The sequence below is a fragment of the Primulina eburnea genome, chromosome 7 (genome assembly GCF_022965805.1).
Source record: "Primulina eburnea isolate SZY01 chromosome 7, ASM2296580v1, whole genome shotgun sequence".
Taxonomy (NCBI): Eukaryota; Viridiplantae; Streptophyta; class Magnoliopsida; order Lamiales; family Gesneriaceae; genus Primulina; species Primulina eburnea.
Window position 1 is genome coordinate 27,247,554 of NC_133107.1, and position 72,089 is coordinate 27,319,642.

The following is a 72,089-nucleotide window of genomic DNA, read 5'->3' on the forward strand; positions in this document are numbered from 1 at the left end:
TAAAGACATCACCATACAGCTACACAGGGCATCTCCCTGGCAAATGTATCAAACCAGTATAATATATAAATATCTGGGAACTCTGACACAAACCGACTGACTACTGGGTTCCACTCGCTGACGCTCCACCAGACGCGTCAAAACCCCTGGAATGACCTGCTATGGCATCAAAAACAACCACAGCATCAAAAGAAAACAGGGGTCGGACCCCAGCACGACAAACCAGTAAAATCATGACGTAAATAAAAGACATATAATAATATCAAGTAAATGCAATGCTATGTGATGCATGAATGGTAACAACGGAATAATGGATACCAAATGGAGTCCAAACGAATAGCATCATCAACAGTAACAGTGGCCACCCGTGCCAGGAATGCAGCATCAAATCGCCGCTCGTCCATGCACGTAGCATCGGGAATGCGAGTAGCTAAGTCGCTCGTCCCTAGCTGTCATCTGGGAATGTGGCTAATCCTAACCCACTCGTCCCTCTGATGACTCAAAATAATCTCAACAGAATCAACATAAATAGCCGTCAAATGAGTCAAGGCTCAATATGTTATGCCAACATAATTAATGCATGAATGCATCAAAAATAAACATTCAATGCACATAATAGCAAACAACATTCACCGAATATTATTACATGCCAATATAAGCGTCATAAAGATATAGGTTTGAGCGTACCTCAACTTCAACTTACAATACCACAGATTCTTACGGACTATAGGATAAACTCGTCCAATGATACAACCTACAATAAAAATTCGCTATCTATATCAATACAACGCATACCAAACGACTAAACCAAAATAAATCGTCTCGGTTAAAAGTCGAATTCTGGGCAGCCTATTAAACCCATACAATTTCTGAAATTTCGAACTTAATACCTCAAGAATCGAGGCTAAAAACAACGGTAATCTCGCGAAGATGGTTCGCCGGAAATGTCGTCGGAAACACTGTTCACGCCGGAAACCTAGCTGGAATTTAGGGAAAAGTTAATACTTCACTCTACAAACTAATCCACCAAAACACAACTACGAATTGAAGCCAAAAACCTTACCTAGAACCAAATCGAAGCTCACGCACAGCTGCTGGAAATCGAAACGATCGAGCTCGAAACTTACCGATTCATGACAGGAAAGTAGCTAATAGGTTGGAGGAAGAAGATTTGCTAAGCTGTTGCACAAAATCTGGCCGCTGGAGACGCTGAACGCTTGCTGCAGAAGAAGAGAGGAGCGACGGGTTGCAAGTCTGGGAGAAAGAGCTTTCTGGATTAACGCTTCTATTTCTGATTTCTCAAAATGGGTTTGGGTAAATAAATAAAATGGGAAATGGGCTGGGCTTATAATAAGTTATTGGGCCTCACATTCTCCCCCACTAAACAAAAGATTTCGTCCTCGAAATCTAACAAACACAACACTGATATCCACAACATCACGACGGATAATACATAGGAAATTCAGAATACATCGCGTAATTCTGAACATTCTCAAACAAATGAGGCCATTCTTGTCGCATCTTTGCCTCTAATTCCCATGTAGATTCTTCTCTTCCATGTCTACTCCATTATACCAGAACCAATGGAATCGTCTTGCTCCTGAGCTGTCTTTCCTTGCGGTCCAAAATTTGCACAGGATGTTCAACATAGCTAAGGGAACTGTCTAACTCCACATCCTCGACATTCAAGATATGAGACGGATCTGGCTCATACTTCCGCAACATAGATACATGAAACACATTATGTATCAAAGACAAATTCGGCGGCAAGTCCAAACGATAAGCCAATGTGCCAATCCTCTCAACAATCATATACGGACCAATAAAACGCGGAGCTAACTTCCCTTTATGTCCAAATCTCATAGTACCCCGGAATGGTGATACTTTCAAGAAAACATAATCGCCCACTTGGAATTCTAAAGGTCTACGCCTTTTAATAGCATAACTGGCTTGACGATCCTGGGCTGCTTTCATCCTTTTCCTGATCAATTCAACTTTATCTTTCATTTCTTGAATAAATTCTGGTTTTGACAACTGTCTTTCTCCTACATCTTCCCAACATATCGGCGATCTGCACTTTCTTCCATACAAAGCTTCAAATGGTGCCATACCGATTGTTGCCTGAAAACTATTATTGTAAGAGAATTCAACCAAAGACAATGATTCTTGCCAACCACCTTTGAAATCCATCACTGCTGCTCGTAACATATCCTCTAGAGTCTGGATGGTTCTTTCTGACTGACCATCCGTCTGTGGATGATAGGCAGTGCTCATAGCCAACTTTGAACCCAAAGCTGATTGCAGACTTCCCCAAAACTTCGAAGCAAATCTTGGATCACGATCAGATACTATGGTTACTGGCACACCATGCAATCTCACTATATGATCAATGTACAGTTTCGCCATTTTCATAAAAGTACAAGTACGATCATACGGAATAAAATGAGCTGATTTAGATAATCTATCAACAATCACCCAAATCGCATCACAACCACGATTTGAACGAGGCAAATGAGTCACAAAATCCATAGCAATGTGCTCCCAGTTCCACTGTGGCACTTCAAGACTATGCAACATTCCACCAGGTCTCATTCTCTCGGCTTTAACTTGTTGACATGTTAAACATTTAGCCACAAAATGAGAAATATCTTTCTTCATACCTTCCCACCAATAATGAACTCTCAAGGTATGATACATCTTTCGAATTCCTGGGTGAATACTGTGCCGACTACAATGTGCTTCCTTTAGTATGGCTTCTTTCAGATCTAACAAATTTGGAACCACAAGTCTACCATTAAAGCGCAGACTACCATCTGAAGCAACACTAAACTTTTCTGTCTGACCTGCTCGAGACAATTCTTTTAATCTATGAATGTGCGGATCGGTCTTCTGTGCTGCTTTGATTCTGGACAAAATCTGTGGCTCGACTTGAATAGATGACACTATAAAGTAGTCTCCACTGATCTGATAAGTCCATCCTGAAGTTCCCAAGTGCTCGTGAACTTTAGAGATAGTCAAAGATGTCAGCATAGCATTCTGAACTTTCCTGCTGAGAGCATCTGCAACAAGATTCATTCGACCTGGTTGATACTGAATCTCACAATCAAAGTCTTTAAGCAATTCCATCCATCGACGCTGTCTCATGTTCAAGTCAGGCTGTGAGAAAAGATATTTAAGACTCTTGTGATCCGAATAAATCACAAACTGCTCACCGTACAAATAGTGACGCCATAACTTCAATGCAAACACAATGGCAGCCAACTCTAAGTCATGCACTGGATATCGGGTCTCATGCGGCTTAAACTGACGAGAAGCGTATGCAATCACTCGCCCATTTTGCATTAGAACACATCCAAGTCCATTTAGAGATGCATCTGAACAAACAACATATCCACCTGAGCCTGATGGTAAAGCTAGCACTGGAGCTGATGTCAACTTTTCCTTCAAAGTCTGAAAACTCGACTCACAATCATCAGTCCACACAAAACGTCGATCTTTTTGCGTTAATTGAGTCATAGGTCTTGCTATAATAGAAAATCCTTCAATGAAACGCCTATAATATCCTGCCAATCCCAAGAAACTGCGAATATCGGAAATATTCGTCGGTGTTGGCCAATTGATAACAACTTCCACCTTACTAGGATCCACTGATACTCCTTGAGCTGATATAACATGACCCAGAAATACTACTCTGTCCAGCCAGAATTCACATTTAGAAAATTTTGCATACAATTGCGCTGCTCTGAGTGTCTGGAGGACTAACCTTAAATGTTCTCGATGCTCCTTCCTCGTTTTCGAATAAATCAGAATGTCATCTATGAAGACAATAACAAATCTGTCTATAAATTCTCGAAAAACACGATTCATCAAATCCATAAAAACCGCAGGAGCATTAGTCAATCCAAAAGGCATAACTAGAAATTCATAATGCCCATAACGCGTTCGAAATGCTGTCATCGGCACATCTTCCTCTCGAACTCGGAGCTGATGGTAGCCAGAACGAAGATCAATCTTTGAATAAACTGACGTACCTTGCAACTGATCAAACAAATCATCGATACGCGGCAGAGGATATTTATTCTTCACAGTAGCTTTGTTCAACTGCCTGTAATCAATGCACATTCTCAACGTTCCGTCTTTCTTCTTGACAAACAATACTGGAGCTCCCCAAGGTGACATGCTTGGTCTAATATAGCCTTTTTCCAGTAAGTCCTGTAATTGCTCTTTGAGTTCTTTCAATTCCGCTGGAGCCAAACGGTATGGTGCTCTCGAGATAGGATTTGTCCCGGACACCAACTCAATGCTAAAATCAATCTCCCTCTGGGGTGGAAATCCAGGAATTTCATCAGGAAATACATCGGGGAATTCCTTGACAACAGGAATATCAGAAACTTCGAATCTTTTTCCCTGAGTCGCATCAACTGTATAGATCATGAATCCTTCATTTCCTGTTGACAAAAGTCTGAACATTTCCATTGCTGACACTAATGGAATACGTGATTCTGAATCACTACCGTAAAAATTCCATTTACTGCCATAATACGGTCTGAATCTGACGACTCCATGGAAACAATCAACGGTAGCTCGATAATTAGACAGAGTATCCATTCCCAGAATACAGTCGAAGTCAGACATATCTAGCTTGATGAGATTAGTTATCATAATATTGTCATCGAATCTAATCACACAATTTAGAATTATCTCATGGGACATCAAACATACACCGGCAGGAGTAGAAACTGACACAGTATCTATCAACGGAGTAGTAGCAATCTCATGCTCATCAACAAATACAACAGATACAAATGAATGAGATGCTCCTGTGTCTATCAATATGCGCGCAGGATGATTAAAAATAAGGCAGATACCTGCGATAACTCCGCCCGGTGCGTCTTGAACTTGATCTTGGGTTAAAGCATGAACTCGAGCCTGCTGTGGCCCTGGGAAACGTTGCTGAACCGGACCTCTAGGCTGAGGATAACTAGATTGCTGAAAAGACTGAGTAGGAACAAAAGGCCTAGTTGCTTGTCCTCTAAAACCTTGACCAAACTGAGGTTGCTGAGATTGTTGTCTTGCTGCATTCGGACATACTCTAGCATAATGTCCAACTTGCCCACAGATATTACAAGATCCTTGAACTCCCGTACACTGAGTACTGAAATGCTTACCACCACAACGATCACAAAATACTCCACCTGGGGACCCAACTGAGCTTCCATGCTGACTGCCGGAACTAGAAGAACTGCTACGAGTCTGTTTCTTGAATTGTTTTCCTTTGGCCTTAAAGCTTTGCTGCTTTGGTTGCTGATAAGGCTGCGAAGGATGATACGGCAATAAAGATGGGTATAGTGGTGCACCCACTGGCATCGGCATATTACCTCCAAAACTCTGAGGAAAACCTGGTTGGGATGACTGTGGTTCTGCCAAAAGTAGACTCGCCTCCACATTCTTGGCTTTCTCAACGGCATCGGCATAATTAACAGGTGCTCCAGCGACTACCAAAGTGCAAATAGTTCGATTCAATCCTTGCATAAAATGCGATAGCTTGTTCCGATCACTGCTAGCAACATGAGGAACATAGGCAAGAAGCGCTGAGAATTGAGAGGCATACTCCACAACAGTCATATTACCTTGAGTCAATCTATTGAACTCAGCTTCCTTGGCCGAATAGTATGAAGGCGGTGAATACTCTCGAGCAAACTGAGCGCAAAACACATCCCAAGTAACTCTTTCACCCGATTCCTTCAAAGCTTCCTCAGTAGTTTCCCACCACAACTGAGCTCGGTCCTTTAATTGACAAATGGCCAACTTAAGCTGCAAATCAGGGGTGTACTCCAACATATTGAACAAACGCTTCATACTCTTTAGCCACGCTATAGCTTTCTCGCCATCTTCATTCCCAAAGAATCGAGGAGGACGCATGTTCTGAAATCGAGATATCACAAGTTCCATTTCACCCATTCCTCTCGTCAATTGATCCACTTCACGGTCAACATTAACATTTCGTGCTTCACCCCGAGGACGACGACCTCGTCTTCCCCAGTCAGTCTCGTTCAGTCCTCTAACGTTAGGAGCTTCAGACTCCTGAACAACTTCTTTTCCTTTTCTACTCTTCCGCCCAGGTGCCATCTACAAGACACAGGTATTTAATCCACAGGCAGAAACAAAATAATCGGCTGAGTACAAAAGCATAAACTTAAACTAATACGCTCTAGTCATGCTGATACAATTAATTCAAAACATAGAAACAAGTAAGAGCAAATAATCAACCACATGCACAATCATTTTATTTGTGTCTAAACTCGAGTGTCCTAGACTCTAATTCGAGCGTATCCCAGTTACGCTCTGATACCAAACTGTCAGGGCCCGTGCACTTAATTAATATTTAATTACCACACAACAAGGATTAAATGGTGTAAACAGCGAAAACGAGTTTAAAACGTTAATTTGGGCCTACAGAAATTTCGGCATGACCTCCCCGTAAGTAGGACATCCCAAAAATCTCAAAACACAACAACAATAATATACGCTCGAAAATATCATCAAGTTCACAATCAACCACACAAACATCCTACAGCCGCACTGGCCAGGACTAGACACAACAAACCACAAATAAAATCCAAACCACATAAAGACATCACCATACAGCTACACAGGGCATCTCCCTGGCAAATGTATCAAACCAGTATAATATATAAATATCTGGGAACTCTGACACAAACCGACTGACTACTGGGTTCCACTCGCTGACGCTCCACCAGACGCGTCAAAACCCCTGGAATGACCTGCTATGGCATCAAAAACAACCACAGCATCAAAAGAAAACAGGGGTCGGACCCCAGCACGACAAACCAGTAAAATCATGACGTAAATAAAAGACATATAATAATATCAAGTAAATGCAATGCTATGTGATGCATGAATGGTAACAACGGAATAATGGATACCAAATGGAGTCCAAACGAATAGCATCATCAACAGTAACAGTGGCCACCCGTGCCAGGAATGCAGCATCAAATCGCCGCTCGTCCATGCACGTAGCATCGGGAATGCGAGTAGCTAAGTCGCTCGTCCCTAGCTGTCATCTGGGAATGTGGCTAATCCTAACCCACTCGTCCCTCTGATGACTCAAAATAATCTCAACAGAATCAACATAAATAGCCGTCAAATGAGTCAAGGCTCAATATGTTATGCCAACATAATTAATGCATGAATGCATCAAAAATAAACATTCAATGCACATAATAGCAAACAACATTCACCGAATATTATTACACGCCAATATAAGCGTCATAAAGATATAGGTTTGAGCGTACCTCAACTTCAACTTACAATACCACAGATTCTTAAGGACTATAGGATAAACTCGTCCAATGATACAACCTACAATAAAAATTCGCTATCTATATCAATACAACGCATACCAAACGACTAAACCAAAATAAATCGTCTCGGTTAAAAGTCGAATTCTGGGCAGCCTATTAAACCCATACAATTTCTGAAATTTCGAACTTAATACCTCAAGAATCGAGGCTAAAAACAACGGTAATCTCGCGAAGATGGTTCGCCGGAAATGTCGTCGGAAACACTGTTCACGCCGGAAACCTAGCTGGAATTTAGGGAAAAGTTAATACTTCACTCTACAAACTAATCCACCAAAACACAACTACGAATTGAAGCCAAAAACCTTACCTAGAACCAAATCGAAGCTCACGCACAGCTGCTGGAAATCGAAACGATCGAGCTCGAAACTTACCGATTCATGACAGGAAAGTAGCTAATAGGTTGGAGGAAGAAGATTTGCTAAGCTGTTGCACAAAATCTGGCCGCTGGAGACGCTGAACGCTTGCTGCAGAAGAAGAGAGGAGCGACGGGTTGCAAGTCTGGGAGAAAGAGCTTTCTGGATTAACGCTTCTATTTCTGATTTCTCAAAATGGGTTTGGGTAAATAAATAAAATGGGAAATGGGCTGGGCTTATAATAAGTTATTGGGCCTCACATTCTCCCCCACTAAACAAAAGATTTCGTCCTCGAAATCTAACAAACACAACACTGATATCCACAACATCACGACGGATAATACATAGGAAATTCAGAATACATCGCGTAATTCTGAACATTCTCAAACAAATGAGGCCATTCTTGTCGCATCTTTGCCTCTAATTCCCATGTAGATTCTTCTCTTCCATGTCTACTCCATTATACCAGAACCAATGGAATCGTCTTGCTCCTGAGCTGTCTTTCCTTGCGGTCCAAAATTTGCACAGGATGTTCAACATAGCTAAGGGAACTGTCTAACTCCACATCCTCGACATTCAAGATATGAGACGGATCTGGCTCATACTTCCGCAACATAGATACATGAAACACATTATGTATCAAAGACAAATTCGGCGGCAAGTCCAAACGATAAGCCAATGTGCCAATCCTCTCAACAATCATATACGGACCAATAAAACGCGGAGCTAACTTCCCTTTATGTCCAAATCTCATAGTACCCCGGAATGGTGATACTTTCAAGAAAACATAATCGCCCACTTGGAATTCTAAAGGTCTACGCCTTTTAATAGCATAACTGGCTTGACGATCCTGGGCTGCTTTCATCCTTTTCCTGATCAATTCAACTTTATCTTTCATTTCTTGAATAAATTCTGGTTTTGACAACTGTCTTTCTCCTACATCTTCCCAACATATCGGCGATCTGCACTTTCTTCCATACAAAGCTTCAAATGGTGCCATACCGATTGTTGCCTGAAAACTATTATTGTAAGAGAATTCAACCAAAGACAATGATTCTTGCCAACCACCTTTGAAATCCATCACTGCTGCTCGTAACATATCCTCTAGAGTCTGGATGGTTCTTTCTGACTGACCATCCGTCTGTGGATGATAGGCAGTGCTCATAGCCAACTTTGAACCCAAAGCTGATTGCAGACTTCCCCAAAACTTCGAAGCAAATCTTGGATCACGATCAGATACTATGGTTACTGGCACACCATGCAATCTCACTATATGATCAATGTACAGTTTCGCCATTTTCATAAAAGTACAAGTACGATCATACGGAATAAAATGAGCTGATTTAGATAATCTATCAACAATCACCCAAATCGCATCACAACCACGATTTGAACGAGGCAAATGAGTCACAAAATCCATAGCAATGTGCTCCCAGTTCCACTGTGGCACTTCAAGACTATGCAACATTCCACCAGGTCTCATTCTCTCGGCTTTAACTTGTTGACATGTTAAACATTTAGCCACAAAATGAGAAATATCTTTCTTCATACCTTCCCACCAATAATGAACTCTCAAGGTATGATACATCTTTCGAATTCCTGGGTGAATACTGTGCCGACTACAATGTGCTTCCTTTAGTATGGCTTCTTTCAGATCTAACAAATTTGGAACCACAAGTCTACCATTAAAGCGCAGACTACCATCTGAAGCAACACTAAACTTTTCTGTCTGACCTGCTCGAGACAATTCTTTTAATCTATGAATGTGCGGATCGGTCTTCTGTGCTGCTTTGATTCTGGACAAAATCTGTGGCTCGACTTGAATAGATGACACTATAAAGTAGTCTCCACTGATCTGATAAGTCCATCCTGAAGTTCCCAAGTGCTCGTGAACTTTAGAGATAGTCAAAGATGTCAGCATAGCATTCTGAACTTTCCTGCTGAGAGCATCTGCAACAAGATTCATTCGACCTGGTTGATACTGAATCTCACAATCAAAGTCTTTAAGCAATTCCATCCATCGACGCTGTCTCATGTTCAAGTCAGGCTGTGAGAAAAGATATTTAAGACTCTTGTGATCCGAATAAATCACAAACTGCTCACCGTACAAATAGTGACGCCATAACTTCAATGCAAACACAATGGCAGCCAACTCTAAGTCATGCACTGGATATCGGGTCTCATGCGGCTTCAACTGACGAGAAGCGTATGCAATCACTCGCCCATTTTGCATTAGAACACATCCAAGTCCATTTAGAGATGCATCTGAACAAACAACATATCCACCTGAGCCTGATGGTAAAGCTAGCACTGGAGCTGATGTCAACTTTTCCTTCAAAGTCTGAAAACTCGACTCACAATCATCAGTCCACACAAAACGTCGATCTTTTTGCGTTAATTGAGTCATAGGTCTTGCTATAATAGAAAATCCTTCAATGAAACGCCTATAATATCCTGCCAATCCCAAGAAACTGCGAATATCGGAAATATTCGTCGGTGTTGGCCAATTGATAACAACTTCCACCTTACTAGGATCCACTGATACTCCTTGAGCTGATATAACATGACCCAGAAATACTACTCTGTCCAGCCAGAATTCACATTTAGAAAATTTTGCATACAATTGCGCTGCTCTGAGTGTCTGGAGGACTAACCTTAAATGTTCTCGATGCTCCTTCCTCGTTTTCGAATAAATCAGAATGTCATCTATGAAGACAATAACAAATCTGTCTATAAATTATCGAAAAACACGATTCATCAAATCCATAAAAACCGCAGGAGCATTAGTCAATCCAAAAGGCATAACTAGAAATTCATAATGCCCATAACGCGTTCGAAATGCTGTCATCGGCACATCTTCCTCTCGAACTCGGAGCTGATGGTAGCCAGAACGAAGATCAATCTTTGAATAAACTGACGTACCTTGCAACTGATCAAACAAATCATCGATACGCGGCAGAGGATATTTATTCTTCACAGTAGCTTTGTTCAACTGCCTGTAATCAATGCACATTCTCAACGTTCCGTCTTTCTTCTTGACAAACAATACTGGAGCTCCCCAAGGTGACATGCTTGGTCTAATATAGCCTTTTTCCAGTAAGTCCTGTAATTGCTCTTTGAGTTCTTTCAATTCCGCTGGAGCCAAACGGTATGGTGCTCTCGAGATAGGATTTGTCCCGGACACCAACTCAATGCTAAAATCAATCTCCCTCTGGGGTGGAAATCCAGGAATTTCATCAGGAAATACATCGGGGAATTCCTTGACAACAGGAATATCAGAAACTTCGAATCTTTTTCCCTGAGTCGCATCAACTGTATAGATCATGAATCCTTCATTTCCTGTTGACAAAAGTCTGAACATTTCCATTGCTGACACTAATGGAATACGTGATTCTGAATCACTACCGTAAAAATTCCATTTACTGCCATAATACGGTCTGAATCTGACGACTCCATGGAAACAATCAACGGTAGCTCGATAATTAGACAGAGTATCCATTCCCAGAATACAGTCGAAGTCAGACATATCTAGCTTGATGAGATTAGTTATCATAATATTGTCATCGAATCTAATCACACAATTTAGAATTATCTCATGGGACATCAAACATACACCGGCAGGAGTAGAAACTGACACAGTATCTATCAACGGAGTAGTAGCAATCTCATGCTCATCAACAAATACAACAGATACAAATGAATGAGATGCTCCTGTGTCTATCAATATGCGCGCAGGATGATTAAAAATAAGGCAGATACCTGCGATAACTCCGCCCGGTGCGTCTTGAACTTGATCTTGGGTTAAAGCATGAACTCGAGCCTGCTGTGGCCCTGGGAAACGTTGCTGAACCGGACCTCTAGGCTGAGGATAACTAGATTGCTGAAAAGACTGAGTAGGAACAAAAGGCCTAGTTGCTTGTCCTCTAAAACCTTGACCAAACTGAGGTTGCTGAGATTGTTGTCTTGCTGCATTCGGACATACTCTAGCATAATGTCCAACTTGCCCACAGATATTACAAGATCCTTGAACTCCCGTACACTGAGTACTGAAATGCTTACCACCACAACGATCACAAAATACTCCACCTGGGGACCCAACTGAGCTTCCATGCTGACTGCCGGAACTAGAAGAACTGCTACGAGTCTGTTTCTTGAATTGTTTTCCTTTGGCCTTAAAGCTTTGCTGCTTTGGTTGCTGATAAGGCTGCGAAGGATGATACGGCAATAAAGATGGGTATAGTGGTGCACCCACTGGCATCGGCATATTACCTCCAAAACTCTGAGGAAAACCTGGTTGGGATGACTGTGGTTCTGCCAAAAGTAGACTCGCCTCCACATTCTTGGCTTTCTCAACGGCATCGGCATAATTAACAGGTGCTCCAGCGACTACCAAAGTGCAAATAGTTCGATTCAATCCTTGCATAAAATGCGATAGCTTGTTCCGATCACTGCTAGCAACATGAGGAACATAGGCAAGAAGCGCTGAGAATTGAGAGGCATACTCCACAACAGTCATATTACCTTGAGTCAATCTATTGAACTCAGCTTCCTTGGCCGAATAGTATGAAGGCGGTGAATACTCTCGAGCAAACTGAGCGCAAAACACATCCCAAGTAACTCTTTCACCCGATTCCTTCAAAGCTTCCTCAGTAGTTTCCCACCACAACTGAGCTCGGTCCTTTAATTGACAAATGGCCAACTTAAGCTGCAAATCAGGGGTGTACTCCAACATATTGAACAAACGCTTCATACTCTTTAGCCACGCTATAGCTTTCTCGCCATCTTCATTCCCAAAGAATCGAGGAGGACGCATGTTCTGAAATCGAGATATCACAAGTTCCATTTCACCCATTCCTCTCGTCAATTGATCCACTTCACGGTCAACATTAACATTTCGTGCTTCACCCCGAGGACGACGACCTCGTCTTCCCCAGTCAGTCTCGTTCAGTCCTCTAACGTTAGGAGCTTCAGACTCCTGAACAACTTCTTTTCCTTTTCTACTCTTCCGCCCAGGTGCCATCTACAAGACACAGGTATTTAATCCACAGGCAGAAACAAAATAATCGGCTGAGTACAAAAGCATAAACTTAAACTAATACGCTCTAGTCATGCTGATACAATTAATTCAAAACATAGAAACAAGTAAGAGCAAATAATCAACCACATGCACAATCATTTTATTTGTGTCTAAACTCGAGTGTCCTAGACTCTAATTCGAGCGTATCCCAGTTACGCTCTGATACCAAACTGTCAGGGCCCGTGCACTTAATTAATATTTAATTACCACACAACAAGGATTAAATGGTGTAAACAGCGAAAACGAGTTTAAAACGTTAATTTGGGCCTACAGAAATTTCGGCATGACCTCCCCGTAAGTAGGACATCCCAAAAATCTCAAAACACAACAACAATAATATACGCTCGAAAATATCATCAAGTTCACAATCAACCACACAAACATCCTACAGCCGCACTGGCCAGGACTAGACACAACAAACCACAAATAAAATCCAAACCACATAAAGACATCACCATACAGCTACACAGGGCATCTCCCTGGCAAATGTATCAAACCAGTATAATATATAAATATCTGGGAACTCTGACACAAACCGACTGACTACTGGGTTCCACTCGCTGACGCTCCACCAGACGCGTCAAAACCCCTGGAATGACCTGCTATGGCATCAAAAACAACCACAGCATCAAAAGAAAACAGGGGTCGGACCCCAGCACGACAAACCAGTAAAATCATGACGTAAATAAAAGACATATAATAATATCAAGTAAATGCAATGCTATGTGATGCATGAATGGTAACAACGGAATAATGGATACCAAATGGAGTCCAAACGAATAGCATCATCAACAGTAACAGTGGCCACCCGTGCCAGGAATGCAGCATCAAATCGCCGCTCGTCCATGCACGTAGCATCGGGAATGCGAGTAGCTAAGTCGCTCGTCCCTAGCTGTCATCTGGGAATGTGGCTAATCCTAACCCACTCGTCCCTCTGATGACTCAAAATAATCTCAACAGAATCAACATAAATAGCCGTCAAATGAGTCAAGGCTCAATATGTTATGCCAACATAATTAATGCATGAATGCATCAAAAATAAACATTCAATGCACATAATAGCAAACAACATTCACCGAATATTATTACACGCCAATATAAGCGTCATAAAGATATAGGTTTGAGCGTACCTCAACTTCAACTTACAATACCACAGATTCTTAAGGACTATAGGATAAACTCGTCCAATGATACAACCTACAATAAAAATTCGCTATCTATATCAATACAACGCATACCAAACGACTAAACCAAAATAAATCGTCTCGGTTAAAAGTCGAATTCTGGGCAGCCTATTAAACCCATACAATTTCTGAAATTTCGAACTTAATACCTCAAGAATCGAGGCTAAAAACAACGGTAATCTCGCGAAGATGGTTCGCCGGAAATGTCGTCGGAAACACTGTTCACGCCGGAAACCTAGCTGGAATTTAGGGAAAAGTTAATACTTCACTCTACAAACTAATCCACCAAAACACAACTACGAATTGAAGCCAAAAACCTTACCTAGAACCAAATCGAAGCTCACGCACAGCTGCTGGAAATCGAAACGATCGAGCTCGAAACTTACCGATTCATGACAGGAAAGTAGCTAATAGGTTGGAGGAAGAAGATTTGCTAAGCTGTTGCACAAAATCTGGCCGCTGGAGACGCTGAACGCTTGCTGCAGAAGAAGAGAGGAGCGACGGGTTGCAAGTCTAGGAGAAAGAGCTTTCTGGATTAACGCTTCTATTTCTGATTTCTCAAAATGGGTTTGGGTAAATAAATAAAATGGGAAATGGGCTGGGCTTATAATAAGTTATTGGGCCTCACATATAGTTGCATCTATTTTCTCCCTGATGACTACTCCTCTTGGTCTAGCAAATGGGAGAGTAGTTGGAGCATTGATGGAGATCATTGGAGCTTGGACTCCTGCTGATTTTCTCTTATCACCAGACTTGGTGATAATTTTCTTGGATGGATCAGTGGGTTGAGTTAACCGAGCCTCAGTTGAAGACACGATTGGAACTGCCCTTAGAGGTATGGTGTTGATAGGCTATTCAACTCCAGTCAGTGTTAATCGATCAGCTGGGATTTTGTGAAGAACAGCTGCCGATTTGGTATTGATAGTTCTTGTCTTCTTCAAGATTTTGGGAGAAGGATTTTTCTCAGAATCAGTGTGAGGGCCCGTGCTCCTGATTAATTTTTATCAAACAACAGGATTTATTAGCGTCAACAGCGAAAAGGAGTTAACATTTCCATTTTGGGCCTACAGAAATTTCGACATGACCTCCCCGTAAATAGGACATACCAAATATTCCAAAACAACACAACAAAACATTTATACTCGAAAATAGAGTCCAATAAAACAAACAAAATACTAATTGCACATAGAGCCAGCTAGGATCGATCACACCAAATAATATCCAACACTCAAAATACAATCATACAAATACACGAGGCATCTCCTCGGCAAATGACTCAATGTAAATAGTATATCTAGGGACTCCCAACTCAAACCGACTCACTGGGATCCACTGGCAGACGCTCCGCCAGCTGCATCAGAACCACCTGTATAACCTGCTATGGAATCGCAAAACAAACCATAGCAGCCCCGAGGGATAGGGGTCAAACCCCAGTGCGAAGATCAAATAAATTACAGCATAAATAAATGACATGTAATAAAATCAATGCAATGCAATGCATGTACGGTACCAATAATCTCGGGTATCAAACTGGATCCAAAGAAACGATAGTAATAACTGTTGCCACATTTGCCAGGGGTGTGACGTGTCAAATACGCCCTCGGCCCTGCACATCTGCTTCAGGGGTGTCAGTCTGCAGAACTGCTCGGCCCTTACGCTAGTCATTAGAGGTGTGACGCTTTAACGCCCTCGGCTCTGATGTCTAAATAACTCATCCAAGAGTAAACATAAATCTCGGAAACAACGGAGTCATGGCTCGATATGAATGTGTGGGGACCCGGGCTCTAACTCTTTTCTTTGGGATTAAATGGATCATTAATATAAAAAGTGGGTCAAATTTTTCGCTTTTCAACATTCATTCTAATGTTGCATATACAAACGTAACGTCTTTATTTAATTTACAAACATACAAACATATCTTGTTCTAGTACATCCATCCGACTAGTGTTTAATACAGTAAGGCAAATACAAATAGTCCAAGTCTACTAAAACCACTAGTCCTCTGCTGCGCCCGTAGTCTCCACGCTATATCAATCTCGCCTCTGTCTCGACCCAGATCCTGCCCCACCTGTTGTTATGCACACATACAGACAAAACAACAGCCGGAAACTCCGGTGAGAACAATCCCAGTATAAACATGTGTACATGCATATATCAATCTAAACATGAAACATGCTTTAATGAATGTCATCCATATAAACATGCAATGCAATGCGAATCAACCATGTCTGGACTCGACTAGAACTCTAGGGATCCCGGTGTGAATAAGACAATCTATCACCTACCCTCCCAATCGGGGTGACGGTATGTCTTATTCCTAGACTTCGGCCTGATCTGTATCCACATCTACAATAGGAGAATGATCTTCCCCTAAGCTGTGATATCACCGAACATCTAGAAGTTTGACGGATCTGTCAAGACTCCCTATCTTAAATGCAATGCACAACAATCTGTAAATAATGCATAATCATCTCAAAAGATTTGAATACAAGTCTATAAACAAATCACAATCACAATTCAAGGTAAACCATAAATCTAGTATGTGATTTTGGTTGGGAAACTCAAATGTGATCTCATTTGAGTTGTATCTCCCCACACAAAACATGCATTATACCTTTCGTGTCGTAGGAAAGAATCGAAGTCTCAAGTTGGTATCGAATCTGTCAATCCAAATCTGAAATGACAATGTTGATATGTCTTCTATCAATTCCTAACTCAATATACAATTCAGTAATTGATTTTGATATAATTCGGCGGTATAACGACGTAATTTCTCAATACCGATCACTCAATTCTCAACATAACATGATCAACTCTTAACATATATCAGATATTCATCAATCTCACTCAAAATCATCATCATAGTACATTCCAAATTCTAAAATCTGAACATGCTCAATCATGAATATGCTGAAAATCATAACAATTGAGTTCGATATCAATTCTTCGTCCCGGTTTCAAATCTACAATCCTTATAATCATAAGAACATATTTCTTAACTCAAATCCTAATTCTCCCAACACATATGAATCAAAACATGTTGTAATTGAAGGAAACTTACACTCTTTTCTAGCCTGTGATGCAAGGAATTCAAAACCGATATCGGAACTAAATTCGGGTAGCTAAATCTTGAGATATCTTACCTCAAACCTTGAAGAAAACTTGAGGATTCTTAGAGAAAGTCTCGGTTCTATGTGCTGGAATTGAAGAAAACACGAATCAGCACCATTCCATATATATACCATGCCATGTGTCACGTTAAGAAGAAGGGGTGGACTTCTCGCATGCAGCACCGCGGGTGCGCTCATGCTTCGGCATGATTTTTATTTTTCAAAAGTGACGACTGCGGGTGCGGTCCCTGCAAGACCGCGGGTGCGGTCTTTCTGCACCACGGGTGCGGTGATGCTACGAATAAAATGGCCAACTTTCTGTCCATACACCACAGGTGCGGTGTCTCCTAGCACCGCGGGTGCGGTGTGGCTTCGGCAGCACATTCAAAATTCCATAATTTATGACCGCGGGTGCACTCTTGTTCTAAGCGCGGGTGTGGCCTCTCACACATGAAATATTTTGTACTTTCATCTTATGACATGCATTCTCATATCCTCCGAGTCGTACGTCAATGAAAATTAATAATCTCGAGCCTTACATTTCTCCCCCTCTAAGAAATGATTTCGTCCTCGAAATCGCACATCATTCTATCAATGCAAGCATCAAAAGTAATAACATCAAAGTTAGATCAATACTTACATCATTGAAATAACTCGGGGTGTTTCTGTCGCATGTCGGCTTCTGTCTCCCATGTCGCTTCTTCAGCGCCGTGACAATTCCATTGGACTTTTACTAGAGGAATAGTCTTCGTTCTGAGCTTCTTTTCCTTCTTATCCAGAATCTGTATCGGTTGTTCAATATAGCTCAATGTCTGATCAAGCTCAGCTTCGTCAGGCTGAATGTCATGAGAAATATCTGGCATGTATCTACGCAACATCGATACATGAAAAACGTCATGTATACCGGATAGAGAAGGAGGAAGAGCCAGTCGATATGCTCGATCGCCAATTTTCTCTAGGATCTCGTAAGGACCGACGTATCTAGGAGACAACTTCCCACGCTTACCAAATCTGACAACGCCTCTGAATGGGGAAATCTTTAGAAATACCCTGTCTCCTTGCTCGAATACCAACGTTCTACGTCTGACATTGGCGTATTTGGCTTGCCTATCTTGTGCCGTCTTCATTCTCTTCTGAATGACTTTCACCTTCTCAGTCATGTCACGAATCATATCTGGCCCAAGTTCTGGTACCTCTGAAACGTCATCCCAGTATAGCGGAGATCTGGACTTCTTACCATATAAAGCTTCAAACGGTGCCATCTCAATGCTCGTCTGGTAGCTATTATTGTAAGAGAATTCGCAAAGAGGTAGAGAATCTTGCCAACTAGTGCCAAAATCTAGCACTACGGCTCTCAACATATCCTCTAAAGTCTGGATAGTCCGCTCTGACTGTCCGTCTGTCTGAGGATGATAAGCAGTACTCAGGTGTAATGTCGTACCTAAGGCCTGCTGTAAACTGTGCCAGAAGTGTGAAGTGAATCGTGGATCACGATCTGATACGATAGACTTCGGCACACCATGTAATCTAACTACCTCTCGGACATATATCTCCGCCATCTGATTATGTCGATAAGTCATTTTGTACGGAATGAAGCAAGCTGATTTGGTCAGTCTGTCAATAATGATCCAAATTGCATCACAGCCTTTAGATGATCGAGGTAACTTTGTCACGAAATCCATGGAAATGTGATCCCATTTCCATTCTGGAATAGCTAAACTCTGAAGTAGACCTCCGGGCTTTTTCCTCTCGGCTTTCACTTGCTGGAAATTCAAGCACTTAGACACAAATTCTGCGATATCTGACTTCATTTTCTTCCACCAGAACTGTGTCTTCAGATCATTATACATCTTTCGTCCACCAGGATGAATGCTGAACCGACTACAGTGTGCTTCTGATAGAATTTGATGTCTCAATTCTGAAACATCTGGCACGACAAGGCGGTTATTCACATACAGCACATGATCACGAACCTGATATTCTGATAAATGCCCTGATCTGACCATCTGAATCGATTTCTGCACATTCTGATATGTTCTTTGTGCTTCTTTAATCCTCCAAATCAAATCGGGTTCAACATGAATGGTAGCAAGTCGTAGTGGCTTACTCTTTGTATCGAATTCTAATCCAGACAAACAGCAGTTTTCAACTAACTTTGTAACACCTATCGTCGATAAGGACAAAGAACAAACCTTTCGACTCAAGGCGTCCGCTGCTGCATTTGACTTCCCTGGATAGTATTTGATCTCACAATCAAAGTCTTTCAGTAGATCAAGCCATCTACGCTGCCTCATGTTCAGTTCTGATTGGGAAAATAGATACTTCAGGCTTTTGTGATCGGAGTAAATCTCGAATTTCTCGCCATAGAGATAGTGACGCCAGATCTTTAATGCAAATACAATAGCCGCCAATTCAAGATCATGAATGGGGTATCGTACTTCATGTGGCTTCAGTTGTCTCGAGGCGTATGCGACCACATGACCTCGCTGCATAAGAACACATCCCAAACCTCTGTGAGAGGCATCATAATATACAACGAAATCACCTGTACCTGAAGGTATCGTCAGTACTGGAGCACTAGTCAGCTTCTTCTTCAATTCCACGAAGCTAGACTCACAATCCTCAGACCATATAAATGGCGAATTCTTTTGTGTCAACTGGGTAATTGGCTTCGCAATACTGGAGAAATCTTTAATAAATCGTCTATAATATCTTGCCAGACCCATGAAACTGCGTATTTCTGGCACAGAAGTCGGTCTTGGCCAGCTGATCATAGCTTCCACTTTACTTGGATCTACAGCAATACCATCTCCCGATATGATATGTCCCAAAAAGACAACTCGATTCAACCAAAATTCACATTTTGACAATTTAGCATACAATCTCTCATTCCTCAATGTCTGCGACACAATTCTGAGATGTTCTGCATGCTCATTTCTGTTCTTTGAATACACCAGAATGTCATCAATAAAGACAATCACAAAATCATCTAAATACCTCTGAAAGATTCGGTTCATCAAGCTCATAAATACCGCTGGAGCATTTGTTAAACCAAAAGGCATGACAATAAATTTGTAATGTCCATACCTGGTTCGAAATGCTGTCTTCGGTATGTCTACATCTCGAACTCTGAGCTGATGATATCCGGATCACAAATCAATCTTAGAATAAACAGAGGATCCCTGTAATTGATCAAATAAATCGTCGATGCGCGGCAATGGATATTTATTCTTCACTGTCGCCTTGTTCAATTGCCGATAATCTATACACAATCGCATCGATCCATCTTTCTTTCGCACAAAGAGTACTGGTGCGCCCCAAGGAGATACACTAGGACGGATATACCCTTTGGCTAGTAGATCTTCTAACTGTGTTTTCAGTTCTTTCAGTTCAAGAGGCGCCATCCTATACGGAGCTCGGGATATAGGAACAGTACCTGGCATAAGATCTACGCTAAAATCTACCTCTCGAGCTGGAGGTAACCCTAGGATTTCATCTGGAAACACATCCACAAACTCCCGTACTACTGGCAAATCTACCAATGCCGGGCTCGATTTCTGTACATCTACAGCATACACAAGGAAACCATCCGCGCCTTTCTGCAACAATCTATTCATAGTCAAAGCCGAAATCAAGGGAATCCGAGATCTGGAACCCTTACCGTAGAACTTTCACTCTTCTGTCATTTCGGGTCTGAATCTGACAATCTTGTGGAAACAATCCACGGTGGCTCTGTACTTAGTTAACATGTCAATCCCAACAATACAATCAAAATCATCTAACCCAAGTACTATGCAATCTAGATCAATTTCATGACCCTCAAATTGTAAGATGCAATGCCTAACCGTAGTCACAGCTATCAAACCACTTCCCAACGGAGAAATAATATACACTACATCCGACATTGACTCGACAGGCAAGGAATGCAATAATGCAAATCGTTCTGAGATGAATGTATGCGATGCACCGGTATCTATCAATATATAAGCAGGATAACCGAAAAGGGAACAGTTACCTGCTATGACATCATCTGGGGCATCCTGTGCTTGTTCCTCTGTCAATGCAAAAACCTGAGCCTGTTGTCGAGGAGGTTGGCTCACGGTCTGGCTACCTCTGCCTCTGGGCTGCGTCTGTGTCTGTGGTGGCTGAAAGGAGTGAACAGATGAAGCATGCCTCTCAGGCTGAGCTACGGATGCAGATGACCCTGCACATTGAAATCTCTGTGAGCTTCTCTGGGGACACACTTTGGCGAAATGCCCCTGTTGCCTACATATGTTACATCTGCCCCCTACACCCTGACACTGCTCTGTGGCAAGCCTGCCACCACAAGAACTGCAATATACACCCGTGTACCTAGTACTCTGATTAAAACCACTCTGTCTGGATCCACTGGAGCTCGACGAACTGCTCCCAGGTCTTTTGAACTGCTTCCCTTTCGCTTTCAACTGATCCTTCCGCCCGCTGCTACTACCACCGGTATCGAATCTAGGAGGAGGTTCTGCTGGAGGTAGTGGTGGTCTTGGACTCGGAGCAACATATGGAGCACTCCGTTGCCTAAGCAATCCTGCTTCTGCTCCTTTAGCACGGTTCAATGCCTCAGTGAAATTGTTGGGTCTTCCAGTATTTAGCAACGTAAAGATATCGGGATTTAAGCCATTTATAAACTGATCTGCCACGGCCTCATCATTACCTGAAACGTGAGGTGCAAATCGAAGCAAGGAAGAAAATTTACCAACGTACTCTTCGATGTTCAGTTGCCCTTGCCTTAAGTTTGCAAACTCAGCGCCTTTATCTTTACGGTAGGATATAGGAAAGAATCGCTGGTAGAACTCTGTCTTGAACACTTTCCATGTAATCTCCGTGCCACGCTGTTCCAATGCTCTTTTGATATTCAACCACCAATTCTTAGCCACGTCTTGCAGTTGATGGGCAATGAGTTTCACTCTTTTCTCATCACTGTATTCTAGAGACTCGAATAACATCTCGATATCTTCCAACCAGCTTTCACATTCTATGGCGTTTTCTGTACCCCTTAAGGTAGGTGGTCTGAAGGACTGGAATCGTTTTAACAGAGTCTCCATGGGTGTAGCCGTAACGTCCATTGGATCCCCGGATGTACTACCCTGTTCTGGTGCTGTGGGTCGTAGAGGCACTGCTGCTCTTTTAGGAGGCATGTATCTGCTATTCAACAAATTAGTATATCATCTATACAACTGTCTCAGCCCTCCTCTGATCATTTACCTCTGATCCAGAATCGGTTCTGATTCAGTCTTTACTAACACATGCTGTAATACAAGTCAGATAATCATACAACATGCAATAATGAATGCAATAAATCATGCTAGCACATCATAAAGCAAGGAAGAAAACTCGATCTACCCCGCTCATGCTACTCTATCTCAGTCTACAGAACCTATCGCTCTGATACCACCTGTTGTGGGGACCCGGGCTCTAACTCTTCTCTTTGGGATTAAATGGATCATTAATATAAAAAGTGGGTCAAATTTTTCTCTTTTCAACATTCATTCTAATGTTGCATATACAAATGTAACGTCTTTATTTAATTTACAAACATACAAACATATCTTGTTCTAGTACATCCATCCGACTAGTGTTTAATACAGTAAGGCAAATACAAATAGTCCAAGTCTACTAAAACCACTAGTCCTCTGCTGCGCCCGTAGTCTCCACGCTATATCAATCTCATCTCTGTCTCGACCCAGATCCTGCCCACCTGTTGTTATGCACACATACAGACATAACAACAGCCGGAAACTCCGGTGAGAACAATCCCAGTATAAACATGTGTACATGCATATATCAATCTAAACATGAAACATGCTTTAATGAATGTCATCCATATAAACATGCAATGCAATGCGAATCAACCATGTCTGGACTCGACTCGACTAGAACTCTAGGGATCCCGGTGTGAATAAGACAATCTATCACCTACCCTCCCAATCGGGGTGACGGTATGTCTTATTCCTAGACTTCGGCCTGATCTGTATCCACATCTACAATAGGAGAATGATCTTCCCCTAAGCTGTGATATCACCGAACATCTAGAAGTTTGACGGATCTGTCAAGACTCCCTATCTTAAATGCAATGCACAACAATCTGTAAATAATGCATAATCATCTCAAAAGATTTGAATACAAGTCTATAAACAAATCACAATCACAATTCAAGGTAAACCATAAATCTAGTATGTGATTTTGGTTGGGAAACTCAAATGTGATCTCATTTGAGTTGTATCTCCCCACACAAAACATGCATTATACCTTTCGTGTCGTAGGAAGGAATCGAAGTCTCAAGTTGGTATCGAATCTGTCAATCCAAATCTGAAATGACAATGTTGATATGTCTTCTATCAATTCCTAACTCAATATACAATTCAGTAATTGATTTTGATATAATTCGGCGGTATAACGACGTAATTTCTCAATACCGATCACTCAATTCTCAACATAACATGATCAACTCTTAACATATATCAGATATTCATCAATCTCACTCAAAATCATCATCATAGTACATTCCAAATTCTAAAATCTGAACATGCTCAATCATGAATATGCTGAAAATCATAACAATTGAGTTCGATATCAATTCTTCGTCCCGGTTTCAAATCTACAATCCTTGTAATCATAAGAACATATTTCTTAACTCAAATCCTAATACTCCCAACACATATGAATCAAAACATGTTGTAATTGAAGGAAACTTACACCCTTTTCTAGCCTGTGATGCAAGGAATTCAAAACCGATATCGGAACTAAATTCGGGTAGCTAAATCTTGAGATATCTTACCTCAAACCTTGAAGAAAACTTGAGGATTCTTAGAGAAAGTATCGGTTCTCTGTGCTGGAATTGAAGAAAACACGAATCAGCACCATTCCATATATATACCATGCCATGTGTCACGTTAAGAAGAAGGGGTGGACTTCTCGCATGCAGCACCGCAGGTGCGCTCATGCTTCGGCATGATTTTTATTTTTTGTGGGGACCCGGACGCTAATCATCTTCTTAATCATATTTGGGATTTAATTATCAATTCAGATAAAACAGGGTCTAAAATTTTTTTTTTTAAAAATGTAAATGCGGAAGGTAATGGAATCTAAATACTATACATGTCTGGATAAAAATACATTCCAGTATTAAAATACTACAATCTGATCTAAGGTTCAACTACAAAAATTCAAGTAATAAAACCAAGTCTACAGTAAGTCCGGAATCACCACGCTATCTAGTCCAGCCTCTTTCTCATCTTGACCCCGATCCTTCCCCACCTGTTGTCATGCACACATACAAAACAAGACAACAGCCGGATAACTCCGGTGAGAATAAATCCCAGTATAAAACATGGTAAGCATGTATATAAATAAACTAATTCATAAAACATGCCGTCATGTAGAAACACAATATATTTCATAATCTATGAAATTAAGCATGCAACTCAAATCAGATAAACATGCATATAAACCATCTAAATCATAAAAACATGCTAGCACAACTGAAAGCAATAACGATGGGTCCCATGATCTAGGAGCCACATCCATGTAGGCATGCAGTCCTAATCAAATCATATCTAGAATCGACTCAATCTATAACTCTAGGGATCCCGTTGTGAATAAGACGATCTATCACCTACCCTCCCAATCGGGGTGACGGTATGTCTTATTCCTAGACTTCGGCCTGATCTGTATCCACATCTACAATAGGGGCGGTGATCTTCCCCTAAGCTGTGATATCGCCGAACATCTAGAAGTCTGGATGATCTCTCAGACTTTCCTATCTTAATGCATGAATACAATCAGTAAACCAAGCATTATTAGATAAAACATAAACAAGAATATAGTATGTGATTTATTGGGCAACTCAAGGATGATCTCGATTGAGTTGTTTCTTCCCGAATATCACATGAATTATACCTTTGTCGTCCCCGTCTGATAAAGACGAAGTCCTGTATTCAAATCTGTCCATCTCGAATCTGAAATGACAATATCGAATACGCTGTATCAGTGAATAACTCAATATACAATCTGTTCTGATCAATACCCAACTCAGTATACAATCTGATCAATATCTGAACAAGATATAATCTGATTCATATCATCGATATCACAATACAATCTGAATCATATCGAAATCTGATTAATCTAAATCAACTGATGTTTCGACGGCATACCAATACAATCTGAATAACCCCGTCAATCTGAACATCACAAATATAATACTGGAATTCATAATCTGTGTCAACATAATTCATACTCTGAATAGTAGCACAATTCTAATATAGGATCTCAGTCAATATGTTTCAAAAATCATAACAATTACAGAAACAGTCTGTTCTTTAATCTGACTTCAATTCTATAATGTCTACGGTAGCAGAAACACCATATCTGATTCATATTCAATTCTGACAATATCATAAATTCAAAACATGTCTAAACGTAATAAAAACTTACGTCCAATTGTAGCTGTCGTCACTAGGAACACGGTACTGAAGCCGGATTTAAAATCGTATACTCAAATCTTGCTAAATCACAATTTGAAGCTTCGATAGAATTTGGAGAATAACTCTCGTTTCTTTCTTCTGAAGTTGCTGAGTAAGAATCAATTGTACACTTATATATATATATTGCATGCATAATGGATACGTGTCTTTCTCAAGATGTGCCACAAAACCTCTCGCGCATATGCGCGACATAACCCGCGCATATGCGCGAGACCTACTGGTCTCGGCGAACAGTACCCGCGCATATGAAATGTGGCGCATATGCGCCACATTTCTCGCCCATATGCGCCAAGACTTCTGGAGGTGTCGCGCATATGCGCGCATGTGCGCCAACCTTCCTGTGATTCTCGCGCATATGCGCCACTCTTGATCGCGCCTGTGCGCCAACACATAAATTTGCACACATAATTTACACCTTTCTTATGTGTTCTGGTCCGATCCGTTCCGTCTATAATTATCTCAATTACTTCAATAATCATTCCAGATTAATTATCAATTACGGTAATCATACTCAATTCATTTCAGATTACGGTAATTAAATTCTCGGGCATTACATTTTTCAAAAGTGACGACCGCGGGTACGGTCCCTGCAAGACCGCGGGTGCGGTCTTGTCACCGCGGGTGCGGTCTTTCTGCATCGCGGGTGCGGTGATGCTACGAATAAAATGGCCAACTTTCTGTCCATACACCGCAGGTGCGGTGTGGCTTCGGCAGCACATTCAAAATTCCATAATTTATGACCGCGGGTGCACTCTTGTTCTAAGCGCGGGTGCGGCCTCTCACACATGAAATATTTTGTACTTTCATCTTATGACATGCATTCTCATATCCTCCGAGTCATACGTCAATGAAAATTAATAATCTCGAGCCTTACAGAATGCATGCTCAACAATGCATATGAATTCACAGATTATTCCAATATATTTAAAAACTCACATTTATTAAAAAAATGAGGAATAATCCTAAAATACACCCAAACAGCACAAAGAGCACATAAACACGTGGTTTTCATAAAATCACATCAATTTAATTACACGTCGTTATAGACGCTGTAAAGAATCGATCAATCCGTACCTTAACCTTCAAATTAATTTACCACAATAGTTTATAAACTCCTCGGTGCTTCCTGGCTGCAAAAACCTGTGGCAAATAATTAATTACCATCAAATAAATATTCAACTCTTAGCCAAAAACAATTTTACTAATTCCAGCTTGGACATATGCTCGGTTGTAAGGCCATAACTCAACCAAAACTTAACCAAAACATACTTATCATACATGGCTGGAATCCTAACTCAAAATGCCATATTTCATCAGAAGACATCAATATGAAATTCAATCATCTCAACACTGAAAAACGCCCAAAACCAGCAACCATGAGATGCAAGGTCTGTGACAGATTTAGTTTCGACACTTAGAAGTATAAAATTCATATCTAACTCATCATTGACTCAAATCAATATCCGCCAATTGGAGATGAAAGAAAACTCAAATATCTAAGTTTTCCTAGAAGAAACCATTTCCAGAATCCTAACAGAATAATCCCAGAATTAACAAGAAGACGCTACTACATGCACACTTCGTGGACAGAAGTCTGTACTGAGCAGTTCCGGCCAAAACATCATAACTCCCTCAATTCTTAATGGATTTTAACGAATCTTATATCAATACGAAGACAACGCATAGATATGCAACTCTCTTTCGGATCAAAAGTCCAAAATCCGAGAGCATAAATTTCATAAACTCGAATTACATAAGCTACTCTGCACAGCTCCATCACAGACTTCCATTTTTGACACAGTTTGGTAAAAAAATCATATCAAATCCGTTTTTAATTGGAATTCCATTTCTTCAGTGGCTACAGAAAGTTAGACATAGAGCTATAAGTTCTTTATGAACCACAAGTTAAGAATCTTAGAGCACAACACACCAAAAACCCAAAAAACAGAACCCAAAAACCTGCAACTCGAAAAAACAGCAACCAACTTCTTCCATGGACAAACTTTTAAAACCTAGGCTTAGGGATTACCTTCAAAAGCTTCCTTTGAACTGAAATAGAGTTGGAAATGAGATCATCAAGCCCTAAAGTACACAAAATACGCAAGAATGAAGGCTGGAAAAGAAAACAGATTAGATGCCAAGAGAAGAAACGAGAAGAAACGAGAAGGTTAAATGAGGAAATGGGTTGGGCTTGGGAGAAACGGGCTTCCTACTAAAAACATATCTATATACATGAATTTAATGATTAAGCCCAAATGCTAGAATGTGACCCGATCCAAAAATTACAACTCTCGCGTGCTATTAAATTCCGATATGCATTTTAATATCGTCTATAATTCCGATATTTTCAAATACATATTTTTAACACACAAGTATAATTATTTGGCGTAATTATTTTAATTTAGCACTTTAAAATAATTATTTCTAATTCTTGCCAAATACTGAATAATTAAATTAGGGTTCTCACATTCTTCCCTCCTAATAAAAGATTTCGACCTCGAAATCTAACATACAAAACACTAGTACACAAAGTGGTTAAAACATTTACCACTGATAATACATAGGAAAATCTGAGTACATAGATTTATTCATCATATTTTCAAACAAGTGAGGCCACTCTTGACGCATTCGAGCCTCTAACTCCCATGTAGCTTCTTCTATCCCATGTCTACTCCACTGCACCAAAACCAAAGGAATCGTCTTGTTCCTGAGTTTCTTCTCTTTGCGATCAAGAATTTGAACCGGATGCTCAACATAACTTAGAGAACTATCTAACTCCACATCCTCGGTACTCAAAACATGAGATGTATCTGGCTCGTACTTCCGCAGCATCGATACATGAAACACATCGTGTATCGCAGACAAACTCTGCGGCAAGTCCAAACGATAAGCCAAAGTGCCAATCCTCTCAACAATCCCATACGAACCAATATAACGTGGAGCTAACTTCCCTTTACGTCCAAATCTCATAGTACCACGAAACGGTGATACTTTCAAGAAAACATAATCACCAACCTGGAACTCTAAAGGCCGACGCCTTTTATTATCATAACTTGCTGGACGATCCTGGGCTTCTTTCGTTCTTTTTCTGATCAATTCAACTTCATCTTTCATTTCTTGTACAAACTCTGGTTTAGACATCTGTCGTTCTCCTACATCTTCCCAACAAATTGGAGATCTGCACTTTCTGCCATATAAAGCTTCAAATGGTGCCATACCGATCGTTGTCTGAAAACTATTGTTGTAAGAGAATTCGACTAGAGACAATGATTCTTGCCAACCACACCTGAAATCCATTACAACTGCTCGTAACATATCCTCTAGAGTCTGGATGGTTCTTTCTGACTGACCATCTGTTTGGGGATGATAAGCAGTGCTCATGGCCAACTTTGAACCCAAAGCTGATTGCAAACTACTCTAAAATTTTGAAGTAAACCTTGGATCGCGGTCTGATACTATGGTTATTGGCACACCATGCAATCTCACCACATGATCAATATACAATTTCGCCATTTTCTTGTAAGCACAAGTATGGTCATATGGAATAAAATGGGCTGATTTAGACAATCTATCAACAATCACCCAAATTGCATCACAACCACGATTAGAACGAGGTAGGTGTATCACGAAATCCATAGCAATGTGCTCCCAATTCCACTGTGGTACTTCCAAACTATTTAACATACTGCCAGGTCTCATTCGTTCAGCTTTAACGTGTTGGCAAGTTAAACATTTAGCCACGAAATCTGAAATTTCTTTTTTCATACCTTCCCACCAATAATGAGCTCTCAAAGTATGATACATCTTTCGATTTCCTGGATGAATGCTATGTCGACTACAATGTGCTTAATGTAGTATAGCTTCTTTCAGATCTATCAAATTAGGAACCACAAGTCTCCCATTAAAGCGCAAACTACCATCTGAGGCAACGTTGAACTTATCTAATTGATCTGTTTGATCCAATTCTTTCAATCTATGAATATGCAGATCAGTTTTCTGCGCTGCTTTAATACTTGATATTATCTGTGGCTCGACTTTGATAGATGAAACTATAAAGTAATCTCCACTTGTTTGATAAGTCCATCTTGATGTTCCCAAATGCTCGTGGACTTTAGAAATATTCAGAGATGTCAGCATAGCGTTTTGAGATTTCCTGCTAAGTGCATCTGCAACTAGATTCATTCGCACTAGTTGATATTGAATCTCACAATCAAAGTCTTTAAGCAACTCCATCCATCGACATTGCCTCATATTCAAGTCGGACTGTGTGAAAAGATATTTGAGACTCTTGTGATCAGAATAAATTACAAATTGTTCACCGTACAGATAATGACGCCATATTTTTAACGCAAACACAATGTCAGCCAATTCTAAATCATGAACTGGATATCGAGTCTCATGTGGCTTCAACTGTCGAGATTCATATGCAATCACTCGCCCATGTTGCATTAAAACACATCCCAATCCATTCAGAGAAGCATCTGTACACACAACAAATCCACCTGAGCCTAAAGGTAAAGCCAACACTGGAGCTGTTGTCAACTTTTCCTTCAAAGTCTGAAAACTTGATTCACATTCTGTAGTCCACGCAAAACGTCGATCTTTTTTCGTTAATTGAGTCATAGGCCTTGCAATAACGGAAAATCTTTCAATAAAACGCCTATAATACCCTGCTAATCCCAGAAAGCTGTGAATCTCAGAAACATTTGTTGGTGTTGGCCAATTAATAACAGCTTCGACTTTACTGGGATCCACTGAAACTCCTTGAGCAGATATAACATGACCCAAAAATACTACTCTCTCCAACCAAAATTCACACTTAGAAAATTTAGCATATAATTGTGCTGCTCTGAGTGTTTGGAGGACTAGTCTCAAATGTTCTCGATGCTCCTTCTTTGTTTTTGAATAAATCAAAATGTTATCGATGAAGACAATAACAAATTTGTCTAAAAATTCTCGAAAAACACGGTTCATCAAATCCATGAAAACCGCTGGAGCATTAGTCAACACAAAAGGCATGACTAAGAATTCATAATGCCCATAACGTGTCCGAAATGCAGTTTTAGGAACATATTCTTCTCTAACTCTAAGCTGATGATATCCAGAACGAAGATCGATCTTGGAATACACAGAAGTACCCTGCAACTGATCAAACAAGTCATCGATACGCGGGAGTGGATATTTATTCTTCACTGTAGCTTTATTCAACTGTCGGTAATCAATACACATCCTCATCGTCCCGTCTTTCTTCATTACAAACAATACTGGAGCTTCCCAAGGTGACATACTTGGTCTAATATAACCTTTCTCCAATAAGTATTGTAATTGTTCCTTGAGTTCTGTCAACTCCACTAGAGCCAAACGATACAGTGCTCTAGAAATTGGATTCGTCCCTGACATTAACTCAATACTGAAATCTATTTCCCTTTGAGGCGGAAAACCAGGAATTTCATCAGGAAATACATCAGGAAAATCCTTTACCACAGGAATATCTGAAACTTTAAACATTTCTTCCTGGGTGACATCAACTGCATAAATCACGAATCCTTCATTCCCTGCCGATAATAGTCTAAACATTTCCATTGCTGACACTAATGGAATGCGTGACTGAGAATCATTACCATAAAAGTTCCACTTATCGCCATAATAAGGTCTAAGTCTGACAACTCCATGGAAACAATCAACGGTGGCTCGATAATTCGACAAAGTATCCATTCCCAAAATACAATCAAAGTCAGACATAGATAATTTGATTAGATTAGTTATCATAAGGTTATCATCAAATCTAATCACACAGTTCAGAACTATCTCACGAGACATCAAATACACACCAGCATGGGTAGACATAGACACTGTATCCAACAACAAGGTAGTAGCTATCTCATGCTCATCGATAAATGCAGCAGACATAAATGAATAAGATGCTCCCGGGTCTATCAATATACGTGCAGAATGATAAAAAATAAAGCATATGCCTGCAATGACCCCTCCGGGCGTCTCATGAGCCCGGTCTTGTGTCAAAGCATGCACCCTAGCCTGTTGAGGTCCTGGAAAGTACTGCTGAGCAGATCCTCTCGGTTGTTGGTAGCTAGGCTGTGGAGTAGATGGTCTAGGCACTGGGGCTCGTGGAAACTGGCTAAACTGTGAGGGCTGATACTGCTGTCTTCCCGCATTAGGACAAACTCTTGCATAATGTCCCGGTAATCCACATGTATGGCAGTCTCCTTGAACTCCTGTGCACTGGGTAGTAGGATGCCTACATCCACATCTCCCACAAGAATCTCAAACGTAACCACTAGGTCTTCCTCCACGAGAACTGCCTGAACTAGATGAACTACTGTAAGACTTCTTCTTAAACTGCTTTCCTTTAGCTCTGAATTTCTGATGCTTCGGTGGCTGGTTTGACTGTGGAAGCTGATAAGGAGGTATGCCCACTGGCATCTGAATGCTACTCCCGGACCCTTGGGAAGTAAAAGATGGAACCTGTTGTGATCCTCCCCAAAGCAAACTAGCCTCAATATTCTTTGCTTCTCTACCGCTTCTGCATAAGTAGTTGGTGCTCCAGTCATAACCAACGTATGTATCGCCCGATTCAGTCCTTGCATGAAGCGCGAAAGCTTGGATCGATCACTATTTGATACATGAGGTACATAAGCTAGTAGAGTAGAAAATTGAGAGGCGTACTCTCCCACTGACATATTTCCCTGAACTAACTGATTGAACTCGGCTTCCTTAGAAGAATAATAAGATGGAGGCGAGTATTGTTGAATAAAATGAGTACGGAATACCTCCCATGAAATTATCTGACCAGATTCTCGGATTGCTTCCTCTGTGGCTTCCCACCACAGTTGTGCTCGATCTTTGAGTTGGTAAAAATCTAACTTGAGTCTCAGTTCTGGAGTGTACTCCACCAAATTAAATAAATAATTCATACTCTTCAGCCATGCCGTTGCTTTTTCACCACCTTCATTTCCAAAGAATTTTGGAGGACGCATATTTTGGAATTTAGCAATCACTAACTCCATTTCTCTCATTCTTTGGGTCAGCTGCTGAACTTCGCGATCCACTTCAACATTTCTTGCAACCTGCCTTTCCGAACGAATTGGTGGCTCCTGCTCTACCTCTACCTCTATATTCACATTTTGATTTGCCCTTCCTCTAGGGCGGCCACGTCTACCTCTGTGAATACCCTCAGTATTCCCTATGTTCTGAGCTTCAGACTCTTGGATAACTTCTTTTCCTTTTCTGCCTCTTCCTCCCAATGCCATTCTACAAGACACGAGGATTAATCCACAAGCAGAAAAAATAATAGTAAGCACTGAAGGGGTTCAAGGAAATTTAAAATTTACTCCACTAGGTACAAATAAACGAAGCGTCAAACTTACTTCACTACCAGCTCTATCTAAGCTAAGTTAAATAATCATAGCATGCAAATCAAATAAAGAGCAAGTAGTAAATCAAATACGCAATCAATTTATTTGTGTCTAAACTCGAGTGTCCTAGACTCTAATTCGAGCATACCCCAGTTACGCTCTGATACCAACTGTGAGGGCCCGTGCTCCTGATTAATTTTTAATTATCAAACAACAGGATTTATTAGCGTAAACAGCGAAAACGAGTAAAAATTTTCCATTTTGGGCCTACAGAAATTTCGGCATGACCTCCCCGTAAATAGGACATACCAAAAATTCCAAAACAACACAACAAAACATTTATACTCGAAAATAGAGTCCAATAAAACAAACAAAATACTAATTGCACATAGAGCCAGCTAGGATCGATCACACCAAATAATATCCAACACTCAAAATACAATCATACAAATACACGAGGCATCTCCTCGGCAAATGACTCAATGTAAATAGTATATCTAGGGACTCCCAACTCAAACCGACTCACTGGGATCCACTGGCAGACGCTCCGCCAGCTGCATCAGAACCACCTGTATAACCTGCTATGGAATCCCAAAACAAACCACAACAGCCCCGAGGGATAGGGGTCAAACCCCAGTGCGAAGATCAAATAAATTACAGCATAAATAAATGACATGTAATAAAATCAATGCAATGCAATGCATGTATGGTACCAATAATCTCGGGTATCAAACTGGATCCAAAGAAACGATAGTAATAACTGTGGCCACATTTGCCAGGGGTGTGACGTGTCAAATACGCCCTCGGCCCTGCACATCTGCGTCAGGGGTGTCAGTCTGCAGAACTGCTCGGCCCTTACGCTAGTCATTAGAGGTGTGACGCTTTAACGCCCTCGGCTCTGATGTCTAAATAACTCATCCAAGAGTAAACATAAATCTCGGAAACAACGGAGTCATGGCTCGATATGAATGCGTGCTCAACAATGCATATGAATTCACAGATTATTCCAATATATTTAAAAACTCACATTTATTAAAAAATTGAGGAATAATCCTAAAATACACCCAAACAGCACAAAGAGCACATAAACACGTGGTTTTCATAAAATCACATCAATTTAATTACACGTCGTTATAGACGCTGTAAAGAATCTATCCATCCGTACCTTAACCTTCAAATTAAATTACCACAATAGTTTATAAACTCCTCGGTGCTTCATGGCTACTAAAACCTGTGGCAAATAATTAATTACCATCAAATAAATATTCAACTCTTATCCAAAAACAATTTTACTAATTCCAGCTTGGACCTAAACTCGGTTGTAAGGCCATAACTCAACCAAAACTTAACCAAAACATACTTATCATACATGGCTGGAATGCTAACTCAAAATGCCATATTTCATCAGAAGACATCAACATGAAATTCAATCATCTCAACACTGAAAAAACGCCCAAAACCAGCAACCATGAGATGCAAGGTCTGTGACAGATTTAGTTTCGACACTTAGAAGTATAAAATTCATATCTAACTCATCATTGACTCAAATCAATATCCGCCAATTGGAGATGAACAACAACTCAAATATCTAAGTTTTCCTGGAAGAAACCATTTCCAGAATCCTAACAGAATAATCCCAGAATTAACAAGAAGGCGCTACTACATGCACACTTCGTGGACAGAAGTCTGTACTGAGCAGTTCCGGAAAAATACAGCATAACGACCTCAATTCTTAATGGATTTTAACGAATCTTATATCAATACGAAGACAACGCATAGATCTACAACTCTCTTTTGGATAACAAGTCCAAAATCCGAGAGAAAAAAAGTCATAAACTCTAATTACAGAAGCTACTCTGCACAGCTCCAACACATACTTCCATTTTGACACAGTTTGGTTAAAAAATCATATCAAATCCGTTTTTAATTGGAATTCAATTTCGTCATTGGCTATAGAAAGCTTAGACATAGAGCTATAAGTTCTTTATGAACCACAAGTCAAGAATCTCAGAGCACAACACACCAAAAACCCAAAAAAACAGAACCCAAAAACTTGCAACTCGAAAAAACAGCAACCAACTTCTTCCATGGACAAACTTTTAAAACCTAGGTTTAGGGATTACCTTCAAAAGCTTCCTTTGAACTGAAATAGAGTTGGAAATGAGATCATCAAGCCCTAAAGTACACAAAATACGCAAGAATGAAGGCTGGAAAAGAAAACAGATTAGATGCCAAGAGAAGAAACGAGAAGGTTAAAGGAGGAAATGGGTTGGGCTTGGGAGAAACGGGCTTCCTACTAAAAACATATCTATATACATGAATTTAATGATTAAGCCCAAATGCTAGAATGTGACCCGATCCGAAAATTACAACTCTCGCGCTCTATTAAATTCCGATATGCATTTAATATCGTCTATAATTCCGATATTTTCAAATACATATTTTTAACACACAAGTATAATTATTTGGCGTAATTATTTTAATTTAGCACTTTAAAATAATTATTTCTAATTGATATGTGTCGTTTTTACGTGTTTTATTGCATTAGTCTGTGTGTGTTTTGCATTGTGCATCGGTTATTTCAATCACATTCTGTTCATTTTAGAGTAAATATTTGCATTTTATCCTATCTCACTCGGGCATGATGAATTTGCAGGAAAAGTGGCCGGAAAACCAAAAATCGGAGCCAAGTGCCAAGTCAAGAAAATGAAGTGCAGCAAGGTCGACGCTCGAGCGGTAGTTTTCTACCGCCCGAGCGTGGTAGGTGGAGTTCCGAGCAAAAATGCAGAAAGGTCGGCGCTCGAGCGGTAGTTTTGTACCGCCCGAGCGCGAATGCCGCGCATCCCATGGGATTTTACAGAAGGTGTGGCGCTCGAGCGGTACTTTTCTACCGCCCGAGCGCCACCTATTTTTGGAAAGATATTGTGTGTGATTCCTTACCTTATTCTGAGAGGAGAATGCTATGGAAGGTCGGTTGGTCGACTTTGAGATAGATTCAGACTTGACTTTGCAGCCGTCACAAGCTTTTGGAGAGAACTTTGCGCTTGGATTGAAGATTTGAAGCTTTCCGAGCACCGTTCTTCGCAGATTTCGTCTCCCCTAGTATTTCTAATCTAGTTTCTTTCATTTTAAACATTGTTGCATTTATTTTTACAATGAATTCTAGTAGCTAACTTTATTATTTGTTGGGATAAAAGGGGATCCTACCTCGAACGTTGATTTAACTTAATTGATATTTCGATTGTGCGTTATTCTTGATTTTACTACTGTTTTACTGTGTCATTAAAGCGTAGCTAACTTTAACGACGTTTTCATATCACGAGTGAGTTCGAGAGAATAACGAGTGATAGGATCGAGTAGTATAATTCGCGGATCTACAATTTACATAGATGTATGAAATTGGATACGTGCCGATAGTCATAGTCCTTAGGGTCGAAAACTAGGGGATTTCATAGGTCAAAATGCGATTTGCTCTTGATAAATAATTAAAGATATTTAATTACTTCATTGAGTAGAATTAGTTTGGCATAGCTCGAGAGAGTGTGTTCAATAGATTAGGAAATCCTGTCGGAAGCGTAGATCACGATCGAACGGATTAATTAATTAACGAGGGGTAGGTGAACCGAGATTCCCAACAAATCCATTTTTCATTGAATTTTACTCAACCATTTTAGACATTATATCTCATTACTTGATTTTGAATCTTTTTATTCGCATTCTTATTTGATTTTAGTAGTAATAAAACAATCAAATCACTTTTCGTTGCTAAATGTTAAATAACTGAAAATAATAATTGTAAAACACAGTCTTCAGTTGAACGATACTCGTACTCACGTACACTATATTATTACTTGACATCGTGCACTTGCGATTAATTTTTGAGCATACAAAATCATATTTTTATTGGGGATTTTACTGTGCAAGTTTTGTTCGATCACTAATTCTTTCCAAATACTGAATAATTAAATTCGGGTTCTCACAATCAGTTTCACTAACAATCATTTTCGTTTTGATCGTCTTCTTTAGACTTGTCTTCTTGATTGATTTGGGAGTATCATGTGTCCCAATCTCCTTCTTTTCTTTGATAAACTCACGTGATATGTCCATCTTGACCTTTGGCAGCTGAACAATCTTTACATTGAAAATCTTGAATTTGGATGACTTCTCATACGAATCATCCACCAAACCGTTGTTCTTTAATAGATCGCTGAGTTGTATAGCATATCTCTTGGACTGTTTGGATGTTTGAATCATGTTCTTCATAATGGAAAATATGATGGCCGACCAATTTTGTAATAGCCGAGCCCGGTGTACGGTACGATTTAAGTTTCGTTTGTTATTTGGGATATTTGATTAGATGTTCAGAGTTGTATTTTTGGGCTATAGTATTGTTAGTTTTATTGTCTTGAGGTATTAGATGATGTTGGTTGTTCGTTTCAGCGTTTCGGTTTGATTTTTGTTGCATGGGAATAGTGTTTTGCCGTGAGCACACCGCACCCGCGGCGTTGTAGTGACCGCCCCCGCGGTGGAGACCGCACCCGCGCTGTTTGCAGTGCCGCACCCGCGCTGTTCGAGTTCCAGATTTTTTTTGAGATGCCGTAGCCATTGCGCACCCGCGGTCCTTGTGTTGGCGCACCCGCGGTGAAGGTATGGGCGAGATATTTAGTCGATTTTGGAGTGGTTGGCCATCACTTTTCCTTTTTCTTTCCTTCTCATTTTCGCATTTCTCTCCATTGCAAGGGTTTTTGGTCATTTCTTTCACTTCCTATCTTCGATTCAAGCGTTTGTTTGGAATTTCGACTTGAGATCGACGTTCTCCTTGGTGCTAGGAAGCTTGGGTAAGTTTTTGGTGCGATTCTGTTAAGGTTGTAAATTAAGAGTTGTTTAGGTTGGTTGTTTATGTGGATTTATGGATTATTTAGCTTGTAATCTTGGATATTTAGTTGATATTGGTGTTATTTGTGGATTATTTGTTGTAGGTGGTGATCAAGAGCTAAGTTGAGGTGTTTGTTGTGGTTTGTAAGTGGAAATTCATTCCTTTTGCTCACATGATTTTATATGTATGTGTTTCAAAGAGTTTATTGTGTTATTCCCTTTCATTTGATCCATAGTATGTATTGTTATATGTATTGGAGGCATTGTATGTCTCATTATTGATTAAAGGGAATACAAAGAGATATATAGAGTTCAAAGTGATTGTTAAAACCAGAGAAGAGTTTAAATGTTTTCGGATTGATAAATACATAGTCAGAGATTGCATGCAATATTAGATGATCATCGCCCAGAGGCTTATATCCCTCAGAGTTATCGGTATTTATATCGATTTGGGATACGAGCAACCCCAGAGCAGAGATACTATTGATATCAATCCCCAGAGCAAAAGAGAAATACCATCATATTTTATGCTATTGCTATATTATTGATATTCAGAGTTTACAGTTCAGAGTTGATGGTATTTATGATTTCAAAGAGATGTTTTACAGAGTTATTGTTCATTATTATATAAGAGTTCCACTTGCTGAGATTTATTCTCATTCCAGTTATTTTCATGTGATGCAGATCAGAGTGGTGCCTCGGGACGTTGACTGTAGATCGGGGGTCATATGCATACACCGTTGGAAGGAGGATTTTGACATGATCATAGGAATGATGTTTTGTTTTTGTTATGTCATTTAAATGATCATGTATTTATTTTGTAAAGATATTTAAAGAAATGTATTTTGAAACTCCTTCCGTATATTTTAAAGAGAAAATTTTATTTCCGCTGCGTATTTATTTTAAAAGAGGTCAGGGTGTCACATTTAGTGGTATCAGAGCGGTGTTCTTCGGACCAATGCATATGACTTCGTCTACTTTCAACTGTCCGGGTATGTTTTCTTTGCATCTATCTATTGTTATGTATTGATTGGTATCTTGTGAGCATTGTAGAGTAGAGGATGCCTCCTAAGCGTAAGGCGTCAGAGGGGGAGGATAGTTCGTCCTCGAGAGTTGTCGACGAGTTCGGCAAGTTACTGAAGGAGCAGGCTAAGGTTCACAGTGAGCAGATCCAGCAGTTGCTTAGACTGCAAGGAGCAGGCCAGGGCAGAGACCAAGGTAGGGGGCAGGTTGCTCCAGTAGCAGTTGGTTCTGATGCTATCTTTTCTGCGTTTAAGAGGATGGATCCACCCGAGTTTCCAGGCAGCTCCGATCCTTTAGCTGCAGTAGAGTGGGTCAAGGCTTTGGAGGCGATTTTTGATCATCTCCACTATGAGGACAGAGACCGTATCAGTTGTGCTGTTTTTATGCTGGTTAAAGCTGCACGTTTGTGGTGGAATGCGACCAAGGTTGGCATTGATGTTTCTACTTTGAAGTGGTCTGAGTTTACTGAGCTTTTCTACGACAAGTACTTTCCTGTTGCACTGCGAGCGAGGAAGGTCACAGAGTTCTTGGAGCTTCGTCAGGGGAGCTTGAATGTGGACGAGTATATTCTCAGGTTCGAGGAGGGTTGCCTATTTGCTCCGTACATTGCTACCAGTGATAAAGATAAAGGCGCTCACTTCATTCGAGGCCTTAGAGCGGAGATCAGGCGTGATATCAATATGTCCAAGGCTGTGACTTTCAAGGAGATTGTGTCCAAGGCGTTGCTAGCAGAGCAGGACGAGAAGGATATCGCCAGGGAGAGACAGGCGAGGCACCAGGCTAATGTTCAAAGAGGCCAGAGTTCAGGTCAGCGTGGCAGAGATCGATTCAAGGGGAAGGACAAGGTGGATCAGAGTCCTAGGCCACCGTCAGTGCCAGTTGCTCCGTCTGATTCTGAGAGATCTTTGTGTCCCAAGTGTGGCAGACCCCATCGTGGAGAGTGTAGATTTGGCTCTCGTTCTTGTTATCGTTGTGGCATGCCAGGCCATATTCCAGAGATTGTCCTAGGGGAGCTAGCCAGGAGAAGGTGCAGGGTCGTATCTTTTCGATGACTAAGGAAGGTATTAATCGTAATTCTTCTGTAATCTCTAGTTCCATTTTAATTTCAGGCAGAGTAGCTACTACTTTGATTGATACTGGTGCTACTCATTCTTTTATGTCTGAATTGTTTTTGAGATCTTTGGGTATAGTTCCTTCTGTTATTCCCCTTCAGCTTAGTGTTGTTTTGCCTTCGGGAGATTTTTTGTGCCCGACTTCCATAGTGTATGCGTGCCCCGTTCGTTTTGTTGATCGAGAGGTCTTTGCTGATTTGATTGTGATCCCGATGGTTGCCTTTGATGTTATTCTTGGCATGGATTGGCTGTCGACCTATCGTGCTGTTATTGATTGCGTTGCTAAGACGGTGACTTTTGCAGATGATGGCCAGGGAGGAGTTCTCGCCAGCTCAGGTACTTCGCTGGTCCTTCCTTTTATTTCGTGTCTTGATGCTGAGAGGCTATTGTGTAGAGGTTGTGATGTTTTTCTAGCATCTGTTGTGGATATGGATAGACTGATTAAGTTGAATATTGATGATATTGATGTGGTGAGGGAGTTTGCGGATGTGTTTGAGGATGATGTTCCGGGTTTGCCGCCGGATAGAGATGTAGAGTTTGTTATTGATCTTGCTCCAGGTACGGTTCCTATTTCTAAGGCTCCGTATAGGATGGCTCCTACCGAGATGAAAGAGTTGAAGACGCAGTTGCAGGATCTTCTAGATAAGGGTTTCATTCGTCCGAGTTCTTCGCCTTGGGGAGCTCCGGTTCTATTTGTTAAGAAGAAGGACGGGTCTTTGCGTCTGTGTATCGATTACAGAGAGCTCAACAAAGTGACGATCAAGAACAAGTATCCGTTGCCACGGATTGACGATCTATTTGACCAACTCCAGGGTGCCACTGTTTTCTCGAAGATTGATCTTCGGTCTGGCTACTATCAGTTGAAGGTTAGGGAGTCTGATATCCCTAAGACGGCTTTCAGGACCAGGTATGGTCACTATGAGTTTCTCGTGATGTCTTTTGGTTTGACCAATGCCCCTTCTGTTTTCATGGACCTGATGAACCGTGTGTTCAAGCCGTATTTGGATAGCTTCGTCATTGTCTTTATCGACGATATCTTGATCTATTCCAAGACCAGAGAGCTTCATTCAGAGCATCTCAGAGTTGTTCTCCAGTTGCTGAGAGAGCGGAGGTTGTTTGCTAAGTTGAAGAAGTGTGAGTTTTGGCTGGATCAGATTTCTTTTCTAGGCCATGTCGTTTCGAGGGATGGCATTGCTGTTGATCCGATGAAGATAGAGGCAATTCAGAAGTGGCCTATTCCTACGACTGTTTCAGAGGTACGCAGTTTCCTTGGTTTGGCGGGTTATTATCGTCGTTTTATTTCGGATTTTTCCAAGATTGCCCTGCCATTGTCCAATCTGACAAGGAAGACTGTGAAGTTCGAGTGGTCTATAGATTGCCAGAGCGCATTTCAGGAGTTGAAGGATAGATTGACGTCAGCTCCTATTCTCGCATTGCCCAGTGGTTCAGAGGATTTTGTGGTCTTTACCGATGCGTCGAAGAAGGGTCTCGGTGCAGTGTTGATGCAGAGAGGTAAGGTCATTGCCTATGCTTCTCGCCAGTTGAAGGATTATGAGAAGAATTATCCGACGCACGATTTGGAGCTAGCAGCTGTGGTTTTCGCCCTTAAGATTTGGAGACATTATCTGTATGGCGAAAAGTGTGAGATCTTCACAGACCACAAGAGTTTGAAGTATCTGTTTTCGCAGAAAGAGCTCAATATGCGGCAGAGGAGGTGGTTAGAGCTTGTCAAGGATTACGATGTAACTATCAGTTATCACCCAGGGAAGGCGAATGTTGTGGCTGATGCTTTAAGCCGCAAGTCGAGTGTTTCATTGAGTTCTTTGATTCAGAGACCGTTGCTGATGGATTTGCAGAGAGAGGATATTGATCTGGTGATTCCAGGCACCATTGCTCGTCTTTCAGCGTTAGTTATTCGATCTTCATTGACGGACATGATTCGTAGAGAGCAGTCGACTGATGTTCAGTTGACAGAGTTGAGAGATAGAGCAGAGATTAGAGGTAATTCAGAGTTCGCCTTGAATGGTGATGGTTTGGTGACTTTCAGAGGTCGTATTTGTGTTCCTTCTGGCGACGATATTCGTAGAGATATTCTGACAGAGGCTCATACCGCGCCGTATTCGATTCATCCAGGCAGTACGAAGATGTATCAGGATCTTCGTCGACTCTACTGGTGGCCAGGTATGAAGAAGGATGTTGCCGTGTTCATTTCTCAGTGCCTTACTTGTCAGCAGGTGAAGATTGAGCACCAGAGACCTGCTGGGACATTGTTGTCGTTGCCGATTCCTCAGTGGAAGTGGGAGCATATTACGATGGATTTCGTGACTGGTCTTCCCAGAGTGCGGAGAGGTTTCAATTCTATTTGGGTTATTGTTGATAGATTGACTAAGTCAGCGCACTTTCTTCCAGTCAAGACGACGTATTCGATGAACCAGTATGCCGAGGACTACATAGCAGAGATTGTCAGACTTCATGGTGTCCCTGTGTCGATCGTGTCTGATCGTGACCCCAGATTTACTTCAGAGTTTTGGAAGAGTTTGCACAGAGCTATGGGTTCGCGATTAGCGTTCAGTACAGCCTATCATCCTCAGAGTGATGGTCAGTCAGAGAGAGTCATTCAGATTCTTGAGGATATGCTCAGAGCGTGTACTATTGACTTTCCAGGTAGCTGGGATTCTTTGTTGCCTTTGGCTGAGTTCACTTATAATAATAGCTACCAGGCGACGATTGGCATGGCACCGTATGAGGCACTTTATGGCAGGAAGTGCAGGTCTCCCTTGTATTGGGACGAGGTTGGTGAGAGGAAGATGTTGGGACCAGAGCTGGTTCAGCAGACTGCTGATGTTGTTGCTGTTATCAGAGAAAGGATGAAGACTGCCCAGTCCAGACAGAAGAGCTATGCAGATGTTCGTCGCAGACCTTTGCAGTTCGAGATTGGCGACCACGTGTTTCTGAAGATAGCACCTCTCAAAGGTGTGATGAGATTTGGTAAGAAGGGCAAGTTGAGTCCTAGATTTATTGGTCCATTCGAGATTTTGGACAGAGTTGGTGACAGAGCCTACAGATTAGCCCTACCTCCAGATCTTGACAGAGTTCATAATGTGTTTCACGTCTCGATGCTCAGGAAGTATGTTACAGATCCTTCCCATGTTCTTCGCCATGAGCCATTGGACTTGACGCCGAATTTGACATATCAAGAGATTCCGATTCAGATTTTGGATCGCACAGTTAGAGTTCTGAGGAACAAAGAGATCGGCATTGTCAAAGTTCTTTGGAGGAACCATTTGTTAGAGGAGGCTACGTGGGAACCAGAGGATGAGATGAGAGAGAAGTATCCTGAGTTGTTCGTGCCGTGACGTCAATTTCGCGGACGAAATTCCCTTAAGGGAGGGAGATTGTAATAGCCGAGCCCGGTGTACGGTACGATTTAAGTTTCGTTTGTTATTTGGGATATTTGATTAGATGTTCAGAGTTGTATTTTTGGGCTATAGTATTGTTAGTTTTATTGTCTTGAGGTATTAGATGATGTTGGTTGTTCGTTTCAGCGTTTCGGTTTGATTTTTGTTGCATGGGAATAGTGTTTTGCCGTGAGCACACCGCACCCGCGGCGTTGTAGTGACCGCCCCCGCGGTGGAGACCGCACCCGCGCTGTTTGCAGTGCCGCACCCGCGCTGTTCGAGTTCCAGATTTTTTTTGAGATGCCGTAGCCATTGCGCACCCGCGGTCCTTGTGTTGGCGCACCCGCGGTGAAGGTATGGGCGAGATATTTAGTCGATTTTGGAGTGGTTGGCCATCACTTTTCCTTTTTCTTTCCTTCTCATTTTCGCATTTCTCTCCATTGCAAGGGTTTTTGGTCATTTCTTTCACTTCCTATCTTCGATTCAAGCGTTTGTTTGGAATTTCGACTTGAGATCGACGTTCTCCTTGGTGCTAGGAAGCTTGGGTAAGTTTTTGGTGCGATTCTGTTAAGGTTGTAAATTAAGAGTTGTTTAGGTTGGTTGTTTATGTGGATTTATGGATTATTTAGCTTGTAATCTTGGATATTTAGTTGATATTGGTGTTATTTGTGGATTATTTGTTGTAGGTGGTGATCAAGAGCTAAGTTGAGGTGTTTGTTGTGGTTTGTAAGTGGAAATTCATTCCTTTTGCTCACATGATTTTATATGTATGTGTTTCAAAGAGTTTATTGTGTTATTCCCTTTCATTTGATCCATAGTATGTATTGTTATATGTATTGGAGGCATTGTATGTCTCATTATTGATTAAAGGGAATACAAAGAGATATATAGAGTTCAAAGTGATTGTTAAAACCAGAGAAGAGTTTAAATGTTTTCGGATTGATAAATACATAGTCAGAGATTGCATGCAATATTAGATGATCATCGCCCAGAGGCTTATATCCCTCAGAGTTATCGGTATTTATATCGATTTGGGATACGAGCAACCCCAGAGCAGAGATACTATTGATATCAATCCCCAGAGCAAAAGAGAAATACCATCATATTTTATGCTATTGCTATATTATTGATATTCAGAGTTTACAGTTCAGAGTTGATGGTATTTATGATTTCAAAGAGATGTTTTACAGAGTTATTGTTCATTGTTATATAAGAGTTCCACTTGCTGAGATTTATTCTCATTCCAGTTATTTTCATGTGATGCAGATCAGAGTGGTGCCTCGGGACGTTGACTGTAGATCGGGGGTCATATGCATACACCGTTGGAAGGAGGATTTTGGCATGATCATAGGAATGATGTTTTGTTTTTGTTATGTCATTTAAATGATCATGTATTTATTTTGTAAAGATATTTAAAGAAATGTATTTTGAAACTCCTTCCGTATATTTTAAAGAGAAAATTTTATTTCCGCTGCGTATTTATTTTAAAAGAGGTCAGGGTGTCACATTTAGTGGTATCAGAGCGGTGTTCTTCGGAACAATGCATATGACTTCGTCTACTTTCAACTGTCCGGGTATGTTTTCTTTGCATCTATCTATTGTTATGTATTGATTGGTATCTTGTGAGCATTGTAGAGTAGAGGATGCCTCCTAAGCGTAAGGCGTCAGAGGGGGAGGATAGTTCGTCCTCGAGAGTTGTCGACGAGTTCGGCAAGTTACTGAAGGAGCAGGCTAAGGTTCACAGTGAGCAGATCCAGCAGTTGCTTAGACTGCAAGGAGCAGGCCAGGGCAGAGACCAAGGTAGGGGGCAGGTTGCTCCAGTAGCAGTTGGTTCTGATGCTATCTTTTCTGCGTTTAAGAGGATGGATCCACCCGAGTTTCCAGGCAGCTCCGATCCTTTAGCTGCAGTAGAGTGGGTCAAGGCTTTGGAGGCGATTTTTGATCATCTCCACTATGAGGACAGAGACCGTATCAGTTGTGCTGTTTTTATGCTGGTTAAAGCTGCACGTTTGTGGTGGAATGCGACCAAGGTTGGCATTGATGTTTCTACTTTGAAGTGGTCTGAGTTTACTGAGCTTTTCTACGACAAGTACTTTCCTGTTGCACTGCGAGCGAGGAAGGTCACAGAGTTCTTGGAGCTTCGTCAGGGGAGCTTGAATGTGGACGAGTATATTCTCAGGTTCGAGGAGGGTTGCCTATTTGCTCCGTACATTGCTACCAGTGATAAAGATAAAGGCGCTCACTTCATTCGAGGCCTTAGAGCGGAGATCAGGCGTGATATCAATATGTCCAAGGCTGTGACTTTCAAGGAGATTGTGTCCAAGGCGTTGCTAGCAGAGCAGGACGAGAAGGATATCGCCAGGGAGAGACAGGCGAGGCACCAGGCTAATGTTCAAAGAGGCCAGAGTTCAGGTCAGCGTGGCAGAGATCGATTCAAGGGGAAGGGCAAGGTGGATCAGAGTCCTAGGCCACCGTCAGTGCCAGTTGCTCCGTCTGATTCTGAGAGATCTTTGTGTCCCAAGTGTGGCAGACCCCATCGTGGAGAGTGTAGATTTGGCTCTCGTTCTTGTTATCGTTGTGGCATGCCAGGCCATATTTCCAGAGATTGTCCTAGGGGAGCTAGCCAGGAGAAGGTGCAGGGTCGTATCTTTTCGATGACTAAGGAAGGTATTAATCGTAATTCTTCTGTAATCTCTAGTTCCATTTTAATTTCAGGCAGAGTAGCTACTACTTTGATTGATACTGGTGCTACTCATTCTTTTATGTCTGAATTGTTTTTGAGATCTTTGGGTATAGTTCCTTCTGTTATTCCCCTTCAGCTTAGTGTTGTTTTGCCTTCGGGAGATTTTTTGTGCCCGACTTCCATAGTGTATGCGTGCCCCGTTCGTTTTGTTGATCGAGAGGTCTTTGCTGATTTGATTGTGATCCCGATGGTTGCCTTTGATGTTATTCTTGGCATGGATTGGCTGTCGACCTATCGTGCTGTTATTGATTGCGTTGCTAAGACGGTGACTTTTGCAGATGATGGCCAGGGAGGAGTTCTCGCCAGCTCAGGTACTTCGCTGGTCCTTCCTTTTATTTCGTGTCTTGATGCTGAGAGGCTATTGTGTAGAGGTTGTGATGTTTTTCTAGCATCTGTTGTGGATATGGATAGACTGATTAAGTTGAATATTGATGATATTGATGTGGTGAGGGAGTTTGCGGATGTGTTTGAGGATGATGTTCCGGGTTTGCCGCCGGATAGAGATGTAGAGTTTGTTATTGATCTTGCTCCAGGTACGGTTCCTATTTCTAAGGCTCCGTATAGGATGGCTCCTACCGAGATGAAAGAGTTGAAGACGCAGTTGCAGGATCTTCTAGATAAGGGTTTCATTCGTCCGAGTTCTTCGCCTTGGGGAGCTCCGGTTCTATTTGTTAAGAAGAAGGACGGGTCTTTGCGTCTGTGTATCGATTACAGAGAGCTCAACAAAGTGACGATCAAGAACAAGTATCCGTTGCCACGGATTGACGATCTATTTGACCAACTCCAGGGTGCCACTGTTTTCTCGAAGATTGATCTTCGGTCTGGCTACTATCAGTTGAAGGTTAGGGAGTCTGATATCCCTAAGACGGCTTTCAGGACCAGGTATGGTCACTATGAGTTTCTAGTGATGTCTTTTGGTTTGACCAATGCCCCTTCTGTTTTCATGGACCTGATGAACCGTGTGTTCAAGCCGTATTTGGATAGCTTCGTCATTGTCTTTATCGACGATATCTTGATCTATTCCAAGACCAGAGAGCTTCATTCAGAGCATCTCAGAGTTGTTCTCCAGTTGCTGAGAGAGCGGAGGTTGTTTGCTAAGTTGAAGAAGTGTGAGTTTTGGCTGGATCAGATTTCTTTTCTAGGCCATGTCGTTTCGAGGGATGGCATTGCTGTTGATCCGATGAAGATAGAGGCGATTCAGAAGTGGCCTATTCCTACGACTGTTTCAGAGGTACGCAGTTTCCTTGGTTTGGCGGGTTATTATCGTCGTTTTATTTCGGATTTTTCCAAGATTGCCCTGCCATTGTCCAATCTGACAAGGAAGACTGTGAAGTTCGAGTGGTCTATAGATTGCCAGAGCGCATTTCAGGAGTTGAAGGATAGATTGACGTCAGCTCCTATTCTCGCATTGCCCAGTGGTTCAGAGGATTTTGTGGTCTTTACCGATGCGTCGAAGAAGGGTCTCGGTGCAGTGTTGATGCAGAGAGGTAAGGTCATTGCCTATGCTTCTCGCCAGTTGAAGGATTATGAGAAGAATTATCCGACGCACGATTTGGAGCTAGCAGCTGTGGTTTTCGCCCTTAAGATTTGGAGACATTATCTGTATGGCGAAAAGTTTGAGATCTTCACAGACCACAAGAGTTTGAAGTATCTGTTTTCGCAGAAAGAGCTCAATATGCGGCAGAGGAGGTGGTTAGAGCTTGTCAAGGATTACGATGTAACTATCAGTTATCACCCAGGGAAGGCGAATGTTGTGGCTGATGCTTTAAGCCGCAAGTCGAGTGTTTCATTGAGTTCTTTGATTCAGAGACCGTTGCTGATGGATTTGCAGAGAGAGGATATTGATCTGGTGATTCCAGGCACCATTGCTCGTCTTTCAGCGTTAGTTATTCGATCTTCATTGACGGACAGGATTCGTAGAGAGCAGTCGACTGATGTTCAGTTGACAGAGTTGAGAGATAGAGCAGAGATTAGAGGTAATTCAGAGTTCGCCTTGAATGGTGATGGTTTGGTGACTTTCAGAGGTCGTATTTGTGTTCCTTCTGGCGACGATATTCGTAGAGATATTCTGACAGAGGCTCATACCGCGCCGTATTCGATTCATCCAGGCAGTACGAAGATGTATCAGGATCTTCGTCGACTCTACTGGTGGCCAGGTATGAAGAAGGATGTTGCCGTGTTCATTTCTCAGTGCCTTACTTGTCAGCAGGTGAAGATTGAGCACCAGAGACCTGCTGGGACATTGTTGTCGTTGCCGATTCCTCAGTGGAAATGGGAGCATATTACGATGGATTTCGTGACTGGACCACGTGAGGCAATGTTTCAAATTACTATTAGACTAATGACATTGAAAGTATAGTTTTAACAGTCACATAACTTACTATGGAATATTTATCGATTAATTAGTTAACTTACTGGATAAGATCAGTTAGGTCAGTAACTGAGTGATCAGTTAAAAACTGAGTTAGTTCAGTTGAAGTCCAACTGACTATTTTCTTATCAGTTAACAATTTTAAATTTGATGTTCCCCCTCAATAAATGCATGTACTGGATGTAAGTAAGAAATGATAAAAGAAACATAGTTTGAATTAGTCAAGTGCATTCTGTTGACTGATGACTCTTCGTCTTCTTCTGCTTTTTCAGTAAGAGTCTGTCTATAAATAATATTACTTTCATTAGATAATAACAACAACAGTTAAAGAGATGGATAGAGAAAGCAGTTCCAACCACCCTTATTCTCCAGCAACGCTTCGTCGTTTGGAGAGACATAAGGAAGCTATAGAGAATTATGTCTTTGAGAAAGTCATGTCCACCTGGACTATAGTACAAGACCTCCAAAATATTCAGCGAGATGGATTGGTTGCTATTGATAATCAGAGGGAAACCGAGATAAAGTATAAGAAACGTATTAATGTGATACACACTTCAGATCTTGCTATTGATGAAGGTCTGTTGGAGTTGATGCTGGTGCAGGAGCAGAGAGCGCTGGAGAAGATTTTCTTCTCGGAAGACTACAAAAGAGTTTCCTATAAATAATTGTCTAGTTGGATGTCCCCTTGGCTAGATTCCATAGAACGAGAACTGAATCATGTAGTATGTGAAAGATATTATCCAGAAAATTGATGTTTTGAATCATGACTGTTTCTTATCTTCATACTAACTGATATCAATTGTGTATTTTTATCATTTTAAAGCCTAATTTAATTATTAGGTGAATTTTAGATTTTCAAAACTTCTAAAGGTTTTCAATTGTGTATTTTTAAAATTTCCTTTTTAGTGGGTTAGCATTTTTATTAGCATTTAATCTAGCAATTTATGTAGCAATTTGAGTAGCATTTTTAATTAGCAAGTTAATCCCTTAATTAAGTTGTAACTCACGCACACACACCTACACACACACTTACACGGCCTAAACACACAACACACACTACACATTTTTATTTTTCAGATTTTGAAAGAAAAACTAGGGTTCTTGTCTCTAGTAACAGCCGCCCCACTTCTCTGAAATATTTCCAGCAATTTTCATTGGTTTTTGTGCAAGAAAACGAGCCACTAACCGTTCCGGATCAAGCCTCGCTCCGTTCCCGCTTCGGTATCGTCGGTTCGATAAACTTTAACGTCATAAGGCACGTATATTCTATTTTTCCTGCGTCGATCATGTCATAGTTTGTGTTTCGATGTTTTTATGTGCGAAAATACATGTGTGATGTATAGAAGTTTGAACAATTATGTCTAGATCACTTTTGAAACCATTTTTGAGATCTCAAATCACGTTTTTGCTGTTCTTTCAAATTCTGCGAATTTTCCGAAAAGGGTTTTGGGAAAACTTTCAACATATGAAACGTATAATTTTTTGATACCTTCGATTTTATATAAAATTCAAAATATTTGGATAAAAATTGAGTGAGTTATGGTGTTTTTCGTGGGACTGCTCAAACTGCGTTTTCTGGAAAATTATGTTATTGATGCGTTCTTGAAGTTTTATTGTTGCAGGCTTTGTTGGGGATCGACGGGTGACCGTTGCTGCATTTAGGTATGTTTAGTATGATGTTGGGTCGGTATTTAGTATGCCAGTTAGTGTCGATAGGCACTTTAATTCATTAGAAGTAGTAGGAAACGATTTGGTGTCAAGTCCCGTGTGTTTGAGTTGTATTGTGTCGTAGGTTGGATGTAGTTGTTTGGGGGTGTTTGTACGGGTTTGGAACAAGGTAATAGCATCCTAGGATGGGTCTCGAGGCGTCGATTCACGGTCGGGGTGATCGAGTTAGGGAGATTAAATTACAAGCACAGAAATTCTCGTTGGCTTTCTTTCCCGGCTGGTACACGGACCCCCACACGGACCCTTACACGGGGTCTGTGCCTTTGTTTCCTTCGAATTGTCAAATTTGAGAGCCTACACGGACCCTGGCACGGGGTCTGTGCCCTTGTTTATTTTCGGTATGTCTTTTAGCGAACCTACACGGACCTGTAGCCGGAACTGGGCACGGGGTCCGTGTACTCCAGTTTTTGGGAAAAATTATTGTTTTCTTTGGTTTTCATGTCATGGTTTAGTACGATGATTAAACGAGGTCGAGTTCCGAATGTTTTAGAATGTCATAAGCTATTTATTTACTTTGGTGATGAGCACGATTACCTACGTCTAAGTTATGCAAGTTAAGCATTTTGAATTCATGTTAATATGTGCAGCAGCGGCCCCAAGCGAGATCCAACAAATCCACTAACGCCAAGTAAGTTTGTTGACGTGCAAAAAGAAAATATTTTAACTTTTTGAGGTATACTAAATGTATTGTGACCGGGATTGGAAAGCAGTAAAGCATGACCAGAGACCAATCCACCCCGTTAAAGCATGAACGAGTTTAGATCAAGATTGGGAAGCGTTACAGCATGAACGGAGACCAATCTACCCGTTAAAGCATGAACGGGGATCTCATGTATGTTGCAGTGGATATTCCCTGTCAGTCCAGTACTGTGATTTAGTCTGATCAAGCTATTTATGGTATGGGTCACTTGCTTTGAAACATGCCTCTATGCAAAATGACGAAGTTTAAGTATGTTCAAGTATGTACAAGTATGCAAGCATGTTTAAGAAAAGTTTCACATTATGACACGTCTATGTTATGTATGTAATTCCAAGATTTTATATGCAAGTTCAAGTTCCAGTATGTACGTTATATTTTAAAGCTGCATGCGATTTTATTATGTAGTTCTCGTTACTTCCAGTTTATACGTGTTGAGTCTGTAGACTCACTAGACTTGATCAATGCAGGTGAGGATGACTGAGGAAATGAGGGCGTGGGGACCATGGAGCAGGTTTGGACTGAGCAGGAGGCTAGACCCGAGGACCGCCATGTCATTTTAAGATTTTACGAAAGTTTCAAATACTCTGATTTCATGTTACTGATTATGAGTTTTAAACAAGTACTTTTAGTAAACTTCATTTGAGATCATTTGTTGCAACAATATTTGGGATTGAACAGTTTATTTTATCAAATTTTGAAGGTTCGCCTTTCATTTAAGAAAATTTTTAAATTTTCCGTAAATTTTAAGTTGTAAAAAGTACGGTACATTACAAGTTGAGCGCATCAGCTTCCAGCAACAAGATAGCATCAGCTTCCAGCAGCAAGATATTCTGGTTCAGTTGTGGAAGTTGCTGTTTATGTTTGCTTCTTGCTGAACCATTAGATCAGTCTGTATCCTAGATACTGACATGATCCACTGATGCTTTTACGATCACGCTTACATCCTGCATAATCTGTGAAACATCTACTAATTTTAAAAGCGCGGAATTTTTTTTTAATAAAAGCTCGCATTTTTGAAATAACATTTAAAAATGATCATAAGTATTTGACAATAAAAATACTGCATAAACATAAACGAGTAAAAATTGTGAAAATCATTAGCGTATCAAAACCAGCGTATAAAAATGTTCATATCATCTCAAATCTCATAAAAACAAAATGCGGAAAACATGTGGTTCTCGGGTCGTTTCACCCCACCAGGTCTGTCTACTCAGTGTTCAGCACCTCCAATCCTCTCAATAACAAGATCACCTGCATCACACATGCCTATTGAGTCTAAAGACTCAACACACCTGTACCGTTAATAACAAGTACATATACATAGCACACATCAATGAAAAATATTATACTCAACATATCTTTCATGAACTTAAAAGCATAACGTAAACGTGTCGCATCAAATCATGTCGTGTCAACTCATGTCATCTCATATCATCATATACGTGTCAAAACAGCTCATCGTGTAATCATAAACTTAACATTTTCTTTTAATTGAATTCAGTTCATTAGTTGTGAATTTTGTATCAGCTCTATCGTATCAGCTCTATCGATGGATCCATCTATAAAAACCGTGGTACCCGGTGGCGTGGGACATCAGCGACACCATTACCCGCCCACTGAGCCTGGTCCTCAGATCATCATATCTCATATCATCGTATACATATACATCTTCAGTCACAACCAATTCCCATACTTCAAAAATTTCATCATTTTCAACACTTCTTAAAAACATGCATATGCGTAACTTTTCTTTTAAACCAAGCATGCAACGTATTTATCGTAATTCCATAAAAATCATGAACATGATGCATAATTATTAAAATATCATAATTTGTGCTCAGGGCGCTGCCATGACCAAAATCTCAATCTGGGTGCAAAACGACCATTTTGCCCCTGGAAACCCAAAAATTATCGTTTCAACCCTGGACCTCTAAAATTGACCCGAAGCTTATCAAACTTCTTAAAATATTCCAAAATATTTTTTAAAATAATTTCCTATACGTAAACTCGAGACCATTTTACAACTTATTCGATTCGTTTTAAAAACTTGGACCGGAGTCCCGGTTTAATCCCGAATCAACTCGAAACTAAACCAAATTTCTCTCAACTTTTTACCATACTTAATACACCCTCTAACAGCCTCTAAACTCTTCAAAATTAGTCCCCTAACTCACGGCTAAACCTATATCCTTATTGAAAATCCTCGGCCACTCACATTAACCAACCAACAAACCAATACATGTCCCCACCTCCCTCTACCTTCGGTTCACTCTCCTACCCCCACATGTCCAACCTTATGACTCACCAAGGAACTAAATGAACTCCCTAAACCAAGCTAATCCTATAAAATTGCTGCTGCACACACCATTTCCCGAAGGATACTCGGTTCTCGCCTCAACCGCCTTTCACGAGCTACCCTTTATTGAGTCTTATTTGAGACTAATTAAACATTTAGTCCAAGGTTTTAATTTGATTAAAAACCATATAATATGTATGACATTTTTGTGTGTTTTTGTATTTGTTGCACAAAATGTAGGGGTGGCCGAAATTTTGTATGAAAAATCGAATTTTTAAACTTCCGTTGCGCTTCCGGTCACCGTAACCGATCCCCTTTCAAGTGGTATCCGAGCTATGGTTACGTTTTTGTGTAGCAAATACAATATATATTATGTTGAGATCGATTTCTAACCGCATGAGTGTATTTTTGCAACAAATCGAGGGCCGTTTTTGGGGAAAAATTCGGGCAGCAAGTTGCTGCCCGTGTCGGGCAGCTCGGGCTGCCCGAGGGGCTGCCCATTTTGGGCAGCTAGGGCAGCCCGAGGGGCTGCCCGAACAGCCCCTTAATTTAAAATAAAAAAAAAAAATTTTGTTCGCCGGAATGTTGGCCGGAATCCGGTGACGGAGCTCCGGCGACGGCGATGACGGCTAGGGTTTCCAAAAGTGTTTTGGAATATCAAAGTGTCATGGGCCTTGAGTTGTTGGGCCATTGGATGGCTAACATGTTTGTGAATTTTAAATGGGCCAAAAATGTTTTTGGTGAAAAATGAGTTTTTGGGCCCTTAAGTTTAAAATTACAAAAGTTGCAAATATTTTCTCATGAAATAAATAATTTAAGTTGGACTTTAATTATTTATAGTAAATGGTGATTTACAAGAAATTCGGTTATAAATAAATTAATTGGAAAGTAGACAAAGGTGTTTGTATACTTTGTTAATTTAGTTTATAATCGTGGCGGTTAGTGATTGGATCAAGATATATAATATTGGATCAATTAATTATTGTGATAATTAATTGATGGTGTATGATATGTGATATTATGCATGAAGGATGATCAAAAGCCCAAGCCCAATTTGCTAGGTGTATGCTAGGATATTTTGTGTTGAATGATTGTAATAATTATCAATTTAAAGTGGGCTTGGTTTATGGCCCGTTCCCACCCCCCATGAGATGTATCCCTATGTGCCATGGATATTTAATTGTAAATATTAGTATAGTGGATGATCAAGATGATGATTATGAAGATCGAAGACATGTAAATATTGGAAGCTTATGTAAATGTTGCATTTGCATCCCATGCATTTCCCTAGGATTGGACCTAGGCCCGTGTTTAGCTCACACGGTCCATTAGTATTGGGGCGATTGATCATCCTTGTTTTGTTTACTGTTTATAATATATGCATGATATGTTATAAATAATGAGTATGTGCGTTATTATTATGATAATAACAAAGTTGCATGAATCCGGCAAACATACGATCAAACATGGCGAGCTTTTAAAATAAAATTAATGATGAGACCTTTCAAAATTAAAAACCCTCATTTTGAATAAGATTCAAAATTAATATCAAGCCCGAAAAGGGGAATTATAAATTTGTTTATAATTTCCTTGTCTTCCATCGACAATGGGTGCATGATGAACGCCACCCGTACTCGGGGCTCGGCTCATATTATTGGGGGAGTTTTGGGTGCCGGAAAGCTGTGACATCCATTGACATGGTGATGTGAACTACGTGGAACTCCCATGATTTCGGCTCATATTATTGGGGGAACTCATGGCGACCGTCCATTAAGGTTCAACATCGATGGGTAAGGCTTGACACGTGAAGATGAACGACGTCATATTATTGGGTCCTAATCAAACGTGAGACAAAAGTTTACGTAGAGGGTTGCATTGTGATGCAATTGGAAACTACCTTTTAGGAATTGTGATTGGCTGATATTATTCGGGATCATAATTCGCTAATTGGACCTTACGTACTTACTGAGGAAAGGAGTTTCCCGTTTTCACTAGAGGGTAGTGAAAGATGTCAAAACAGTGGGAGCAAATATTTATGAAGTAAAAGTCCAAACTTCATATCTTACTAAATATTTTAAAATAGTTATCAACATTTATCTGTTTTTACTTTTCAGTACAAATTGACAATGTCATCGCTTCGCAATCCAATATCCGTAATACTCGACAAAAACATATTAACTGGACCTAATTACCTCACTTGGCTAAGAAACCTAAAAATCGTCTTGAATTCGGAAAGGGTAGCATATACACTGGCTGAGTCGCCCCCTGTTGAGGCTCTGACTCACTGCAATCCTGAGGAATTGCAGGCTTACAAGAAATGGTGTGACCATGACTTGATAGCCAGGTGTTATATGCTGACTTCTATGAATGATGAGCTGCAGAGGCGTTTTGAGGGTGCAAAGAGTGCTGCTGACATTCATTTGCACCTCAAGGAGCTCTTTGGAGAGCAAACACGTCCTCTTAGGCATGCTACCGTCAAGGAGCTGATCACTTTACGCATGCAAGATGGGGCCTCGGTCCATGAGCATGGCCTAAAGGTGATCGGGCTCGTGGACAAGCTCGTTGGCATGGATCTGATCTTGCCTTCGGAGTTGACCACCGACGTGTTGCTCTTATCGCTGCCTAGCTCATTTGATCCTTTTGTGGTGAACTTCAACATGAACAAGATTGAACCGACCCTTGAGGAGTTGGTGAATATGCTTGTTACGTTTGAATCCACCATCAAGAAAGAGAAGTTGGTTCTTTATGTGGGTTCTTCATCTGGTACGAAGATTGATCCACATGGGAATGGAAAGAAGCGTTCTTTCCAACGTCCCAAGAAGAACGTGCCCTTGTTGAGGCAATCTCCGAATCCCGTTGTGGCAGTCACACCAGTTAAGGCTGACAAGACTAGTGATGTTTGTCATCACTGCAAGAAGCCTGAACATTGGAGGCGAAATTGCAAGGAATATCTGACCCAGAAGAGTTCTGGAAACAGTATGTTCTAAATTGAAGTAAACATTTCAAATAACTCTACTTCTTGGGTATTAGATACCGGTTATGACTCACATCTCTATAATGAGTTATAGGTGATGGGAAGAAGTTAGAGGATTAGAGAAGGTGAGACCTTCTTGGGAATGGCTATGGAGCAAGAGTTGCTGCCAAGACCTTAAGAAATGTTTACTTATTGTTGAACAATGATTTTAAGTTAATTTTAAGAGATGTTTTGTTTGTACCACTTTGGTGAAAAACATTGTTTCCATTTCTATTGTGATAAAAATGGATATTCTTGTTTATTTAGCAAAGGTGTTTGCAACATTTACAAGAATGAATGTTTAATTGGTACTTGAGAACTTGAAAACGATCTCTATAACTTAAAATTGAAAGATATTCCATTAAATGTCCATTCAAAAGGCAAACACCATATGAGATATGGATGGGTAAGCCTCCCAAATATTCTTATCTGAGAATATGGGGAGCCCTGCTTATGTGAAGCAGGTAGTGGGAGATAAATTGGATTGTTGATCCATTTTTTATGTTTCTTTGTGGGATATCCAAGGAATTCAGTTGGATATCATTTCTATCATCCCCAAGAAACAAAGGTGTTTGTTTCTAGGAATGCAACCTTTTTGGAAAAGGAATTTCTATTGGATAGAAAAGGGGAGATGATAGAACTCGAAGAGGTTCGAGAGAAACCCGCAATTATAGAACCCACACCCGATAAGCCAAGAGAGGAGATACAAGCTCCTAGCAGATACGAGAAAGTCTCGAGACCACCTATGAGGTATGGTCAGCTTTTTGAGGAGGGCCATGATGAGCCTAACCATGGATGTGATCCAAGGACCTTCAAGGAAGCATTATCTGATGCCGATTCATCCAAGTGGCTTGAAGCAGTGGAATCTGAGTTGAATTCCATGCATTCGAACCAAGTGTAGGATCTTGTGGATCCACCTGAGGGAACTGTTCCCATAGGGACTTGGGGCGGATGGGAAGGTATTGACCTTCAAGACGCGATTGGTGGCAAAAGGATATACTCAAAGACAAGGAGTTGACTTTGAGGAAACCTTTTCACCAGTTGCAATGTTCAAGTCTATAAGGATATTGCTAGCCATAGCTGCATAGTATGACTATGAGATATGGCAGATGGATGTCAAGACAGCCTTTCTTAATGGGGATTTTAAGAAAGTGATTTACATGTCTCAAACCTAGAGGGTTTACATCTATCGGAAGTGAGCATATGGTATGCAAACTTCAGAGATCTATTTATGGTCTAAAGCAGGCATCTAGGAGTTGGAACCTTAGATTCGCTAGTACAATCAAAGAGTTTGATTTACTAAGAATCCTGAGGAACCCTGTGTGTATAAGAAGGTCAGTGGGAGTGTTGTGACATTCCTGGTGCTTTATGTTGATGACATTCTAATCATTGGGAATGATGTAGGAATGTTGCAATCAACTAAGATATGGTTAGCGAGTAAGTTCTCGATGCAGGACTTGGGTGAAGCATCTTTTGTATTGGGATACAGATCTATAGAGATAGATCGAAAAGATTGCTTGGTCTCACCCAGTCCACATACATTGATACCATCGTGAAGCGGTTCACGATGGATAAGTCCAAGAGAGGACATCTACCAATGTGTCATGGCGTGTCCCTATCCAAGTCTGTCTTTCAAGATTGATGCAGAGATAGCGGCGATGACAAAGCATTCCTTATGCATCTGCGATTGGTAGCATCATGTATGGGATGATATCTACACGTCCTGACGTGGCTTTCGCACTAAGTGTAGTGAGTAGATATCAATCGAACCCCGGTCTTCCACATTTGAAAGCTGTGAAAGACATCCTCAAGTAGTTGAGAAGGACCAATAAATTGTTCTTGGTCTATGGGGTGGAGAACTAAAATTGGAAGGCTATACTGACTCTAGCTTCCAAAGCGATATCGATGACTCAAAGTCAACCTCTGGTTTTGTATTCATGCTCAATGGTGTTGCAGTCTCTTGGAAGAGTTCTAAGCAAGACAATATTACGGATTCCAGCACAGAGGCCGAATACATTGCTGCATCAGATGCAGCAAGGGAGGCTGTTTGGATAAGGAATTTCGTCCAAGAGTTGGGCGTCATTCCTAATGGAGTTGCTCCTATCCCGGTGTTGTGTGACAACACGGGAGCTATAGCTCAAGCAAAGGAGCCTAGGTCTCATCAGAAATCCAAACTAGTATTGAGAAAGTATCACATCCTCGGAGAGATTGTGGAAAGTAGAGAAGTGTCTTTTGACATAGTCGGCTCCGCAGATAATGTTGCTGATCCACTAGCTAAGCCTTTACCTGGACCATTATTCGACAAGCATCGCGAATCAATGGGTTTAAAGCATATGGGTAGTTGGCTCTAGTGCAAGTGGGAGATTGTTAGAGTAGGTGCCCGTCGAGCCAAGTGTTGGCCGAGTGTTCACAATGAAACTCTATGTATAAGCAATCTTTATTTTAATAATATTTGAAATTATTATTATGGCACATCTTTATCTGTATACCCATGCTAGTTGCATAGATAAAGCCCTTGAATATACAAATAGTAGAAAGAATATGAGATGCTCATATGATGAGTATCATGAAACTCATATTTGTAATACTGTATATTCTAAACGGTTCCTAGTCGATTCAGCCGCCACTAAGAAGGATATAGGCCGCTCGAGTTTGAGACTACTATCTGCGATGTGAGTACCATGTTTCATTGGTAGGGGACATTGTGATGTCCGAACATGCAGATAGGTGCTCCTTGTAGAGTGCACTGAACAACCCTCCATAAAAGGACTTTTCAAGTGGTTCTCACTTATCGAGTGGAAAAGTCCTGGTTTATGGTTGTACACCATTAGTCCTTATGACCCGGGACAACATTGAGACTCTATGTGCTAGAATTACACTTTGACTTGTTTACCGACTCTCATGGGGTCATCAGGTGGCAAGGTTGGGTGTTCTGTCGAAACACATAGGAGTCGATGCATTGTAGTCGGGGATTCACCGCTTACCTTCGGGTATGGATATCCTATGTGTTATCATGTGTATGTAGGTTGAAATCTCTGGCCAGAGTATGGTTGTAATTATGAAAGGGTTTCATATATTACACCATCGATGCAACTACGACATGACACATAGTATCGATTCATTGACAACTCTCGATAAACCAATGGTTGTCGAATCGATCGGGATATATGAGTTGAAGGGACCGTACTGTACGCTAACCATAATAGAATGGTTCTTGCAGGCACTATCATTTGATACCTAGGGAATCATGTAAGCGATGCTGCTAGGCGTTTAACATGATTGGTTGGGTACTATCAGACTTGAGTTCTGACGTTCTTATTATCAAGGTGTTGATAAATAAGAATGGAGCAATTGGGGTATGCTCATATAAGGACATGTTTAGTCCGAATCACATGGAGATGTGAACCCACGGCTAGTTGTATCAATGAACCATTGAGGGCCACACAAGTACTAGCTTTCTAGATCCCGTTGAGAAGTAAAAATAGTTCAATGTGTTGAACGGCTTATAAAGGAGTTTATAAGCGTAAGGAAAATTAGAAGTATGACTTCTATAAAGGAGAAAATAGTTCAATGTGTTGAACGACTTATAAATGAGTTTATAAGTGTAAAGAAAAATAGAAGTATGACTTCTATGAGAGAAATGTAAATTTTAATTTATGGAAGTGTTCCTAAATCAAAATTTGGCCGAGTGAATAATGTATTTGAAAATTGTGATTTTCATAAACATTATTATGGACTAAATTAAATTAATTCAAGTGTTGAATTAATTAAACACTAGTGGACCTAGTAGAGTCCAAATAATTAAATTAATTCAAGTGTTGAATTAATTAAATAACATTGGGCCTTGTAGAACCCAATTGGAAATAATTATTTAACTAGTGGGCCTGAGTAAAATCAAGTAAAGATTAATTGGGCTCAAATGTGTTTGAGACAATTTAAATAAAAGTCCATGGGCCCTTGTAAATTGTTACAAGCCCACATGCAAAGCATGCTTGGGAGGTGAAGGGTTGGGGAATTATTTTCATTAAAAAATTGCATGGCATGCAAAAGTGAGTGACTACTTTTTCACACACCAAGACAACTCATTCCCTCCCATTCTCTCTCTCTCATGGCCGAACTCTCCCTCACTTTTCTCTCCAAGTTTTTCTCTCAATTTTCTTCTTCAATTGTTGAGGAAAGAAATCACTTCTCTTTGAATAATCTTCTTATTTTTCTAGTGCAAAATAAGAAGGGTTCTAGCTAGTTAGTGGTGGGCTTGATTGGAAGAAAGGAGTCCAAAAGAAAGGTGAAGCTTGTAGATTGTCTACCTTCAAGAGCTTAGGTGTTTACACCTTAGTTGGAGCCACAATCAATTTTTGAGATTGATAGGTAATTTTCTCAACACCCTATGCTTGAAAGTTGAGATTTTTGTATAGGAAAATTTCGGCCACCTTAGCATTGTGCAATATGTACAAAAAAAAACACATTCATAGGGTGTTTTAGAATTTTACCTATCAACCTCTTAAGGTTGATGTAATGGCACCAACTAAAGTATAAATACTTTAGCTCTTCTTGGTTGAAAGATCTACAAGCTTCCACCTCCAATCCTCCAAGAATTAGGCCCACCACAAGCTATGTAAACCCCCTCAAGTTTTGCACTAGAAAAACTTGAGGATTTATCAAAGGAAGTGAGTATTCTCCAAGAAATGAAGAACACAAGATGAGAGAAAAATGAGAGAAAAATCCCCTTGTGATTTCGGCCAAGTGAGAGTGAGTGGAAGAGTGGGAGACTAGCCTAGGTTGTTGTGTAAAGTTGTCTCTCAAAAGTTGCATGCTTTTGAATTTTTTTAATAAAAAGTATTCACAACCTTTTCACCTCCCAAGCATGCAAACCCTAGCATGTCTCACATATATAATATGGTTTTTAACACATTAAAAACCATAGACTAAATTTTAATTATCTCAAACATTTTGAGATTAATTAAATATTACTTGAATTTATTCAAGTCCCACTAGTTAAATAATTATTTTAATTGAGCTCTACAAGACTCAATATTATTAATTCAACACTTGAATTATTTTTAATTATTTGGACTCTACTAGGTCCACTAGTGTTTAATTAATTCAACACTTGAATTAATTTAATTTAGTCTCCAATAATGTTTATGAAAATCACAATTTTCAACTACATTATTTACTTGGCCAAATTTTAATCTTAGGAACACTTCCATAAATTAAAATTTATATTTCTCTCTTAGAAGTCATACTTCTATTTTTCTTAACGCTTATAAACACATTTATAAGCTGTTCAACACATTGACCTATTTTACTTCTCATCGGGATTTACAAAGCAAGTACTTGTGTGGCCCTCAATGGTTCATTGATACAACTAGCCGTGGGTTCACATCTCTATGTGATTCGGACTAAACATGTCCTTATTCGAGCATACCCCAATTGCTCCATTCTTACTTATCAACTCCTTGATAGTAAGAACGTCAGAACTCAAGTCTGATAGTACCCAACCAATCACGTTAAACGCCTAGCAGCATCGCTTACGTGATTCCCTAGGTATCACATGATAGTGCCTGCAAGAACCATTCAATTATGGTTAGCGTACAGTACGGTCCCTTCAACTCATATATCCCGACCGATTCGACAACTATTGGTCTATCGAGAGTTGTCAATGAATCGATACTATGTGTCATGTCGTGGTTGCATCGATGGTGTAATCTATGAAACCCCTTTCATAATTACCACCATACTCTGATCAGAGATTTCAATCCACACATACATGAAAAACACATAGGATATCCATACCCGTAGGTAAGCGGTGAATCCCCGACTACAATGCATCGACTCCTATACGTTTCGCCGTAACACCCAACCTTGCCACCTGATGACCCCATAAGAGTCGGTAAACAAGTCAAAGTGAAATGCTAGCACATAGAGTCTCAATGTTGTCCCGGGTCATAAGGACTAATGGTGTACAACCATAAACTAGGACGTTTCCACTCGATAAGTGAGAACCACTTGGAAAGTCCTTTATAGAGGGTTGTTCAGTGCACTCTACAAGGAGCACCTATCTGCATGTTCGGACATCACAATGTCCCCTACCAATGAAACATGGTACTCACATCGCAGATACTAGTCTCTAACTCGAGCGGCCTATATCCTTCTTAATGGCGGCTGAATCGACTAGGAACCATTTAGAATATACAGTATTCCAAATATGAGTTTCATGATACTCATCTTATGAGCATCTCATATTCTTTCTACTATTTGTATATTCAAGGACTTTATCTATGCAACTAGCATGGGTATAAAGATAAAGATGCGCCAAATTAATAAATTCAAATATTATTAAAATAAAGATCGTTTATACATAGAGTTTCATTGTGAACACTCGGCCAACACATGGCTCGACGTGCACCTACTCTAACAGACCACTTGAAAGGGGATCGGTTACGGTGACCGGAAGCGCAACGGAAGTTTAAAAATTCGATTTTTCATACAAAATTTCGGCCACCCCTACATTTTGTGCAACAAATACAAAAACACACAAAAATGTCATACATAGGGTGTTTTAAAGAAATATACCTATCAATCTCAAGAGATTGATTATGGCTCCAACTTTGTTGTCAAACAACAAAGCACTTGAAAGGTAGAAACTATCTTCAAGCTTTCCAATGAGCACTCCTTTCTTGAATCTTTCCTTCAAATTAGGCCCACCACCAACTAGGTAGATCCCCTCATATTTTGCACTAGAAAAATATGAGGATTTTTCAAAGAGAAGTGCAAGATTTCCTCAACCAAAAATTGAAGAAAAATGGAGAGAAAACTTGGAGAGAAAAGTGAGGGAGAGTTCGGCCATGAGAGAGAGAGAAGGGGAGGGAATGAGTTGTCTTGGTGTGTGAAAAAGTAGTCACTCACTTTTGCATGCCATGCAATTTTTTAATGAAAATAATTCCCCAACCCTTCACCTCCCAAGCATGCTTTGCATGTGGGCTTGTAACAATTTACAAGGGCCCATGGACTTTTATTTAAATTGTCTCAAACACATTTGAGCCCAATTAATCTTTACTTGATTTTACTCAAGCCCACTAGTTAAATAATTATTTCCAATTGGGTTCTACAAGGCCCAATGTTATTTAATTAATTCAACACTTGAATTAATTTAATTATTTGGACTCTACTAGGTCCACTAGTGTTTAATTAATTCAACACTTGAATTAATTTAATTTAGTCCATAATAATGTTTATGAAAATCACAATTTTCAAATACATTATTCACTCGGCCAAATTTTAATTTAGGAACACTTCCATAAATTAAAATTTACATTTCTCTCATAGAAGTCATACTTCTATTTTTCTTTACACTTATAAACTCATTTATAAGTCGTTCAACACATTGAACTATTTTCTCCTTTATAGAAGTCATACTTCTAATTTTCCTTACGCTTATAAACTCCTTTATAAGCCGTTCAACACATTGAACTATTTTTACTTCTCAACGGGATCTAGAAAGCTAGTACTTGTGTGGCCCTCAATGGTTCATTGATACAACTAGCCGTGGGTTCACATCTCCATGTGATTCGGACTAAACATGTCCTTATATGAGCATACCCCAATTGCTCCATTCTTATTTATCAACACCTTGATAATAAGAACGTCAGAACTCAAGTCTCATAGTACCCAACCAATCATGTTAAACGCCTAGCAGCATCGCTTACATGATTCCCTAGGTATCAAATGATAGTGCCTGCAAGAACCATTCTATTATGGTTAGCGTACAGTACGGTCCCTTCAACTCATATATCCCGATCGATTCGACAACCATTGGTTTATCGAGAGTTGTCAATGAATCGATACTATGTGTCATGTCGTAGTTGCATCAATGGTGTAATCTATGAAACCCCTTTCATAATTACAACCATACTCTGGCCAGAGATTTCCACCTACATACACATGATAACACATAGGATATCCATACCCGAAGGTAAGCGGTGAATCCCGACTACAATGCATCGACTCCTATGTGTTTCGACAGAACACCCAACCTTGCCACCTGATGACCCCATGAGAGTCGGTAAACAAGTCAAAGTGTAATTCTAGCACATAGAGTCTCAATGTTGTCCCGGGTCATAAGGACTAATGGTGTACAACCATAAACCAGGATTTTTCCACTCGATAAGTGAGAACCACTTGGAAAGTCCTTTTATGGAGGGTTGTTCAGTGCACTCTACAAGGAGCACCTATCTGCATGTTCGGACATCACAATGTCCCCTACCAATGAAACATGGTACTCACATCGCAGATACTAGTCTCAAACTCGAGCGGCCTATATCCTTCTTAGTGGCGGCTGAATCGACTAGGAACCGTTTAGAATATACAGTATTACAAATATGAGTTTCATGATACTCATCATATGAGCATCTCATATTCTTTCTACTATTTGTATATTCAAGGGCTTTATCTATGCAACTAGCATGGGTATACAGATAAAGATGTGCCATAATAATAATTTCAAATATTATTAAAATAAAGATTGCTTATACATAGAGTTTCATTGTGAACACTCGGCCAACACTTGGCTCGACGGGCACCTACTCTAACAATCTCCCACTTGCACTAGAGCCAACTACCCATATGCTTTAAACCCATTGATTCGCGATGCTTGTCGAATAATGGTCCAGGTAAAGGCTTAGCTAGTGGATCAACAACATTATCTGTGGAGCCGACTATGTCAAAAGACACTTCTCTACTTTCCACAATCTCTCCGAGGATGTGATACTTTCTCAATACTAGTTTGGATTTCTGATGAGACCTAGGCTCCTTTGCTTGAGCTATAGCTCCCGTGTTGTCACACAACACCGGGATAGGAGCAACTCCATTAGGAATGACGCCCAACTCTTGGACGAAATTCCTTATCCAAACAGCCTCCCTTGCTGCATCTGATGCAGCAATGTATTCGGCCTCTGTGCTGGAATCCGTAATATTGTCTTGCTTAGAACTCTTCCAAGAGACTGCAACACCATTGAGCATGAATACAAAACCAGAGGTTGACTTCGAGTCATCGATATCGCTTTGGAAGCTAGAGTCGGTATAGCCTTCCAATTTTAGTTCTCCACCCCATAGACCAAGAACAATTTATTGGTCCTTCTCAACTACTTGAGGATGTCTTTCACAGCTTTCAAATGTGGAAGACCGGGGTTCGATTAATATCTACTCACTACACTTAGTGCGAAAGCCACGTCAGGACGTGTAGATATCATCCCATACATGATGCTACCAATCGCAGATGCATAAGGAATGCTTTGTCATCGCCGCTATCTCTGCATCAGTCTTGAAAGACAGACTTGGATAGGGACACGCCATGACACATTGGTAGATGTCCTCTCTTGGACTTATCCATCGTGAACCGCTTCACGATGGTATCAATGTATGTGGACTGGGTGAGACCAAGCAATCTTTTCGATCTATCTCTATAGATCTGTATCCCAATACAAAAGATGCTTCACCCAAGTCCTGCATCGAGAACTTACTCGCTAACCATATCTTAGTTGATTGCAACATTCCTACATCATTCCCAATGATTAGAATGTCATCAACATAAAGCACCAGGAATGTCACAACACTCCCACTGACCTTCTTATACACACAGGGTTCCTCAGGATTCTTAGTAAATCAAACTCTTTGATTGTACTAGCGAATCTAAGGTTCCAACTCCTAGATGCCTGCTTTAGACCATAAATAGATCTCTGAAGTTTGCATACCATATGCTCACTTCCGATAGATGTAAACCCTCTAGGTTTGAGACATGTAAATCACTTTCTTAAAATCCCCATTAAGAAAGGCTGTCTTTATGTGGGCTCTTCATCTGGCACGAAGACCGGTCCACCTGGGAAAGGAAATAAGCGTTCTTTCAAGCGCCCCAAGAAGAGCGAGCCCTTGAAGAGGCAGACTCCGAGTCCCGTAGTGGCAGCCGCGCTAGTGAAGGCTGAAAAGACTGTTGACATCTGTCACCACTGCAAGAAGCCTGGACATTGGAGGCGTAATTGCAGGGAATATCTTGCGTAGAAGGGTTCTGGCAAAGGTATGTTCTACATTGAAGTGAATATCTCTATTAACTCTACTTCTTGGGTATTGGATACCGGCTGTGGCTCACATCTCTGTAATGATTTGCAGGTGATGGGAAGAAGTAGGAAGCTCAGGGAAGGTGAGACCTTCTTGAGGTTGGGCAATGGAGCAAGGGTTGCTGCCAAGGCTGTGGGAGATGTTTATTTATGTTTGAACAATGATTTTAATTTGGTTTTGAGAGATGTTTTATTTGTACCAGACTTGATCAAAAACATTATTTCCATTCCTATGCTTGATATCGATGGATTTTCTTGTTTATTTGGCAAAGGTGTTTGCAATATTTACAAGAATGAAAGTTTAGTTGGTACCGGTGAACTTGAAAACAATCTCTACACCTTAAAATTAAAAGATATTCCACTTAACAATGTCCAAACGATAACAACAACAAATAAGCACAAACAAGATACTCTAAATTCGGCACAATTATGGCATGCTCGATTAGGACATATTTCCTCAAGAAGGATGAACAAGCTAGTGGGAGTTGGCATGTTTGATATGTCTGATGTTAATGCTCTCACGACTTGTGAGGGAATGATTAGAATGTCATCAACATAAAGCACCAGGAATGTCACAACACTCCCACTGACCTTCTTATACACACAGGGTTCCTCAGGATTCTTAGTAAATCAAACTCTTTGATTGTACTAGCGAATCTAAGGTTCCAACTCCTAGAGATAGATCGAAAAGATTGCTTGGTCTCACCCAGTCCACATACATTGATACCATCGTGAAGCGGTTCACGATGGATAAGTCCAAGAGAGGACATCTACCAATGTGTCATGGCGTGTCCCTATCCAAGTCTGTCTTTCAAGACTGATGCAGAGATAGCGGCGATGACAAAGCATTCCTTATGCATCTGCGATTGGTAGCATCATGTATGAGATGATATCTACACGTCCTGACGTGGCTTTCGCACTAAGTGTAGTGAGTAGATATCAATATAACCCCGGTCTTCCACATTTGAAAGCTGTGAAAGACATCCTCAAGTAGTTGAGAAGGACCAATAAATTGTTCTTGGTCTATGGGGTGGAGAACTAAAATTGGAAGGCTATACTGACTCTAGCTTCCAAAGCGATATCGATGACTCGAAGTCAACCTCTGGTTTTGTATTCATGCTCAATGGTGTTGCAGTCTCTTGGAAGAGTTCTAAGCAAGACAATATTACGGATTCCAGCACAAAGGCCGAATACATTGCTGCATCAGATGCAGCAAGGGAGGCTGTTTGGATAAGGAATTTCGTCCAAGAGTTGGGCGTCATTCCTAATGGAGTTGCTCCTATCCCGGTGTTGTGTGACAACACGGGAGCTATAGCTCAAGCAAAGGAGCCTAGGTCTCATCAGAAATCCAAACTAGTATTGAGAAAGTATCACATCCTCGGAGAGATTGTGGAAAGAGGAGAAGTGTCTTTTGACAAAGTCGGCTCCGCCGATAATGTTGTTGATCCACTAGCTAAGCCTTTACCTGGACCATTATTCGACAAGCATCGCGAATCAATGGGTTTAAAGCATATGGGTAGTTGGCTCTAGTGCAAGTGGGTGATTGTTAGAGTAGGTGCCCGTCGAGCCAAGTGTTGGCCGAGTGTTCACAATGAAACTCTATGTATAAGCAATCTTTATTTTAATAATATTTGAAATTATTATTATGGCACATCTTTATCTGTATACCCATGCTAGTTGCATAGATAAAGCCCTTGAATATACAAATAGTAGAAAGAATATGAGATGCTCATATGATGAGTATCATGAAACTCATATTTGTAATACTGTATATTCTAAACGGTTCCTAGTCGATTCAGCCGCCACTAAGAAGGATATAGGCCGCTAGAGTTCGAGACTAGTATCTGCGATGTGATTACCATGTTTCATTGGTAGGGGACATTGTGATGTCCGAACATGCAGATAGGTGCTCCTTGTAGAGTGCACTGAACAACCCTCCATAAAAGGACTTTCCAAGTGGTTCTCACTTATCGAGTGGAAAAGTCCTGGTTTATGGTTGTACACCATTAGTCCTTATGACCCGGGACAACATTGAGACTATATGTGCTAGAATTACACTTTGAATTGTTTACCGACTCTTATGGGGTCATCAGGAGGCAAGGTTGGGTGTTCTGTCGAAACACATAGGAGTCGATGCATTGTAGTCGGGGATTCACCGCTTACCTTCGGGTATGGATATCCTATGTGTTATCATGTGTATGTAGATCGAAATCTCTGACCAGAGTATGGTGGTAATTATGAAAGGGTTTCATATATTACACCATCGATGCAACTACGACATAACACATAGTATCGATTCATTGACAACTCTCGATAAACCAATGGTTGTCGAATCGATCGGGATATATGAGTTGAAGGGACCGTACTGTACGCTAACCATAATAGAATGGTTCTTGCAGGCACTATCATTTGATACCTAGGGAATCATGTAAGCGATGCTGCTAGGCGTTTAACATGATTGGTTGGGTACTATCAGACTTGAGTTCTGACGTTCTTATTATCAAGGTGTTGATAAATAAGAATGGAGCAATTGGGGTATGCTCATATAAGGACATGTTTAGTCCGAATCACATGGAGATGTGAACCCACGGCTAGTTGTATCAATGAACCATTGAGGGCCACACAAGTACTAGCTTTCTAGATCCCGTTGAGAAGTAAAAATAGTTCAATGTGTTGAACGGCTTATAAAGGAGTTTATAAGCGTAAGGAAAATTAGAAGTATGACTTCTATAAAGGAGAAAATAGTTCAATGTGTTGAACGACTTATAAATGAGTTTATAAGTGTAAAGAAAAATAGAAGTATGACTTCTATGAGAGAAATGTAAATTTTAATTTATGGAAGTGTTCCTAAATTAAAATTTGGCCGAGTGAATAATGTATTTGAAAATTGTGATTTTCATAAACATTATTATGGACTAAATTAAATTAATTCAAGTGTTGAATTAATTAAACACTAGTGGACCTAGTAGAGTCCAAATAATTAAATTAATTCAAGTGTTGAATTAATTAAATAACATTGGGCCTTGTAGAACCCAATTGGAAATAATTATTTAACTAGTGGGCTTGAGTAAAATCAAGTAAAGATTAATTGGGCTCAAATGTGTTTGAGACAATTTAAATAAAAGTCCATGGGCCCTTGTAAATTGTTACAAGCCCACATGCAAAGCATGCTTGGGAGGTGAAGGGTTGGGGAATTATTTTCATTAAAAAATTGCATGGCATGCAAAAGTGAGTGACTACTTTTTCACACACCAAGACAACTCATTCCCTCCCCTTCTCTCTCTCTCTCATGGCCGAACTCTCCCTCACTTTTCTCTCCAAGTTTTCTCTCCATTTTTCTTCAATTTTTGGTTGAGGAAATCTTGCACTTCTCTTTGAAAAATCCTCATATTTTTCTAGTGCAAAATATGAGGGGATCTACCTAGTTGGTGGTGGGCCTAATTTGAAGGAAAGATTCAAGAAAGGAGTGCTTATTGGAAAGCTTGAAGATAGTTTCTACCTTTCAAGAGCTTTGTTGTTTGACAACAAAGTTGGAGCCATAATCAATCTCTTGAGATTGATAGGTATATTTCTTTAAAACACCCTATGTATGACATTTTTGTGTGTTTTTGTATTTGTTGCACAAAATGTAGGGGTGGCCGAAATTTTGTATGAAAAATTGAATTTTTAAACTTCCGTTGCGCTTCCAGTCACCGTAACCGATCCCCTTTTTGATACCACTTGAAAGCGGACCGGTTACGGTGGCCGGAAGCGCAACGGAAGCACAAAAAAAAACGAATTTTTGAGGGAAAATTTCGGCCACCTTAGCATTGTGCAATATTTACAAAAAAACACATTCATAGGGTGTTTTAGAATTTTACCTATCAACCTCTTAAGGTTGATGTAATGGCACCAACTAAAGTATAAATACTTTAGCTCTTCTTGGTTGAAAGATCTACAAGCTTCCACCTCCAATCCTCCAAGAATTAGGCCCACCACAAGCTATGTAAACCCCCTCAAGTTTTGCACTAGAAAAACTTGAGGATTTATCAAAGGAAGTGAGTATTCTCCAAGAAATGAAGAACACAAGATGAGAGAAAAATGAGAGAAAAATCCCCTTGTGATTTCGGCCAAGTGAGAGTGAGTGGAAGAGTGGGAGACTAGCCTAGGTTGTTGTGTAAAGTTGTCTCTCAAAAGTTGCATGCTTTTGAATTTTTTTAATAAAAAGTATTCACAACCTTTTCACCTCCCAAGCATGCAAACCCTAGCATGTCTCACATATATAATATGGTTTTTAACACATTAAAAACCATAGACTAAATTTTAATTATCTCAAACATTTTGAGATTAATTAAATATTACTTGAATTTATTCAAGTCCCACTAGTTAAATAATTATTTTAATTGAGCTCTACAAGACTCAATATTATTAATTCAACACTTGAATTATTTTTAATTATTTGGACTCTACTAGGTCCACTAGTGTTTAATTAATTCAACACTTGAATTAATTTAATTTAGTCTCCAATAATGTTTATGAAAATCACAATTTTCAACTACATTATTTACTTGGCCAAATTTTAATCTTAGGAACACTTCCATAAATTAAAATTTATATTTCTCTCTTAGAAGTCATACTTCTATTTTTCTTAACGCTTATAAACACATTTATAAGCTGTTCAACACATTGACCTATTTTACTTCTCATCGGGATTTACAAAGCAAGTACTTGTGTGGCCCTCAATGGTTCATTGATACAACTAGCCGTGGGTTCACATCTCTATGTGATTCGGACTAAACATGTCCTTATTCGAGCATACCCCAATTGCTCCATTCTTACTTATCAACTCCTTGATAGTAAGAACGTCAGAACTCAAGTCTGATAGTACCCAACCAATCACGTTAAACGCCTAGCAGCATCGCTTACGTGATTCCCTAGGTATCACATGATAGTGCCTGCAAGAACCATTCAATTATGGTTAGCGTACAGTACGGTCCCTTCAACTCATATATCCCGACCGATTCGACAACTATTGGTCTATCGAGAGTTGTCAATGAATCGATACTATGTGTCATGTCGTGGTTGCATCGATGGTGTAATCTATGAAACCCCTTTCATAATTACCACCATACTCTGATCTGAGATTTCAATCCACACATACATGAAAAACACATAGGATATCCATACCCGTAGGTAAGCGGTGAATCCCCGACTACAATGCATCGACTCCTATACGTTTCGCCGTAACACCCAACCTTGCCACCTGATGACCCCATAAGAGTCGGTAAACAAGTCAAAGTGAAACGCTAGCACATAGAGTCTCAATGTTGTCCCGGGTCATAAGGACTAATGGTGTACAACCATAAACTAGGACGTTTCCACTCGATAAGTGAGAACCACTTGGAAAGTCCTTTATAGAGGGTTGTTCAGTGCACTCTACAAGGAGCACCTATCTGCATGTTCGGACATCACAATGTCCCCTACCAATGAAACATGGTACTCACATCGCAGATACTAGTCTCTAACTCGAGCGGCCTATATCCTTCTTAATGGCGGCTGAATCGACTAGGAACCGTTTAGAATATACAGTATTCCAAATATGAGTTTCATGATACTCATCTTATGAGCATCTCATATTCTTTCTACTATTTGTATATTCAAGGACTTTATCTATGCAACTAGCATGGGTATAAAGATAAAGATGCGCCAAATTAATAAATTCAAATATTATTAAA

General features: G+C 40.5%; 2 protein-coding genes across 8 annotated transcripts; both read right to left on the reverse strand.

The window, feature by feature from the left end:
• Positions 1 to 6,211: 6,211 nt before the first annotated feature.
• On the reverse strand, positions 6,212 to 13,493 carry LOC140835820 (uncharacterized). The gene is made up of 8 exons (XM_073201230.1): positions 13,482 to 13,493; positions 13,352 to 13,414; positions 10,788 to 12,758; positions 9,105 to 10,079; positions 8,741 to 8,945; positions 8,205 to 8,674; positions 6,723 to 6,785; positions 6,212 to 6,220 (listed from the first exon to the last, which is right to left on the reverse strand). The coding sequence occupies exons 1-8, from the start codon at positions 13,491 to 13,493 to the stop codon at positions 6,212 to 6,214; spliced, it is 3,768 nt and encodes a 1,255-aa protein (XP_073057331.1).
• An 18,138-nt stretch (positions 13,494 to 31,631) lies between these two features.
• Positions 31,632 to 35,264, reverse strand: LOC140837356 (uncharacterized). 7 transcript variants are annotated; one of them, XM_073203492.1, is made up of 4 exons: positions 35,128 to 35,264; positions 34,170 to 34,235; positions 33,531 to 33,582; positions 31,632 to 32,900 (listed from the first exon to the last, which is right to left on the reverse strand). In XM_073203492.1, exon 4 carries the CDS (start codon positions 32,897 to 32,899, stop codon positions 31,649 to 31,651), a length of 1,251 nt encoding a protein of 416 aa, XP_073059593.1. In that variant the 5' UTR covers position 32,900; positions 33,531 to 33,582; positions 34,170 to 34,235; positions 35,128 to 35,264; the 3' UTR covers positions 31,632 to 31,648. The 7 variants fall into 7 exon arrangements, with proteins under 7 accessions (XP_073059593.1, XP_073059588.1, XP_073059591.1 ...); XM_073203487.1 differs by having other exon boundaries at positions 31,632 to 33,582; XM_073203490.1 differs by having other exon boundaries at positions 31,632 to 33,585.
• Between the last annotated feature and the right edge of the window lie 36,825 nt (positions 35,265 to 72,089).

Excerpts from the sequence above, each read along its gene's own strand:
- LOC140835820 (XM_073201230.1), bottom strand. Across the intron at positions 10,080-10,787 it reads TGTCACCTTGGGGAGCTCCA|ACTTTGAAGGAAAAGTTGAC; the intron begins GTATTGTTTGTC and ends TCGAGTTTTCAG. Across the intron at positions 6,786-8,204 it reads AGACGATTCCATTGGTTCTG|GTCATTCCAGGGGTTTTGAC; the intron begins GTATAATGGAGT and ends ATGCCATAGCAG.
- LOC140837356 (XM_073203491.1), bottom strand. The coding sequence starts at position 32,899 with ATGGCATTGGGAGGAAGAGGCAGAAAAGGAAAAGAAGTTATCCAAGAG.